Raw genomic sequence first — 72,089 nt, forward strand, 5'->3', positions numbered from 1 at the left:
ATCCGCGAAGTCGCAAAGACGGAGCCAGGCGTGACATCATAAGACTACCACTGCTTCGATGGCTCTAGCGGCAACCTCCAAAGCATGGGAGAGGAGCCGCATAGACGTATTAGAGATGGATTTCAGAGTGGCCATTTGTGTCGTAAACACATTCTTGTCTCCGACCGACATGGACTCCGGGGGGGCTGCAGCGTATTCCTTGATCAAGTCTCGCTGTAGCCTGATGGTATGTGCCATATAGTTCAGCGCCCTTATGGAAAAGGTCGCTGAAGCAAACATCTGCTTCCCAATCCGGTCCAACACTCGAGATTCTTTATCTGGCGGGTGGACCAAAGAACTCTCCTGAGCGAGTTCTTTCTTGGTGGCCGCCGCCATCAACATGGCATCAACAGGGGTTCCTTTGGCCCATGACTGTCTATCTGTGGGGGGACTTAGGACTTTATCGGGACGCCTAGGGATTGGCTCCACGGTGTCGGGCTCCTTCCATGCCCTGGTGGTAATTAAGTCCACCAGGGGGTCGGCTGGAGGGGACACCCAGGAGGTAGATGGGCCTGCCTCAAATGCCTCCAGGAACACGGATTCATCAAGGGAAGGTTTTTGGGCAGACCACTCCCCTCTAATATGCAACATTTCCATGATGTCTCCAAAGGAGACATCTTCAGGGGGTGACCTTGGGGAACCCTCCCTATCATCTAAGTCCGTGTCGGTGGTAACAGACTCAAGGGAGTCCAGGTGCCTCCTTTTACTCCGACGTTTCCGAGGAACCTCCTCGGTGGGGCTATCTGAAGAGGGCTCGTCCACGGGTTGTTGTTCCTCCACGGGAACTAGCTGGAGGGCTTGTGCAGGCTGTCCCGATGGTCGGATGATGGAAGACAGACCCTCATACAGTGGGGGTACGGGTGGATCTGAAGCCCGAACCGGGGACCTGGAGGACCTCGACAGTACCCTCTCCACTACCTCAAAAGCCAAAGGAGAATCACCCTCGCCAGCCTCTGAGAGCAATCTCCTTGGCTCCGAGGAAGGGATCGGGGTCGGAGCCGATGCAGTCGGCTCCAAGAGAGAGGTGCACTCCGAAGCCAACAGCTCCGAAGACACAACAACTCCCTCGGATCCGACGCTCAGCCCTCGGCCCCGAGAGCTCGGATCCGACAAGCTCGAGGGCATATTCGGTATCGAAGAGACCAGCGCTATCGGTGCCGACAAATCCCTGGATCCGAAGGGGCCCAGATCCGATGACTCCGAGATCCGAAAACGAGTCGGAGAAGGAATGATCGGGGCAAACATGGGGGCTGCACTCCCCCCCCCAGAGGGGGGGGGAGGCAAGAGCACCCCCATCTGCATTTGGGTCCGCAAGAACCGACACATCATCCGATCCATATCCGCTTTGGAGATGCTTCTGGTTGACCTGGAAGAGATAGGTGAGGCGGGCCGGGAGGGCCGCCTCGATGACCTCGAGGGAGACCGATCCTCCTCCTCCGGCTCCAGCGAGAAGCTAGGCGAATGGAGCAGAGAGGAGGAGGATCCGGAGACCCCCGAAGGAGACTTAGCTGCTTTGGCTGGTGGAGCTGAGGGGTGAGATTCAGCCCGCCTTTTATGGGATCTATGTCCCTCCTTATCCTTGTGCCTCTTCTCCCTGGCAGAAGAGGCACTAGTTTCCTCAGAGCTCAAACCCGAAGAGGGAGGTTGAGTCCCGGGTTGAGCTAAGGGAACAGAGGGCGCCGGGGCCGCCGAGGCAGCCGGAGCCCGAACGGGAGAGGAAGAAGAAGCTGACTCCTGGGGGAGCTTTCCCACCAGGATCAGCTTGTTTTTCCTATCTCGAAGTGCCCGGGGGTTAAAGGCCGCACAGATCTGGCAGGCCTCTGATAGATGTGCTGCCCCCAGGCATAAAACGCACTGAGTGTGGCCATCAGCTGGGGAAAGCTTGTGGCCACACTCAGTACATATTTAGAAAAAAATGGCCTTAGGCCCTTCCGACATCTTAGCACTCACACACACACCCAAACGCTAAGGGGGGAGGGGGAGTGACTAAAGAAAAAGCTAATTAACTGCACTAAAAAAAATTAAACTAGCACAAAAAGGGATAGAAAAAGGGGCTAATACCACACACCAGATTTTAAATTCTAGAGAGTTTATAAATCACGAACGATCTCACCCAGCCAGGAGCTCTTCAAAAAGGAAAGCTTCTTCAGCCGCGGCAAAAAACGATCTGAGGTAATATGGTTGGTAGCAGGGGATTATGGTAGGGGGGAGGAACTAGGAGCTCGGATCTTGGAGCTTGGAAAGCTGCCGGCTCAGATCCGAGGTCGGATCCGATACCCCACAGGTTGCAGAACAAATTAAGTAACTACTTCAGATAATTAGATATAGCTGCAAGTTGTACCCTTATCGTGGAAGTCGATGCTCCTTCATGAAAAAGTGTTGAAAGAAATTCTAATATCTTGTGTACTGGAGCCCCTGATGGATCTATACCCTACTGCGAGGCCCAGTACGCAAAACGTTTCCATTTGCTGTTGTATAGCTTCCTCGTGGATGGCTTGTGGGAAGATACAATTATGTGTTGTACTGCAGGGGACAGCAAATCTGACCTGGCTAAGATGGGAAGTGGAGCAGCCAAGCTGTCAGTTTGAGGGACTTGAGAGATGTGTGAGGAACTCCCGACGAGTGCGTCAACAGGTCTGGCACTGGGTCCAGAATCCACGGTTCCTCCATCTGATGAGTTTGAAGAAAGGGGAACCAGATTTGTCGAGGCCAGAATGGGACTATCAGAATTATGGTCCTTTCCAGATGTTTGGCTTTCTGCAGGAATTTGGGAATTACTGGGACAGGGTAAAAGCATAAAGGAGACCCGGGGGCCAATCGTGTACCAGTGCATCCCTGGGGGCACCCCCCGGAGGGGGTAGTAGGGCAAAGTAGCTTCTGCATTTGGCATTCAATGGGGATGCAAATAGGTCGCAGCAAGACTGGCCCCATCTGCGGAAAATCTTTTCCGCTACTTGAGATTTGAGAGACCACTTGTGGGGCAACAGGATGGCTCTGCTCAACCTGTCCGCAATGACGTTGGATGTCCCTGGGATGTGCATTGCTATCAGAAAGCGTCTGGTAGACACAGCCCATTGCCAAATCCTGAGGGCCTCTCTGCACAATGGATAAGACCTGGTTCCTCCCTGTTTGTTTATGTACCAGACTACTGACATGTTGTCTGTCTGAACTGTCACTCAGCTCTAGAACATTGATGTGCAAGTTGTACTCCAAGTTGGACCATTGACCTTGGACTGTTCTTCCCTGAAAAAGTCCCCCCCACCCTATCAGGGAAGCGTCCGTGGTTAAAGTAGCTATAGGACTGGGCAACACAACCGGTCTGCCTGCTGTTAGGTCCTGACTGTGCATCCACCACAGGAGATCCCGTTTGCAGGAGTTTGTGATTAAGATCTCGTGAGAGAGTGGAAGCTGTCGGTAAGACCACTGAGCGAATAGCATCCATTGAAGAATCCTCATATGTATCCTGCCTAGGGGGACTACGATAAGAGCAGCTGCCATCATTCCTAGCACTCTCAAGATTTGCTGTGCAGGGACTCTCCTGCTCTGAAGAAGGATAGAATTTTGATTTCTGAGGGCTGATACTCTTAGTGGGCGAGATTGATTCGAGCCAGGGAAGTGTCTAACTCTGCCCCTATAAATGAGATACGCTGTGAGGGCGATAAGACAGATTTTACAAAATTGACTGTTATGCCCAGAGAGGAGCAAAGGTTGATGGTGTAATCCCTGGCTTGCACAAGACGATACTCGGTGGTGGCGGACAGGAGCCAGTCGTCTAGGTAAGGAAACACTCGGAATCCCATTTGTCTCAAGTGAGACGCTACTACTGCCATGCATTTGGTGAACACCCTGGGGGCTGAGGTGAGGTCAAAGGGCAGAGCACGAAACTGGAAGTGACTGGCTCCCAGCCGGAAGCACAGGTGATCTCTGGATGCTCTGGCCATCTTGATATGGTAGTACGCATCTTTGAGATCTATAGAGCACATCCAGTCGCCCTCCTGTAGGAAAGGAAGGGTCGACTGTAGCGTGACCATCCGGAACATTTCCTTTTTCACGAAAGTGTTGAGTCTGCTGAGGTCCAAAATTGGCCTCCAGTCCCCTGTTTTCTTTGGAACTAAAAAGAACCTTCAGTAAGTTCCGGATCCTATCTGGTCTGCTGGGACTGGTTGGATGACTCTGTTTTCGAGCAGCCTTTTTATTTCTACTGCTGCCTGGTCTCGCAGACTGGGTGGAACATCTGGGAGCATTTTGGGGGCAGGTGGAATTTTTATAAATTGAATATTGTAGCCTCTGGTAACTATGCTTTTTACCCAGGAATCCGATGTAAGATTTAGTCAGGCCACTGGGTATAAAGCCAAGCGACCCCCAACTGCCTCCAGAGTAGGACAGCCAGGCATGCACTCAGGAGTGCTGGAAGGGCTTCCCAGAGAACGTATCTCTGTCGCCCTGATACTGCGGACCCCCTCTGCCGCCTGGGCGGCGTCTTCCATTTCTTCCCCCTCCTCTGCCTCTGGAGGGGGCATCACTCTGTGTGGGCTGAAAGGATCCCTGAGTTTTTCGGAACCACATTTTCCCGCCTCTTTGCCCTTTGGGGTATGGTCTAGATGGGGTGGAAAAATGGACCCCTACGGCAGACAGGGTCTTCCCTTCTTGCTCGCACCTAGTGAAAGTCTCCTTTACTTTGGGACCAAACAGTGAGGCACCATCAAAAGGGGCATTAGCAAAGGAAGACTTGAAGGCTTCCGCAAAGGAGAATAGGTGCAGCCAGGATTGTCTCCTCAGAGCAATTGCTGAGGCTACCGCTCTACTCGAACCTTCGGCTGCATAAGAAATGAGCCTTATGGACGAGTTAACTATGGAATTGAGGGTGTTAAGGTGTGCTGTCACTTTCTTGGAGACAGCAGCATCTGTGTTGCCCTGGAGAGTATTTCCCAGTTCCTTGAGGAGATCTCTCTGTAGACGCGTGAAATGCGTAAGGTAGTTCAGCGATCACATGGAAAATGTCGCAGAACTAAACACGCGCTTCCCATACCTGTCCATTGTCCTAGAATCCTTATTAGGAGGATGAACAGAGGAAGATGATTCGGACATTTCCTTCTTAGTGGCTGCCGCCACCACCATAGTATCCACTGGCATTCCTTTGGTCAGAAAGCTTTTGTCTTGAGGGCTGTGATATATTTGTTGGGTGTGCAGGGGACCGGTTCCACTGTATCAGGTGTCTCCCACGCCCTTCGCGCTATCAGGTCCATGAGCTCGTCAAAGGGAGGGGTCACCCAGGAGGTAGAAGGTTGAGCCCCAAATGCCTTCAGCAACACTGATTCATCTACAGAAGGGGCAAGGGTCTGCCAGTCTCACCTCTATTTCAAGATTTCCAAAATGTCAGCAAAAGAGACATCTTCAGAGGGGGACCGTGGGGACCCTTCTGCTTCATCCAAATCGGTATCAGATGTCAGAGATTCCTGTGGGGAATCAATGTGCCTCCTCTTGCACAATCTTTTCCTCGGTACATCCTCAGAGGGGGCTTCTGGGGAGGCATCCGAGGAACCAGGGCCACCCTCTGGGGCTGGCTGAGGCACTGGGTCTCGACGCTTGGCAGGAACCGAAGGTACAGAAGCAGAATGTGGACCCCTTGGGGGAGGAGAAGAAGATGCCAATGACATATGTGTCTGTTCAGACAAGACCTTCCTCATGATGTCGAAGGCACCGGTGCCCCGGACCGAGGACCCCACCGGTTCCGAAGAAGCCGGTAGTTTCCCCGGAACCGGGACCACGGGCTCCAACCCTGAGGACGGATCCGAGCTGATCTGAGCCAAGGCCCCGAGGGGAAGAGTCGGAACCGAAAGTTCTGTTCGACTGTCCACCCCGGAACCTAGGAAAGATCGTCGGCTCCGAGACCCCCCCAGCTGGTTCCGAAGGTGTCGAGGTCAACGGTGCCGATAGCGCTACTGGAGGCTTCGTCAACGAGGGCTCTACAATCATCGGCTCTTCGATTCCTGGCTCCGACGACTCGACGGGTCTCGGAGGAGGATTTGTCTTGGGGGCGGGAAGAGCCTCGAGTTTCGAAAGCAATTGGGACGAAACCTCGATTCGTTTGGACAGAGCCGAGTTCTCCATTAGCTTCTGTACCACTCGGTCCACGTTGGAGTCGGAAAGCGGCCTCAAAGAACGGATCGAAGGGGCCAAAGCCGTCACCGAGCGAAGGATTGAAGGCGGTGGTACCTCTGACACCGGCTCCAATACCTGAGTCTCGATCAGAGGCAAACATTCAACGCCCGACCCCGAGGTCTTTGGAGCCAGCGTCCGAATCTGAAAAGAGGTGCTCGGAGCCGAGGACTTAGGCTCCGACACTCTTGAAGACTTGGACCCCTTCGAAGACTTGGACACTTGTTCAGTCTTGTCCAGGGCTTCCTGAAAATCGGGTTTTAATAACCCTCTGTCCACCAACTTCCTGCGTCTTTCTAGCATGACCCTCCCACTGAAGAAATGACAGATGGAACAGTTTTCTTGCAAGTGGAGAGGGCCAAGACAGTAGACTCAGGAAGAATGGTTCTCAGACATATTAGCACTATAAGATATCTAGTAAAAAACAATACTAACAACACACTATATATATATATATATATATATATATATATATATATATATATATATAAATATATATATATATATATATATATAATAACACACTCTAACACTCTAAATATAGGTGAAAGGATTAATACTTATCTCTATATATATAAAGAGAAGGATAAGTTAAGGCAGGAAATATAACAATTTAAATCCTGCTGTCAGTCCTGACAGAATAAAACAAGGCCTTAACTGAAGTAAAACACTAAACTATTTAAACTACTTTAGCTATATGAAAAAACACACTCTAATAAAAACTATCACACTCTACACTGCTACTTTTTAAACTACTTTTTAAACTACAAACTTCAATGAGGATAGAATAATACAATGAAAAAATACTGGCCCAAGCCTCTCACGATGCGATCTGCTGCTAGCGGCAAACTAGATCTGAGTGTTAGCACAGGAGGATCATGGGATAGAACTGTGCCTCGAGCTTTCTCGAAGATGCGGAGCTGGTGATGTGGCCGACTCGGAGCCGAGGATCGGCTCCGAACCCGTGTGTAAGAACAAATGGCGAGATCGAACAATTTCACATCCTCTTATTTGCAATTCATAATGGTCTGGGGAGATCTTTGTGTAAACCAGTGTAGGTTAGTCACAAAAATATTGGACAAGCCATATTTATGGAATTTTTAATTTCCCAAAATGTTTTTACATATGTTTTAGGATCAGATCTACTGCAAGAGCCCGTTGTGCTGTGCATGTTTCAAGATTGTCAATTGTTTCTCTTTACCCTGATGTTGTGCAACCATGGAATTAGTATATCTATATAAGTGAAGAGGTAGGGGAGTATGGGGGGTGAAGCCCCTACGTAAGGTGATTTTACCTGCACCTTTGGTGGGTACATTTTTATATGAGTTTGACTCAACCACTATCTTTGCGGATAGTCTGAATTCGACTTCTCATAGTAGATCTGTTGTCTGGTCACAAGGTTGCCCTGTCCAGAATGTTTAGGGTGCAAGAGAAATATCAAATGAATTACTGATGATATTAAAGTATAATAGGTCTTTCTAAGGCTAAATTTAGGGGTTAGTTAAAAGAACAGGATTTAAAATAGACTAGTTAACTATTATGCAAAGAGCTAAAAGGGGAAGAAAATACACCAACATGTCTTCAAGAAACATCTGGTTGAACTATCTTAAGCATAGATTAACTTCATTTTGGGAACAAGTACTGACATTGGCATCTAGAAATTCATATGAGGCAAGCCAGGTCCAGAAGTAGTTGAAGGATTGTGTCCAGCTGCCTTAGTTCAATGGGATAGTATCTGATCATTAAGGTCAGTTATTATGTGAGCACACTGTTAAGTTCAAGGATCAAACTGGAATGAGGGGATGGTTTGCAGGGTTGTCAGTGGCATTGCAAATCATCCCTCATCTTGGGAGATGGTAGGATGACTAGAAATGTTGAGATCCTCAAAGGGCACAGATCCTGCACATAGAAATGTTTAGTTAGCTGCAGTCAGGAGATGCTCTGGGGTTTGACACTCATAGGGATGTGCTGAGGAGGATGTTTACTTCAAGACTGTATTGTAGAGAAAGTACTATTTTCATGATTGCATAAGTGTGTAAAAGAATATGTGTGTGTGTGTGTGTGTGTGTGTGTGTGTGTGTGTGTGTGTGTGTGTGTGTGTGTGTGTGTGTGTGTGTGTGTGTGTGTGTGTGTGTTTTGGGGAGATCAGAAATTTGCCTGAGTATTTATTGGATGCCAGCATGTGTCGTTTCTGATCTGTTATTTCAATTTTTGTAGGGCTGCAATTATTATTATTTATTTATTGTATTATTTGTCATCATCCATTTGCTTTCACTGCATAGAACATTTATTTTTACTAACTTAGAAAGACTACTAGTATTGAAGTAATTTTCCCATCTCTCAGGACTGGTGAAATATCATAGTCTATGATTCTGAGTTCCTTATATTTTTTCTAGACCATTTTTCTGAGCATCTGTGTCTGCTGAGTATCAAGCCACTGCCACCACCCATTTATTTTCCTATCCCCTGGGTGAAACCAGTCTATGGCGCAGCCATCATATGGGAAAAAGAAGTTATGTACTCACCATAATTCCATCTGTATTCGCCTCACATATGGGTCCGGATCCAATCTTTCGGATCCAACTTGACTGTTAAGCTTGTGGCAACCAAAGTGCTCTTGGATACCTCCCCTTACCCACAATGCATCTCTCCCCATTACCTCAGATCTTGTTTGTTAGAATTATAACCATAAAAGAATGAATTTTAGTTTTTAATGCCCAAAACGATTTTAAAGAAGTCAATTTCTAGAGTATAGGGAAAAACAACCTAATACTTGAAAATCTCTTACCGTTCAACCAGGAACCCCAAGGATGGGGGTTGGAGGGAGGGGATGTGAGGACAGATGAAAAATCAACAATACAGATGGAAAGTTATGGTGAGTACATAACTTCTTTATCTGATATTGTCAATTTTTTCATCTCATCCTCAGATATGGGACTGAGTCCCCAGCTACCTTTAACCCAGGTGGACTCACGGGAGAATGTTCCTCAGAACCATTGAACCAAAGGAGGCTCTTCCCCTGGAGACCAAATCTGACTTGTAATGAGTGATAAAGGTATGATGGTTCGCCCATGCGGCTGCTGCACAAACATCATCCATGGAAGCATTTGTCTGGAAGACTGCAGATGTATCCATTGCCCTAGTAGAGTGAGCTCAAATGGGTTTGAAAGGTTTTATGGATTTTGAAGTGTAAATGAAGGAAATGCAACTAGAAAGCCATTTTGACAAGGTATCTTTGGAAACTGGACGGCCTTTTTTAGGGCCTGCCACAGCAATAAACAATTGGTTTGCTTTCCGAAACTCTTTAATTCTATGTAAATAGAAACATAACTGTCTATGAACATCTAACAAGTGCAGTACATATTCACCCTTACTACTGAAATTAGGGAAGAAAACAGGCAAATGTATGGTCTGATTAATATTTGATTGTGAAATAACTTTGGGGAGAAAAGAGGGGTTGGTACACAAAGAGACTGTCTTTATGAAAAAAAAAAACAAATACAGAGGCTGGGAAGGTAGTACCTGAATTTCTGATATCCTTCTCACAGATGTGATAGCCACTAAAAAGATTTTTCAAGACAGGAAACATAATATCATAAGTGGCTGCAGGTTCGAAGGCCACTTGAACAATCAGACTTAGTACCAAATTAAAGTCCCAAGGGGGAGAAGGATCCCTGTGGGGAGGCTTTAACAATGTTGTCCCTCTTAAGAAGGCTTTGCAAAGTTTGTGGGAAATGAGAGATAAGTTGACAATCCTGAAACGAAAATTTGAAATGGCTGCTAACTGTACCTTAATAGCAGAAGCAGCAGCTCCACTATTGAAAAGACGGGATAAAAATTATAGAATAGAGTGAATAGAGATGCGAAGTATATTGGGAAAAAGATGCTAAGGATGAAGCTACCAGGTAACAGGAAAAGAGGAAGGCCTAAGATAAGGTTTATGGATGTGGTGAGAGAGGACATGCAGGTAGGTGGTGTGACAGAGCAAGATGCAGTGGACAGGAAGAAATGGAAACAGGTGATCCACTGTGGCGAACCCTAATGGGAACAGCTGAAAGAAGATGATGATGAGTGAATAGGGGCCATGAGAGAATCCACTGTGTTGTTTACAAATTACAAACCTCTTACATTTACTCCTATAGAGTTTTGGAGTGGATGACTTATGGGAGGACATCAAAATACGACAGACCGGGGAGGAGAGCAAAGATTGCCTGACAATCATCAGAATTTGGGGAACCAAGCTGTCAGCTTGAGGTTGAGCAGGAATGTCAGGTAAGACAGTATTTCTGGAAAAAGTTCCAGAATCCAGGACTCCTTCTCTAGATAACGCCAGAGGAAATAAAACCAGATTTGTCGAGGCCAATGCGGGGTAATGAGGATTACCTGTTAGCTCTCTGAAGGAATTTGAAAATCAAGGGAATGGGGGAAAGGCATACAATAGACCAGGAGGCTAACTGTGTATTAGAGCATCCCTTGGGGACTGCCCTGGTGGAGGAATTAGGGCGAAGTAGCTGCTGCATTTGCTGTTTAGGGGGAAACCAAAGAGAGTGCAGGAAGGCTGGGCCCATGTGCAGAAAATGTTCTCTGCTACGTTCTGGTTGAAGGACCACTCGTGAGGCATAAGAATGGCTCTGCTCAACTTGTCCGCTTTGAGGTTGCACCTTCCCGGAATATGCATTGCTATAAGAAAGAAGTTGGATGAGATCGCCCATTGCCACACCCTGAGGGCTTCTCAACACAGAGGGTATGATCTGGTTCCTCCTTGCTTGTTTATGTACCATACCACCAACATGTTTTCTGACTGAATCACTACCATCCCCACAATAAGAGCAGTCTGAAATGCCTGCAACACTAGAAGCAGCACTGTTCTCATCTCCAGGATGTTTATGTGCAGCTTGGCCTCGTCCATGGACTGGGTTCCTTGGACTGTCTTCCCCAGATAATGCACCCCAACCCTATCTGGGAAGCAACTGTGGTCACTGTAGCCTGTGGTTAAGGGGACAAATGGTTGACCTTGTGTCATCTGTTCTGAATGAATCAACAATGAAAGGTTCTTTTGCATATGTCTGTTAGAAGAATTTGGTGAGACATCGGTTGGTGGACGATTGATCATTGAGCAGCCAGAAGGCACTGCAGGATTCGCATGTGAAACCTGGCTAATCAAACCAACACAATTGACACAGACATAGATCCTAACACCTATATAACATGGCGGGAAGCTAGTTTCTTGTTCCAGATTAATCTTAAAGTTTGCCATCTGATTGTTAGAACTCTGGAAGGAGGAAGTTTTGCAATCATTTGAGTGGTATCCAGCAGTTCTCCTATGAACTCTAGTGTTTGAGTAGGTTCCAGATGAGATTTTTTGGAAATTTATGGTTATGCTTAGGTTGGAACAAACTTGAATAACAGAATCTCTTGCACGGATAAGTAGATGACTGGTTGGGGTGGATATGAGCCAGTCATCTAAATAAGAAAACACCGGAATCCTTGTTGTCTCAGGTGAGCCACAACCACTGCTATGCATTTGGTGAACACTCTGGGGATGGTAGTGAGACCAAATGGCAGCACTCTGAAATGGTAATGACTGGCTCCTAACTGGAAGCGCAAATATCTTCTGGAGTGTCTGTCCATTTTAATATGGTAGCATGTGTCCTAAAGATCTATAGAGCACACCCAGTTGTCCTGTTCCAGAAAAGGAAGTATGGACTGAACTGTGACCATTCGGAATTTGCAACGTCAGACCTGATTTGTTTAGTCTGCTGAGATCCAAGATTGGTCTCCAGTCTCCAGTTTTCTTTGAAACCAAAAAGAACCTTGAATAAGTTCCAAATCCTCTTTGATCTCAGGGGACCTCTTGGATGACTCTTTTTTTAGCAGTGTCTGGATTTGAATGAGTGTTTGATCCCTTTGACTTGGTGGAATGTCTGGGATCCTCTTGTTGGGAGGGTTTTTTTTGAGAAAAGGGATTTTGGTAACCCCTGGATATTATCCTCTGCACCCATATATTGGAAGTTATGTTTTGCCAGGCTCTACAGTGCAAGAATATCCAACCCCCCCATTGCCTCAAGAGGAGATCAATTGGGCCTCCTTTCAAGAGCACTGAAAGGGCTTCCCGCAGAAAGTCTCCCGGGACCCTTGGTTCTGTGGACCATCTCTGCCACGAGGGTGGCGTCTTCCATTACTGTTCCCCCCTCTGCCTCTGGGGAAAACTGTCCATGTGTGTCTTGGAAGGATCCTTGAGACTTCTTGAACCACATTTTTCCACTACCTCTCTGACCATTAGGATAACGTCTCTGAGGAGCCAATAAACGTATGCCCATGGCAGAAACAGTCTTACCTTACCTTCCTTCTCACACCTGGATAGTGTATCTTTAAGTTTGGAATCAAAAAGAGACGTGCCGTCAAATGGAGTGTTGACAAATGAAGACTTAAAGGGTTCCACAAAATCGCAAAGGGCATCCAGGCATGCCTCCTCATAGAGATGCCAGAACCTGCCACTCTGCTCGTTCCTTCGGCTGCATGCGCAATGAGCCTTATGGAAGACTTAGTTACAGAATGTAGGGTAGCTAACTGGGAAGCTACTTTCTTCTTAGCTTGCTCAGCTACTGCTCCTGCAAGGGTATCTGAAAGGTCCTTGATCAGATCCCTTTGTAACCTGATAAAATGCAAAAGATAATTCAGCAACTGCAAGGCAAAGGTCGCTGAATAGAACACTCGCTTCCCACATCTATCTATCATCCTAGAATCCTTAATAGGAGGATGGATAGTTGAACTCTCTTCAGAAAGTTCCTTCTTGGTCGCTGTCACCACAACCATGGCATCTACTGCAACCCCTTTCATCCAGAAGGCCTTGTCAGACGAAGTGGTTATAACTTTATTTGCTCTCCAGGGAACAGGCTCAATGGAATCTCGGGTCTCCTATGCCCACCGAAAGATCAAACCTCTGAGCTCATCAGTGGGTGGAGTCACCCAGGAGGAAGATGGGTGGGAACCAAAGTCTGCCAGGTACACCGACTCCTCAGGTGAAGGATTACTGGACTGCCAGCCACCCATCTGTTTCAGCATATCCAGAATCTCCCCAAAGGAAACATATTTAAGGTGACAATGGGGATCCTTCTCCCTCATCGAGGTCAGTGTCTTCTATAGGTAACTCCTCCGTGGAGTCCAAATGCTTCTTCTTACAAAGCCTCTTCCTAGGGTCCTCCTCGGTGGGGTAGTCTGGGGAGGTATCAGAAGAGTAAGGGGTACCTGGATGGGTATCCTGGCACCTGAGGTCCCACTGTCCCTATGGAACATTGTGGTTAAAGAAGAGGAATGCAGGGTATCATGATGGGGTTGCAGATGTGAGGGTCAGGTGACCTTTTAGAAGCAGTGGCAACTATAACCCTCTCCAAAGCCCCAAAGGCTCTTGTATGGATGAGGACTCTGACTCCGACATGCCATGCTTTCAGAATGGGGTACCCTACATTCAAGAAGACAGTTCGCCAGGGTTTGAAGTTGGAGCTGAGCTCACCTTTGTTGAAGTCCCGAGGCGTATTAACTGGTCTGAATACTTGGGAGTTGAGCACACTCAAGGTTTGCTGGCTCACTATGGCTCCGGGAACTCTCCGGCTCTGACACAAAGTAAAGAGCTCCGAGCAAAGGTCTGATCTGAGGAAGAGGATATCTTCGGATCAGAGCTGAAATCCATCTGGTGTATCGGATCTAATGACTCCGAAGCTTGCCCTGAAGTTGGGGGAGTGGACAGTTTAGACAAACCTGGCACCATAAGGGTTGAGGGGGGACATAGTGATGCCCTGCATCCACAAAATCTTCTGCACCATGCATTCTACATCTTCTTCAGTAAGGCTCCTGGTCAAGTGGGAAGAAGAATTAGCAGATGGGGACCTTACTCTGGATAAGAAAGGAGACGGTACCCTTGACAGAACTGATTCAAAGGTCGAGGAGTACCACCTCCTTGGTAGTGTGAAAATAGGCTTGAAGGGACTAGTTGTTGGATCAGACATCAGTGGAACCAATCTATCCTTACCATAGAGAATTGGAACCAAAGAAGCCAGATCCAACACAATAGAGATCAGTGCCGAAGGCTCCGATTGGGTCATAGACCACAGGCTTGGGAGATTTTGACATTTTCCCTCTCGGCTTTGAAGAATCCGTCGGTGCCAAAAATGGTCTCTTCTTTCCTGTATCAGAGGATTTTGAGGAAAATGATGAAGCAGGGCTCGAATGAGCTGATTTAGTTTTTGTGGTTGAGCCAGATTTTATTTTACTGCCAGAAATAGCCTCCCCAAAGGTCAAAGACAACATGCCCCTCAAGATGAACTTATTTTTTTTTTCAAGCAAAGCTTGATGGATGAAAGAGTGGCAAATCGCACAATCCTCTTGCAAGTGAAGGGGCCCAAGACAAGAGACACACAGGGAGTGCAAGTCACTAAAAGGGAACTTGTGCCTGCACTTTGTCCATTTTTGAAAACCAGCAGGTTTTTCTTGTTTCGCCACCGTAATGGTAGAAAAAAAAAACAGGCAGAGAACCCACTCACACATACACATTTACAGAAAAAACTGCGAAAGAGAGGAAAATTTTTTTTTTTTTTTTAGATGGAAGTAAAAACGAGGAGAACTACTAACAATAGTAGTTAAAGAAATACCTTTAAAGGTAAAGGGGGAGGGAAGTAACCTATAAAAAGATGGTTATTGGTGGAAAAGTGAAAAAGAAAGAGATAGAGAAAAGGAAAGTAACCTAATTAAAACCGATTACTGTAAAGGATGGATTATTGATGATAAGGGAGTGATAGGAAAGACTAACTACACTAATAATATAGAAGAAAAAATCTTAATAGCATGACCTGATGAACAAGAGCTAGTTGATCTGACCATGTCTTCGGATAGTGGCAAAGGAGATTGGAAGTAATAGGGGGAAATGCTTTGTGGGTAAGGGGAGGTATCCGAGAGCTTTTTGGTTGCCACAAGCTTAGTAATGGCTAAGACAGATCGAATGGATCAAATCCAGACCCATATGTGAGGATGAGATGAAACATTGACAATATCAGATGCCATATTTCTGTTATGGCTCTGAAACAACCTCTGGTGGCTGACACAGGCATCTGCATAACTACTGAAGTGTTCTATGCCCTTCTCTTGGTGTGTGTGTGTGTGTGTGTGTGTGTGTGTGTGTGTGTGTGTGTGTGTGTGTGTGTGTGTGTGTGTGTGTGTGTGTGTGTGTGTATCTATGCATTCATGCACGCGCACACACACTACAACACATATGCCCTATATGGCCTAATTTCACCAGCTTAAAACTCCCAAGCCCACATATCCAAGTCCCATTATCGCTGGTGTTGCTCAGACCACCATCTGCATGGGAGCAAACTGGCTGACCAGGAACACAAAATCCCCCCTCCTCCATGATGGATGACACAGATTAAGATGTTCACTCCCACTGTTTCCTGCCTAGCTCATCCCTCTAATCCACAGACCTGGGCCACCCAAGCTTCATATTTAGCCAGCAAAGTATTAATAAATGTCTGTCTTATGCCTGTTCTGCACAGCTTGCACTGGGTCCCAGTGTGTTTTTGTATTATCATTAAAATCTTGGCACTGGTAAAGTTATCAATATACAATCTGGGTCCCACTTACCTGAGGGAGCTCAATGTTCCATATTAGCCTCCTCAGGCATTGTGCTCAGCCTCCTAGGAGATGGTTCTTCCACTGGCTGGAAATTATTAGTTTTGTACTTACCATAACTTGGTATTAAGTGTTATCCTTCTCTCATTCTGCTTCACTGATGGATCACAGATCCAGTCCTCGGAACCAGCTTGGCTGCCTTCAACAGACTTTAGCCGCCATGCTCAAGCTCCTCCCTTATCCACAATCCTCTGCCTCTAGCTCTACCTCCTCAGATCAAGTTTGCTGCCTCTAACAAAACTGGACAGAAAAAGGAACCAGGAGCTCAAACTGGAAAGTAGGTTCCAATAAAGATTTCTTCAGATCCTGTAAGAACCATACTTGTTTAGGAAGGGGGATGGCTGGGTGGGAAGGTGAAGCAGAATGAGAAAAGGACAACACAGATACCAAGTTATGGTAAGTACGTAGCTAATAAATCTGATGTTGCCCTTCTCATTCTACTTCACTGATGGGTCAGAGTCCCCAGCTACATGATTTCTTGGGTGGCCTCAAGGAAGGATATGCCAGAGCACCGAGGAGCCAAAAGATGTCCTGCTCCTGGAGATCATGTCCAACTTATAATGGCCACAAAGTATGAGACTTAGACCAAGTTGCTGCAGCACAAATATCATCAATTGGAACTCTAGATGAAAAAGCTGCAGAGGCAGCTACAGATCTTGTTGAATGGGCTTTTGGAGTGCTAGGTAATTTCACACCATTTTTGTCATAAATGAAAGTTATGCAACTGGTTATCCATCTAGCTATTGTCACTTTAGAAACTGCTCGACCCTTATGGTTAGAGGAAAAGGACACAAATAGCTGCTCAGATTTTCTGAATTGTCTTGTCCTATGTAGATAGAAATGTAACTGTCTGTGAACATCCAAGGAGTGTAACATGTATTTGCCTTTGTTAGAATAATTTGGAAATAACACTGGTAACTAACTGAATGCTTTGATTTATGTTAGACTCTGTGACAACATTTGGCAAAGAAGATGGGTTAGCATGTAGGGAAACTCTATCCTTGTGAAGGATTATGTATGGAGGTTTAGATGATAGTGCCTGCAACTCAGAAACTCTTTTTGCTGACGTAATAGCTACAAGAACGGCAGCCTTCCAAGACAAGAATTTCAAGATTTCAAGTCACAATCATTAGCCAGTTCAAAGGGCTTTTGGGTCAGTGCTTGCAAGATTATAGTTAGATCCCACAGGGGAGTGGGGTCTTTGATCAGAGGCCTAAGAAGAAAGACACCTTTGAGAAAAGCTTTACATATTTTACCTGAAGCTAAAGAACCCGAAGGTAATCCCAAACGAAAATTGGAAATGGCTGCTAATTGGAGCTTCATAGTTGCAAAACTGGAGCCCTCTTTAAATAAGATCTCAAGGAAAGAAACAACTGAAGCAAAAGGCACTAAAAAAGGGTCAATGTGATGATTAGCAGCCCAAATGGAAAATCTTTTCTACTTGCTTTTGTATACCTTTTTGTTTGAAGTCTTCTGAGAAGCTACAATGGTAGCTTTGTCAGAGGAGGAAAACCTGGACCCTCTGGCAATCAAGAGAACTGGAGAAACCAAGTGGTTAACTTGAGGGTGGGGAGATCTGGGTGGAGTCTTAGTGTAGGGTGATACAGGAGGCCCGGTTTGGGTTTTGGTATCCATGGAGGATACTTCAGGTGAGACCAAAAGAAGGGGAACCAGATCTGATGAGACCAAAAGGGGGCAATGAGGATCACGGTACTCTTCAAACATTTGGCTTTCTGAAGAAATTTTGGAATCAGAGGAAGAGGAGGATAAAGAAGACCGGGGGACCAATCGTGCACTAGAGTGTCTCTCAGGGAACACCCTGAAGGAGCAATCAGAGTGAAATAATTGCTGCACTTGTTGTTGTGTGGGGATGCAAAGAGATTGCAGCAAGGAAGACCCCAACAGTCGAATATCTTGCTCACTACTGACTGACTGAGGGACCACTCATATGGCATCAGAATGGACCTGCTGAGCCTGTCTGCCAACACGCTGGATTTCCCCGGTACATGTGTTGCAAGTAGAAAGTGGTGTGAAGAAATCACCCACTCCCAAACTCACATAGCCTCTCTGTAAAGTGGGTATGAATGGGTTCCTCCTTGCTTGTTGATAAACCAAACAACTGACATGCTGTCGGTGTGAAATGCAATAGTTCCCAGAGGTAAACTGTCCTGAAAGGCTTGCAACAAAAGGAGGCCAGCCATCATCTCCAGTACATATATATGCAATCTGATCTCTAGGAGAGTCTACGTGCCTTGGACCATCTTCCCCTTGAAATGCCCCCCCCCCACCCTATGTGGGAAGCATTCATGGTCACTGTAGCTATTGGATGGGGAAGAATGAAAGGCCTGCCTACCCAAAGATCACAACAAATCCACCACTCTAAATGGCTTCTACAAATATTGATTTGTCTTACAGGAACAGATGGAAGCTGATGCAGAACTGACCACTGAACAGCCAGTGTCCATTGTAGAATGTGCATATAGTACCTGGCTAGAGATACTAGAGCTATGTCAGCTGCCTTAAATCCCAAGACCCATAGAATCAATGCGGCAGGAGAAGATGGTTGAGATAATACAGCTTGTACCTGGAGAGTCAAAGTGTTGATGTGATGTTGGAGCAAGGAAGCTACTTGCGTAACTGTGTTCAATCTCTGGCCTGAAAAAGTTGACGCTTGGTGGGAGCAGTTAGGAGTCAGTCATCCAGATATGAGAATATCTGAAATCCTTGCAGCTGGAGATGAGCTGTGATGACTGCCATGCATTTTGTAAACACACGGGGGACTATGGTGATTCCAAAGGGTAGGGCTCTGAACTGGAAGTGACTGACTCCCATGCAGAAGCACAAGTGACTTCTGGAATGTCTGTCTATTTTTGTGTGATAGTACACTTCCTTTAAATCCACAGAGCATATCCAATTATCTTTCCTTAGTAATGGAAGGATGGACTGAACTGTAACCATCTGGAATTTCTCCTTCTTTATGTACAAACTGAGCTTGCTTAGGTCTAGGATAAGCCTTAGGTCCCCTGTTTTCTTTGGCACCAAAAAGTAACGGGAGTAAGTTCCGGATCCTCTCTGTTCAGCTGGGAACTCTTGGATGACTCTCTGATCTCTGGTACTGCCAACTCCCTCTGGCTGGCTGGAATGTCGGGGAGCTTCTTTTGAACCTTTGGTGTGGGAAGAAAAAAGGGAATGTAGCAGCCTCTGGATATTATGCTTTGCAACCAAGCATTTGAAGTTATTTCAGCCCAGATGCCTGGGTGCAGGGAAAAACAGCCCGCGACTGCCACCACAGACGGACAGTCAGGCAGCGCTTCAGGAGCGCTGAAAGGGTTTGTCGGAAAAAGGTTCTTTAAAGCCCTGGTATTGCAGGCCCCCTCTGCCCCTAGAGCGGCATCTCCCATTAAAGCTTCCTCCTCTTCCTCTGGAAGAGTACTTTCTGCTTTGATCAGGAAAGGAAAAGTACAGTTGTGTACACTTGCCATAAATGTAGATGTTCAAGTGTATTCAATGTTGCAGTCCTAACAAATAGGGTTATCCGGCTCCTGGTAGCCCTCAGTCGGCCAGAATACCAAAGGTAAATAAAAATGACGTAGGTTGTAAAGGACATCAGGGCGTCCAATACAAAAGGAGGCAGCCAACGTCACTTCCTCAGTCTTCCTTGCCGCGGAGCCCGAAGCAGAAGCTTTGCATGCACGAGTGCCGGTCGGCAGTTTACATTTGTTGGTTTCCAACTACAAGAGTTGAAGTCTACTACAGCTAAGTACTCCATTGGGGATCCTCTTTTCTTGCCTTAACGAATGTCAGAAAAAGTTAATAATTGCCTTACCTGTGGAAAGCAGATTCCCCATAAAGATTTTCATTCTTATTGCATTATTTGTTTAGGCGTTGACTACGATGTTCCCAAGTGTGATCTCTGTGTCTCCTTTAATCTGCGTACTATCTATCGTCAGGCTAAGATTTTGGCTAGGCATTTTGGAGTTTGGCCTAAGTTCGTTGGTATGGCGTCCATCGGTCTTCAGACTTCGGATGTTCTGAAGAAATGTAATGATAAGGACCGCGACAGGCCACAGAAAGCTAAGTCCTCGGATGAAGTTAAGTTGATCGTCAGTCAGGCGGAAGCCATTGAGACGCCTTTTTGGATAACCCCATTTGTTATGACTGCAACACTGAAACACAATGAACATCTTGTGATTTTCAGAACCAAGTTTTCTTAGCCCCTCTTTGATTTCTACAATAGGTTCATTGAAGGGTGGAAAACTTGATCCCCATGGTAGACAAGGTCTTACTCTCTTGCTTGCTGTGGATCAGGGTGTCTTTCACTGATGGACCAAATAAGGAGGACCCAAAAAAAAGGGGTGTTGACAAAAGATGCCTTAAAGAGCTCCGTGAAATCACAAAGCCTCATCCATGCATGTCAGCATATCACAATGCCAGTCCTGGCTGCCCTTGAGGATCCCCCCGCTGAATGAGAAAAGAGCTTCATAGAAGAGTTTGCAAGGGAAGTGAGAGTGGTCAGCTTTGGGGAAACTTTATCCAGCTCCTCCTTAGGCAAGCACTCCACCACGGACTCAGAGGGTTCCTTTACTAGGTCTCTCTGAAGGCGCTCTAAGCGAAAAGGTCACAGAGGTGAATATGCACTTCCTGAATCTGTTCAGCAGTCTGGTGACTCCCTGTTCAGCCGGTGGACAGTCGAGCTCTGCTGTGTGAGGTCTTTCTTAGTAGCAGCTGCCACCACCATAGCGTCAACAGGAATGCCCTTGCTCCAAAAGGATCTGTCTTCTGGGGGGATAAAGAATGTTATCTGGATGTTTTTGCACAGGCTGTATGGTGTTTGGCTCCTTCCAGGCCCGAAGGGTGATAAGATCTATAACAGCGTTCACAGGGAGGACTACCCAAGATGTAGATGGGACCACTCCAAAGGCCTCCAAAAATGCCAACTCCTCCAAAGAAGGATTTTTGCACAACTAGCCACTTCTTTGCTTTTGGATTTCTAACATGTTCACAAAGGAGACATCATCCAGTGGTGATTTGGGAGATCCCTCTCGCTCATCACAACCCATATCCTCAGTGAGGGACTTCAGAGGGGTGTCCAAGTGACTTCTCTTGCACATCCTCTTCTGTGGAATCTCCTCCATGGGATATTCAGGCGAGGAGTTGGAAGAGGAAGGGGCCACCTCTGGTGGAAGTGTTTGGAGGTCTTTAGAGGTGGGCTGAACCTAGGCAGAAATGGAAAATGGAAGGCCCAGATCCAATGCAGGGACACAGGGAAGAGCAGAAGTCAAAGAGTCCGGAGCTCTGTCTGCAGAGAAAGCCTTTTCTAAAACTTGGAAAGCCGAAGGCCCCAGAGACACCCTCCCCCACTCCCTCGGAGCTAAAGCCACCAAGGAAGAAGAAAGGAGAACCCCAGAGCCCAAGCTCTCTGATAGAACCAGACCCACACTGTAGAGGGCTGAAGCTCCAAGGAGGAAGGAGAGATCCGACAAAACTGGAGTTGAATCCTGCCCTTCAGATCCGGCAACATCAGGGGCCCAGTACTCACTCTGATCTGAGGATCTCAGAGTAGAGGTAGTCAAGGTCGCTGTCAGCGTCGAGGAAGCAAAGGTCCTCTGATCCGACCCCGAATCCCTCAGTAGACTGCTGTCCTGGGGCTCTAAAACTGCTACTCGGATCGGAGAATGAAAAAAAGAAGAAGTGGTAGGGGCTCTCTTGGATTCATGAGGGAAAGGAGCTGGAAGTACCACCATCTCGATCTTAGCCTTAATAATGGACCTAACCATTTTGTCAACACCATTGTATAGGCTCGTAGAGGATCTGGAAGAAGCCACAGAAGAAGATGTAGAATGTCTGGGTGTCTGTAAAATCTTGGTCAGCGCCATAGCAGAAACCGATCTTATGGCTCTCCTAGGTGAATGAATGGTAGATCCCTGATCTGGGGACTTATGGATCTGAGAGAGAGGTTGAAAAATTGGATTCGAATTAGTAGGATCCAATGAGGTAGTCGGAGCAGAAGCAGGCTCACTCGGAGCCATCAAGTCTATTGGATCCAAGGCAGCCAACATAGATCTAGGCGCCTACATCCTCGGATCTGACTCTTTAGAGATCTTAGAAGGAGGCTCAGAGGAAACCCTGGACTCTTTGTGTTGGCACTTTTTCACCTCGGAGCCATGTAAGTCCCTAGAGGAGGGTTGAGCACCTGGAGAAGAAAGTTGAGCAGGCTGAAGCCCTTTTAAAATTAGTTTATTCCTACGTTCCTGGACTGCATGAGAATTAAAATCCTCACAGATATTGCAAGGGGAAATCCAAGTGAGCAGCCCCGAAACAATAAGCACATTTCTCATGTGTGTCTGAGTGCAGGGATTTTCCTAGTGCACTGCACACATCTCTTGAGTACAGTTGAGTTATCCATAACCACTATGTAAGCTAGAAAAATTCCCTAAGGCAACCAATACTAAAAGGAAAAAAGCTACAAGATATATAAAAATACCAATACAGTAAGTTTTTTTTTTGAAAGAAAGGGCCAAGGTCCAAAGGGATAGGAAAGAAAGGAAGACAAGTAGCCCTAATTCCCACATACACTACATAGGAAAGGGAGGGGTTTAATATATAGAAAGAAGATTTTAAACTACAATAAAAGGTAGAAAAAGTAAGAATAGCAAAACTTCACTTAACTGAGAACTCTTGAGCACTGAAGAATGCGTCTGTATGCACTGGAGTAAATGAGATCTGAGGAGGTAGAGCTAGGGGCAGAAGACTGTGGGTAAGGGAGGAGCTCGAGCCTGGAAGCTAAAGTCTGTTAAAGGTGACCGAGTCGGATCTGAGGATCGGATCCATAACTCATCAGTGAAGCAGAATGAGAGGACAACATCAGATCATCTGGATACTTATCGTTTGCAGAGCAGGCCCCACTATTTGAAACCTACTTCCACAGTGGATTAATATGTGCATGCATTTGTAATTATTATGTGAATCTGCATTAGTACAAATTATATGTGGTCATATTTGTTTTTTTCCAAATTATTCTGGTTTGGGCTAAAAGGGATCATCTGGCCAGTCCACCTACTCAGTTAAATGAAAGTTATGTACTTACCATAAAGCTAGATTTGTGTTGTCTTCTTTCATGTGGCTCAATGTATGGGACATATAGGTTATCGGATCTGATTGGATCTGCCCTTTGCACCTTTTTTCAACCTCTTTGATCCAGGGCTCAGCCTCCTCCAATACCCATAATTCCCTCTTGTCCCTACAATACCTCAGATCGAGTTTGCCCAGTTGTATCTAATATTTCTAAAAGGCACAAAAAATGTTAATATCATATGTATAATGAGAAGGAAGAAAAGTCATCTCAATGAATATATGACAAGGACCTGGTCAGGTCCAATCCATCAGTCGAGAACAAATAAGTGACAATTTAGTTAAGGTAGATGGAGCGAGGGAAGCTGAGCTAGATGGAAGAAGGCAACCCAGATCTAGTGTTATAGTAAATTTATAACTTTTGTATCCAATGTTGTCTTTTCCATCCAGCTCAACATATGGAACAGATTCCCCAGCTACTAGAACTCTGGAGTGGTTTCATGGAAGGATATTCATAGGTTCATAGATTAGTACTAGGCTAACTACCTTTATGAACCATTTTAAGCCCAGCCATTTACCCCATGTGAGAATCAACCCTTGAATCTTGTGTTTGTAAGGTAAACACTTTAACCATTAGGCCAACCCCCCACAATTCCATTCCAAAGAATGGTGGAGCTGAAGGATGCACAAGACCTAGAATGCATCTCCATCTTATAGTAAAGGTATAAACAGCAGACTCAGCAGCTGCAGCACAAATCTCATTTATGGGAACTCTAAAATAAACAGTGGAGGCTGCCACTGCTCTAGTTGAATGAACCTCAGATTTATGTGGAAGAGCTAATCCCTTTTCCTTATAGACAAAGGTAATGCAATCTGAGAGCCACATGGACACTGTGACTTTAAATATGCCTTGCCACAACTTAGCCTTCAAGAAGGAAATAAAAAATGGATCTGTTTTCCTGATTCCTTTGGTACAATGTTGGTAAAATCTCAATTGATGGAGAACATACATCAGATATAAGAGATATTCACTTTTTTAGAAAGGTTTGGAAAGAAAACTGGTAGGTTAGCTGCTGTACTTGGTGTTTAGATGAGAAGTGAAAAGTACAGCTGATCCAAGTGAATGAAGATCATACATAATCACCACTGAACAAATGAGGGACCGCTCATGAGGCAGAATAATAGACCTGCTCCATTTGTCCATCAAGACACTGGAACTCCCTGGGATGTGCATTGGCCACTGCCACAGTCTCATGGCTTCTCAGCATAACAGGTATGAATAGATTTCCCCCTTGTTTGCTGATGTATGAGCCATGTTCTTTGTCTGGATGGAAATCACACCCTTGGGGAGACAGCCCTGAAAGACCTGCAGTGCTAGGAAGATCACTGTCATATCAAAAACATTCTGGTGAGCAAAACACAAAATCCAACTAAAATAACCAAAAATGAAACAAAACTAAGCCACCATATACTGAATGGACAAACTTCCATGATGCACCGAACATCCACTTTATTGAAGAAAAAAAACACAATCCTCTGTGAGCGCTTTCGTTTAGCCAATGCTAAAACTTCATCAGACAATTAAACAGTTGTTACATCACATCCTTTATACAAATCCTAATAAATTATTTGAACCAATTTACTAATTAACTGCTGCACTAATACTACCTCATATCCTGCTCACTACTCACATTACAAATAGTACTAAAGAAACACTGTTAACTTAAACACATATATTTCCTAAACAAAACCTTATGATTCAAAGCTACATGAAATCTTAAGAAACAAATTATACTCATGAACAAGCTATTCTCATGACTAAAATTTCAGATGCATATATATATATATATATATATATATATATATATATATATATATATATATATATATATATATATATATACACACACACACACACACACACACATATATATATATATATATATATATATATATATATATATATATATACATACATATATATATATATAAAATATATGAGTAAAGATGAGAGAAAACTGTTTCTGTAAATATGAATTAATAAAGGGAGATCTTCACTGGTCTGGTGGGTCCTCCTGTATAATTCACTTTTCTAACAGCTTTTACACTTCTGCTGTTGCTAATTTCCTCTGACTGGGTGAAACATCAGGAATTTTCTTTTTGTTTGTTGGAAGGAAAGCAAAGGGAATAGCATAGCCTCTGGTGATTTTCTTCTGCACCCAAGAATCTTGACTGATAGCTAACTAGATGCTATGGAGCAAAGACAAGCACTCTCCAACTGCCTCCATAGTGTAGCAGTCAAGCAACCATTCAGGAGTACTGGAAAGGCTTCTCAGTGAAAGGAACTTGAAACCCTTGATTTTGCAGTTCGTCCCTGCTCCAAGGGTGATGTCTATTAAAGTTATTCCCCCATCTGCCTTGGGGGCTCTGTAACTAGAAGTGTCCTGGGCAAAACTCTAGGGCTTATAAAACTAAAGTCTCTTTCAACCCTTCTGGTAACAGGAAAAAGTCCTTTGGGGAATGGAAAAATGTATACCTTCCTGCTCACTACAGGTGCATCTCTCTTTTACCTTAGGTCCAAAAAACACTCACCCATCAAAGGTTGCACTGATAAAAGACATCTTAAAGCGCTCCACAAAATGCAGAGATGCATACAGGCATGTGGATGAATAGCAATCCCAGTGCCTGCTACTCTTATAGTTTCCGCATTGGAAAGTAGGTGTATGTTAACAGTGGACATGAATTGAAGGATAGATAGCCGAGATTCTGCAGTTTTCTGAATATCCACAGCCAAATTATCTGAGAGGAATTTAGAAAGTTCCCTAATCAAATCCCTCTAAAAACGAGTCATGTGGGTCAAGTAGTTCAGCACATGAAGAGCAAACATCAGTGATGCATATGTCCAGTTTCCAAATCACAATGCCCTGGACTTCCTGTTAGGAGGACAAACAGAGAATTACTCCTTAGAAAGCTCTTTCTTAGTGGCTGCTCCTACCACCATAGTATCTACTAGGGGACCCTTGCTCCAATGTGATCTGTTTCTAAGGGATACAATAATTTTATCAGGTTTCCCTGGGATCAGTTCCGCTATGTCAGGCTGCTTCCAAATCCACTGCAAGACCAAATCAATGAGTTCTTCAGTGGGAAGGACCAGCCAGGCATTAGATGATCTAGCCGCAACAACCTCAAAGAATACTGACTCCTCTTAGGAGGGGGCAACCTCCCATCTCTGCGTTATTAAATAAAGGATCTCTCCAAAGGAGATGTGTTCTGGGGGAGGGGGCTTGGGGACCACTTCCCTTGCTTGAAGCTGGTATCTTCAGTGAGTGACTCATGAAAGGAGTCTACATGTTTCCTTTTGCAAGACTGATTTCTGTGACATTCCTTAGCAGAGTGCACTGGATAAGGCTCAGAATCAAAATGGGACCCCTTCAAGTGAGTACCTTCGAGGCTAACTGACACTGGCTGCCCTGATGAATAGGATGCCTGCAAGGCATCAGAGGCTCCAGAGGGAGTCAGGATGGTGCCAAGTGCATGCAAGGAACCTTTTTTTCTAGATTTGAAGAGGACCCTTTCAAAGGGTTCAAATGTTGAATCAAAGATCCGTACTGAAGACAACTTCCCACGATTGTAAGACCTTAAGTAAAGAACATCCCCAGCCCTGACCTGACATAGCTCAGCATCATGGTATCAGAGCTGAGCTGTCTAAAGCCAATGTACTCAGAAGTATAGACAGCTCTCTTAACTTGAGAGTCAAACTCAACGCTTATACACTGGTCTTGACCCCTTGGCCCTGAGACTCTTCACAATCCGACAGTGCAGGAGTTGAAAGGGTAAAGGGAAACTGTTAGAGTGAAAGTGGAAGCTGCTCTTGGCTCTGCCAAAGTTCTCCCATGGGTATCACTTGGAGCCACAGACACCATATCCAAAGGTCTGACTGGAGAAGAGGTAACCAAGAAGGGAGATGACTGGACACCTCTGTGGGGGAGGTGTAGGGTGGATCCCCATCTGAATCTGCATCTGAAGAAATTTCCTCATCGTACGATCAATGTCAGCTTTGGACAGGCTTTTTAACAAAATGAAGGACCTGTAAGATGGACTAAAGGGAATGATGTTTTTCCTGGAGTATAAGTGAATGTAGGACTGGCCAGCTTCAGAGAGAAGTGGCACACCAGAGAAGGTGCTTGGCCCTGACCTTTTTTCTGTCCTGATATTGGATCCATCATTCTACGATTCCTCAGGGCTAGGTCCAACTAGGGCAGTCAGATCCAGAGACTTCTTTCTCAATCATTCTTTTTGTCTCACTTTTTCCTGCTCCTTTTCATTCTCTTTACTCCTCTCTTTCTCTCTCTTTCTCTGTCTTTTTCCTTGACATGCTTAGAATTAACTGTTTTTTTGGAGGAAGAAGAAGCTGAAGTGGATGTCAAAGGAGTTTATTCTCCCACTTGGACACGGAGAAGGCCCTTTAGGACAAGCTTATTTCTTTGGTCCACAACGGCTCTTTCACCAAAGAAAATACAAGACTCACATTCAACATTTAAATGGTCTGCCCCTAAACAGTAAATGCACACATCATGTGGATCTTGGAAGGGAGTGGACCTTGAGCCCAAAAGCACTACACTTTTAAAGCCAGAGGCCTTGTCAGACATCTTGGAAAAAAAAGAGCAGAAGGAAAATGCACACAATCACAAAATCCTAGTAACAATGCTATCCTGTCAAAAGCTAAAGTAGTAAACACGCGTGACACTAATCTAGCAGAAAGTGACTACAGAAGGTACAAAAATACAGCTAAGATAATATGAAAGTTGTTTTTTAAATAAGAACAAGAGAAAGGTAGGAAGGAACAACTTCCACAAGAAAATTATTAGATGAAAAATGATAGAAAGATATTTAGAAAGGATAAACAGTTGCTAGTTACAGAATCCAGAAATGATATCTGAGAAAAACACTTAAGACCTGGAAAAATTAACACTTATCTTAAAAATGAGAGCTGAGCCCTCACAGATATTTTTTTGACCATACAGATGGCAAATGAGATCTGGGTATTGCAGGGACTAGAGGAAATTATTTGTGGGATGGAGTCTGAGCCCTGAAAAAAAGTGACAAGGTCGGATTGAATCCCATAACCCATACATCCCATACACTGAGTTACATGGAAAAGACAACACTGGATCATATGTTAAATAAATCAATTAATAAATAAATAAAATAGTTTAGCTTCAATCATTTATTTCTGACAAATGAAAAGGGCTTTGCTTCTTCAAATACAAGAAACCTTTCTTGAGTACTTATTTGTATTTTTTACCTAGGTAGTAAACAAATCAAAACTGACCAACACAGGCGTAGCTAGCTCAACTAGCACCTTATGCTGGTCCCACAAATATGGCTTCCTACAGTAAAGCCAACCAATCATGCACCACCAAATGTAGGCCCCCAGATCTCATCAGAAAAGCAAAAAAAAAAGTCTTCTGATTATTGTAGAAAGCCGATTGGCTTCCTACAGTAAAGCAATCAGTCATGCATGACCAAATCCTTGATCTCCCCAACTCTTACCAGAAGAGCAACAAAAAACATCCTCATCTTACTGTGGGATTGGCTACCCACAATACGGCATCAAATCCACAGCCCAGCTCTTCAAGTGAAGAGAAAAACAAAAAAAAAAAAACGTTAAGCTGAAATGACATTCTGTACTGGCATGTTGGTACAGAAAAGAGCTCTGGATGATCACACCCTTAACATTTTGCACCTGAGGCAAGTTCCCCCTTTCCTCTACCCTTGCCACATTACTGCTCACCAACTGCAGGCACAGCCTGGGTCTCAAAATTTGTATTGCTAAATGACATAACACAGTTAATTGATCTACTTAATACATTCCATAATTGCCAATAATTTTATATCCATACTACTGAAAGTATTAGCTTCTGTGACAGTTCCCTAGAAACTGATATAATTAGAAGTTATGTACCTACCATAACGTTCCATGTTAGTTGTCTTCTCTCGCTTTCTTTCTTGCTGGATGGGTTCGGAGCCGATCCTCAGCTCCGACTCGGCACTTGCTAAGCTCGAGAGCTAATTTTACCAGCTCGAGGCAACCCTATATCCCATGATGCAAGGCGTGACTACTCCAGATCTCGTTTGGTAGCTATGAAAAAACCCTGCCAGTAACCTTCTTCCCAGAAAGGAAGAAGAGGAACTAAATGTGGAAAGAAAACAAAGCAAATAACCACTAGAGAGTAGTGACACTTCCTACTGGGAGCCCATAGAAAGAATGAACCATACCCAGAGAAGAGTACAACTTCAAGGTCTGTCCAGGCTAGGGGGAAGGAGGGAGGGACGCAAGAAAGAAGGCGAGAGAAGACAACTAACATGGAACATTATGGTAGGTACATAACTTCTAAATGTTAAGTTGTCAAACTCGCCTTCATTCTTGCTGGATGGGACCGTGTCCCTAGCACCTCTATCCTGGGTGGCTCAATGGAACAGACTCTTGAGAACTGTGGAACCAAACCTAGCCCTGTCCCTGGAGGCCAAGTCCAATTTGTAATGAGAGACAAAGGTGTGAGGAGTGGCCCAAGTGGCTGCCGCACAAATGGTGGCAATAGGTAGCCTATCCTGAAATGCTGTGGAAGTGGCTAGGCGCCTGGTAGAATGTGCGTTTGGTTTTGAGGGCAGTTGCTTGCCCCTAAGGAGATAAACATGAGAAATGATAGAAGACAGCCATCTGGATAATGTCACCTTGGAGACCGGAAGACCCTTCCTGTTTTCTGCATAAGAAAGAAACAGTTGATCAGATTTTCTGAATTGTTTAGTTCTGTCCAAATAAAATCTGAGTTGGCGATGGACATCCAAACAATTAAGTTTCTGTTCCGCTCTGTCAGAATAATTAGGGAAAAAAACTGGCAACTCAATAGATTGGTTAATATTCGTCTGGGAAGCAACCTTGGGCAAAAAAGATGGATTAGTTCTTAAAGACACTCTATCTTTGTGGAAAACCAAGTATGGGGGACGGACACAGAGAGCGTGAAGTTCAGACACCCTCCTGGCTGAAGTAACAGCAACCAGAAAAATTGTCTTCCAGGAAAGGAATTTTAATGAGCATGTAGCAGCCGGTTCAAAGGGGGGCAGAATCAAGGATGCCAGCATTAAATTCAGGTCCCATTGCGGAGGGGGATCTTTGACTGGGGGTTTCAGCAGAAAAATCTCTCTAAGAAAGGCTTTGCAAAGCTTGTGAGACATTATGTTTTGATCCGCTAAGCCAACATGAAAATTTGAGATCGCTGCCAGCTGAACCTTAACTGTCGAGGAAGAAGAACCCGACTGAAAAATCTCAGCTAGGAAGTCCAAGAGTGACTGCACTGGAGCAGTAAAGGGATCTATGTCCCTAGACTTTGCCCAGAAGGAAAAACGCTGCCATTTACTAGCATAAATCCTTCTGGTAGAGGACTTTAGAGAAGCTACTATGATATCTCGCACGGGATTAGAAATCATAGGAAGCCTGGCTAAGGAAGGAAGTGGAGCAACCAAGCAGTGAGGTTGAGAGAATGAATGGCCTGGTGCAGATGACCCAAATGGTGGGTCAGAAGATCTGGAATTGGATCCAGATGCCAAGGCTGAACCAAGAGATGACGATGTAGGGACAGAAACCAAATTTGTCGAGGCCAGTAAGGGGCAATGAGAATCAACTTGGCTCTCAAGACGGTAGCTTTCTGAATCACTTGAGGTATCAGCGGGAATGGAGGAAAGGCATAAAGAAGTCTCCGGGGCCAATCCTGGGTTAGAGTGTCTCTGGGGGGATGGCCTGGTAGTGGAAAGAGGGAGAAGAAGTCTGGGCATTTGCTGTTTTAGGGTGTAGCAAAAAGGTCGCAGCAAGGGACGCCCCACTTCTGAAAAATCTCGTCCACTACTGATTGTTTGAGAGACCACTCGTGTGGCATTAGAATAGCTCTACTCAGTCTGTCCGCTAAGAGGTTGGATTTCCCGGGGATATGCGTTGCTATCAGAAACCGATGAGAAGAGATTGCCCATTGCCAAAGTTTGAGAGCTTCTCGACACAGTGGATAGGACCTGGTCCCGCCCTGTTTGTTGATATACCAGACTACGGACATGTTGTCCGTCTGAACTGCAATAGTCCCTAAAGGAAGAAAGTTGCTGAGGGCTTGCAACGTTAAAAGCACTGCTCTCATCTCTAGGACATTTATGTGCAGATGGTATTCTATGGGTTGCCAAGTCCCATGGACCATCCTGCCCTGATAATGCCCCCCCCACCCGATCAGAGAGGCATCCGAAGTGACTGTGGCAACCGGGAATGGGGGAACAAACAGTCGGCCCTGATAGAGTTGCGGAGAAGACATCCACCAGGTTAAGTGACTCTTGCAAGATTGCGTCACGAAGATCTCGTGGCGCATGGGAAGCTGCTGGAATGACCACTGGGTGAACAACATCCACTGCAGGAGACGCATGTGGAAGCGAGCTAAAGGAAGCAATACGATGGCCGCAGCCATAAGACCTAGCACCTTCAGGACAAATCTGGCCCTGATCTTTCTGCTGAGTAGTATGATCCGAACATACTTTTGGATGTCCAGAATTCTTTCTTTGGTTTGTGAGTCTTGCTGACATCCCGACAGTGTCTAATTCTGCACCTATAAAGGTAATAGACTGGCAAGGAGACAATGAAGATTTTTCGAAGTTTATAGAGATCCCTATCTGGTTGCAGATGTGAAGAGTGTAGTCCCTGGCCTTGAGAAGTTGATGCCTGGTGGTGGCAGAGAGGAGCCAGTCATCTAGATACGGAAACACCTGGAATCCTTGATGTCTCAGGTGAGCCGTGACCACTGCCATGCATTTGGTAAACACTCTGGGGGCTGTAGTGAGACCAAAGGGCAGGGCTCTGAATTGAAAATGACTGGTCCCCAGCCGAAAGTGGAGAAACCTTCTGGAGCGCCTGTGAATTTTTATGTGATAGTACGCATCCTGAAGGTCTATTGAGCACATCCAGTTGTCCTTGCCCAAAAAGGGTAGAATGGACTGAAGCGTGACCATCTGGAACCTTGCCTTCTTGACAAACTTGTTTAGTTTGCTGAGGTCTAAAATTGGTCTCCAATCTCCAGTCTTTTTGGGAACCAAAAAGAATCTTGAGTAGATTCCGGATCCTACCTGGTCTGCTGGTACTAGTTGGATGGCTCTTTTTGCTAGGAGCTTTGATACCTCCAGCTTTGCGAACTCCCTTAGACCGGGTGAAACGTCCGGGAGGGATTGATGAGGAGCAGGATATCTCACGAAAGGGATATTGTAACCCTCGGATATGATTGACTGTACCCATTTGTCTTGAGAAAGGGAACGCCAGGCTGTTGGGTACAGCGACAATCTTCCCCCAACTGCCTCCAAGGGTGGACAGTCAGGCAACACCTCAGGGATGCTGGAAGGGTTTATCAGAGAGAGGCTCTCTGCTACCCTGATTCTGCGGACCCCCTCTGCCCCTAGGGCAGCATCTATTGTTATTACCCCCTCTGCCTCTGGGGGTAAACTGACCACATGTGTCCGGCGTGACTCCCTGAGATTTACGTAACCACATTTTCCCTCCCTTCTGACCTTTAGGATAGGGTCTTGAAGGGGTGAAGAAATGGACTCCTACGGCAGAAAGAGTCTTGCCGTCTTGCTCACACCTGGTCAATGTGTCCTTCACCTGAGGTCCGAACAAAGCCAAACCATCGAAGGGAGTATTAGTGAAGGGCGCCTTAACGGGGTCTGCGAAATTACAAAGCCGCATCCAGGACTGACGCCTAAGTGCTACTCCTGTGCCTGCGGCTCTACTCGCTCCATCGACTGCATAAGAAATGAGCTGCATGGAGGAGTCAGTTATAGAATTTAGGATTCCGAGCTGTGAGGCAATCTTCTCTTGAGCCCCAGCAGCTGATGGATCCTGAACTACCTTACCTAGTTCCTTGAGAATATTTCTCTGAAGCCGGGTAAAGTGACAGAGACAGTTCAGCGAGCGCATGGAGAAGGTTGCTGAAGAAAATACCCGCTTACCGTACCTATCCATGGTCCTAGAGTCCTTGTTAGGAGGATGGACAGGTACAGAAGGATCGGCAAGTTCCTTCTTGGTGGCAGCTGCCACCACCATGGCATCAACAAGGACACCTTTGGTGAGAAACTGTTTGTCTGCGGGGGCCGTGATGAATTTAGAAGGCCTCCTGGGGACTGTTTCCACAGAATCCGGGGCCGCCCATGCCTTTCAAGCCACCACTTCCATGAGCGGGTCGAAAGGCGGAGACACCCAGGAGGTGGAGGGTCGAGATCCAAAAGCCTCCAGGTATACCGACTCATCCTCGGAGGGGTTAATGGAAGGCCAGTTCCCCCACTGCTTAAGGAGTTCCAGGATGTCTGAAAAGGAGACATCCTCAGAGGGGGACCATGGGGAACCCTCCGACTCATCTAAGTTGGTATCTGATGTCGTAGACTCGGGGGAGTCTGTGTGCTTCCTCTTGCACGTCCTCTTGCGCGGGGGTTCTCCGGAAGGATCAGGAGAAACCTCGGAAGAGGAAGTTCTTCCCAATGGGGAAACCTGGGGTGATGGATCTCTGGGTCTGGGAGCAAGAGAGTGGGAAGAGACATCAACAGGCACCGAAGAGGGGGGGAGCTAATGGAATTGACCGTTGACTCAGCTCCGGGGCTAGAGCACTCCTCATCACCTCAAAAGCTCCCCTTCCAGGGAGGCCAGAAGACTCCCGCTCCGAAGAGACAGGAATCCCCGGTCCCACCGAAAGAGAAGGCTCCGAGGCCGATGTCGGTGCCGAGCTCACCAATGCCGAAGCTCGAAGAGGGAGAGCGGGGTCGGACAAGGGTCCGATGCCACTCGCCCCCTCGGAGCCGACAAGGGAGACCCGACAACCGGATCCCTCCAAGGAAGGTCTCATGGAGGAAATCGGAGTTGAAGACAACGGAGCCGACAGGGGGAGTATCGGCTCCGGCGCACCCACGGTCAACGTTCCGAGAAGCTCCGGCTCCGAACTCTGAAGGAGAGTCGGAGGTGGAATTTCAGGGGGATTTGGGATAGCGGTCGTCTGCTGAGACAGGCTATGGAGCATCTGGGCCAGTGCCTGTGACTTCAGCAGTCTACTTACCACCCTCTCCAAGTCATGGTCTGACAGCCTGGAAGACCTTGAAGATCAGCTCCGATGGCTCCGCTCCGAAAGTAGAGGAGATCCCAGAGCTGAGCGAATCGACTCCAGGGAAGGGGACCAAGATCTCTTCTTGGAAGGAGCCATCGGAGCCGAAGACCCCTCGGTTCCAGATGGAGCCGACAGTTTATCGGCACCAGTCCTGGTCAAGGATATGTCGGCTCCGGCCGGAGCTGACATCAACATAGGTGCAAGTGTATCGGAGCCAGCCGGCACCGATACCACCACCTCAGAGATAGAGAGATCGGCTCCAGTTGGAGCCGATCTCGACTCCGAAGGAGTCGGAGCCACCGCCGAAGGCTTAGGAGCCAAAGCCTGGGCTTTAGGTGGCTTAGAGGGCTTTGCCGACCCAGTCTTGGTCGGGGAACCCTCTGGCTTCAACAAGCCACGTAGAATTAATTTATTTCTACATTCCTGCAGGACTCTCTGGCTGAAGGAGTGACAAATAGCACAGAAGTCCTGCAGGTGTAAAGGCCCCAGGCAGTACACACAAGAAGTGTGACCGTCTGTCAGAGACATTTTCTGACAGCACGAGTCACACTTCTTGAAGCCTGAGACCTTTACTTCTTTTGACATAGTATGCAACACACACACACACCAGTCAAACAGTTAACTAATAAAAAGGAGGAAAAACTGACTAAGACACACAGACTTCCTGACAGAAAAATAATGGAAGGGAGGCTTACGGCCTGAAGGGAGGAAAAAGTATCCCTAATGCAAATTAGAAAGGTAATATAGGGCAAGATAGATAGATACTAGTTTACACTAACTGTTAAGAAAAGGAAATAAGGAAAATGGAAATTTTCCTGACTGACTTTTAGTACAAAATACTAAATTTTTACCTGAGCTGGTAAAAGGAGACCTCTTCACGAACCGGCAAACGAGATCTTGGGTAGTCACGCCTTGCATCATGGGATATAGGGTTGCCTTGAGCTGGTAAAATTAGCTATCGAGCTTAGCAAGTGCCGAGTCAGAGCCGAGGACTGGCTCCGAACCCATCCAGCAAGAATGAAGGCGAGTTTGACAACTTAACATCAAACATTTGCTGCTGAATGTTACTTGCTCTAACAATGAACTGCTGTAATACAATAGCAAAGGGTCAATGAGAGAAAGAGCGAGTGAGAGAGAAAGGGAGAGAACTGGGAAATAGGATATACAAAGTATGCCTTTAACCTGACCAAAATGGAGCGTATTTTATTGTAACCATTTAAAATGCCCTGAAATATGGAAAATGAATGGCCAGAAAAATGGACTTGTATATTACAAGTCCAATATGGCCGTTTCTCAAAATATTCCCTTTTCCCCTGAGGTTGTGTGATCTTAGAATTGGTATATAGTTCAGGAAGTACAGGGGGGCTTGCTCCCCTGCAAAAAACAAGTTGAAAGAAGAATGATTTTAGATATTTGCTCTTCTCCTGCATTTTTATTCTTTTTCTTTTTTTGGGGTGACATTTCAATAGGGAACTGTATTTTATAGCCTAAAGTCCCAAAATAGTAATCCAGTAGTGCAGACATGCAAGTAGCAATGTCTGGTTTAGTGTTTTCCATGCATGGTTTTCAGTCACACAAGTCTCGTGTGTATTCACTTAGTTAAACAAAGATACTGCCAACTAATGCCAAGCAGTAGTTAGCAATAGCTAACTACTACTGCCAAGAAGACGTGGTGCCAACTGTGCCATTTAAGGGTCTATTGCAAGTGCACATGTGCCAGTAGTTTTCAACACACTTGCTTGCTGTCACTGATCTAAACAGCAAGTGGCCTTACTTCCACTAGACTGATCATATATAATTACCTAGACCCTTCAGAACTAGATTGCCTTACTAGAGCCTTAACTCTTACTCTAAAACTCTCACCAGGTCCATAACCTTAACCTAAATCCTCTCTCCCTATTCCTAACCAACACACTCTCCTCCCACTCCCTAACCCTAAAATCCTTGTTTACTCCAAAAGCCTAAAATTCCACTCCTCTAAACCTGAAGTCCCCAGTCATTCCCTAAATCTAAAACTCTACTGCCCTATTCCTAATCCTAAAGTCTCCATTTGCTCCCTAAATGTAAAAATTCTACTCCTCTCTAACAATAAACTCCTCTCCTGCTCTCTAAACCTAAAACTCCCTCTCTGTTCCCTTTTCTAAAGTCTTCAACTGCTCCATAACCCTAAACTCCCCTCCTTCTCCATAACCCTAAAACACCTGCCTCCACTCCATACACTTAAATCCCCCTTCATATTGCTGCCTAAAATGCCAAGCCACACTCATAGCCATTCTCACTCCCTCCCTGTGGCTGCCACACTTTCCTCACTAGAACTCGGCTATGAGTTTGGTAAGTTGCAGCAGCTCCACTCTCTCCACTTTGCTTCCACACCTCAAATGAACATGTACCCAAGCATGAGCATTGCATGACTGGCAGGCTGTGTGAGCTACAAAATGCCTGAGTCCCTGGCTGTGAGACAGTGATATTCAAAAACTTGGAACGTGGGCACTCACAGTAGACATATTACTGAATCTATAGAAAAAACTGCCTCATAAGTGGTGTCCCTACCACAACTCACAAACCTTTGATGAAAATAAAAAGAGAAAATACTTCTGCAATGTATAATAAGAAGTTATGTACCTACCATAACGTTCCATGTTAGTTGTCTTCTCTCGCCTTCTTTCTTGCTTGATGGGTTCGGAGCCGATCCCTCGGCTCCGACTCGGCACTTGCTAAGCTCGAGAGTCACTTTTACCAGCTCGAGGCAGCCCCATATCCCATGATGCAAGGCGGTAAGTACCCAGATCTCGTTTGCTGACAAAGGGCAATAGCACCAAGCATAAAATACTTCCCAAAGGAAGAAAGAAAACTTACAGATGGAAAAAGGACCAGGTCTGAATGGTCTTTAGCATAACAGTTTCTTATACAAGCTCTGACCAAGCCAGGAGGAAGGAGGGAGGGTCGCAAGAAAGAAGGCTAGAGAAGACAACTAACAGGGAACGTTATGGTAGGTACATAACTTCTTAATGTTAAGTTGTCAATCTCGCCTTCATTCTTGCTTGATGGGACCGTCCCTAGCACCTCTATCCTGGGTGGCTCAATGGAACAAACTCTTGAGGACTGTAGAGCCAAAACTGGCTCTGTCCCTGGAGGCCAAGTCCAATTTGTAATGGGAAACAAAAGTGTGAGGAGTGGCCCAAGTGGCGCTGCACAAATAGTGTCCAAAGGAAGTCTAGCTTGAAAAGCTGTAGAAGTAGCTAAGCTCCTAGTTGAATGTGCTTTAGGTTTTGAGCACAGCTGTTTTCCCCTGAGCGATAAATTTCAGAGATGACCGAAGAAAGCCATCTGGACAAGGTCACTTTAGAAACAGGAAGGCCTTTTTATTATCCGCATAGGAAACAAAAAGTTGATCAGATTTTCTAAATTTTTTGTTCTGTCCAAATAATATCTAAGTTGACGGTGGACATCAAGATAATGTAGCTTTTGTTCAGCTCTATCTGAATAGTTGGGAAAAATACAGGAGATCAATGGATTGATTCAGATTGTTCTTTGAAGCGACCTTAGGTAAAAAGGTTGGATTAGTTCTCAAAGATACTCTGTCTTTGTGAAAACCAAATAGGGGGTCGAACCGAAGAGCATGAAGTTCAGACACCCTCCTGGCAGATGTAATAGCCACTAGGAATAAAGTTTTCCAAGAAAGATATTTCAGGGAACAAGAAACAGCTGGCTCGAAGGGGAAGAATCAAGGATGTCAGCACTAAATTTAGATCCCACTGAGGAGGAGGATTCCTGATTGGAGGTTTTAGTAGGAAAATTCCTTTCAAGAAGGCCCTGCAGAGCCTATGGGACATAATATTATGATCTGCTATCCCGACATGAAAATTGGAAATAGCAGCCAATTGAACTCTGACTGTGGAAGAAGAGGAGCCTGCATGAAAAATCTCTGCTAAGAAGTCCAGGACTGCCTGAACAGGGGCAGTAAAGGATCATTATTCTTGGCCTTAGCCCAATAAGAGAAACGCTTCCATTTGCTTGTGTAAATCCTCCTGGTAGAGGATTTTAGCGAAGCTACTATGATGTCTCTAACTGGGTTAGAGATCAAAGGAAGCCTGGCTAAGGAAGGAAGTGGAGCAACCATGCTGTGAGGTTGAGAGAAGGGATTGACCGGTGCAGCTGACCCGATTGGTGAATCAGAAGATCTGGCACTGGGTCCAGATGCCACGGCTGCACCAAAAGGTGATGATGGAGGAACGGGAACCAAACTTGTCGAGGCCAGTAAGGGGCAATGAGAATCAATTTGGCTCTCAAACGGTAGCTTTCTGGATCACGTGCGGGGTCAGAGGAAATGGAGGGAAGGCATAAAGAAGTCCCTGGAGCCAATCCTGGGGCAGAGCGTCTCTGGGGATGGCCTGATAGAGGAAGAGGCTGAAGAAGTCTGGACATTTGCTGTTTTGGGGAGTAGCAAAAAGATCGCAACATGGACGACCCCATTCCAGAAAAATCTCTTCCGCTATAGATTGCTTGAGAGACCACTCATGAGGCATGAGGATAGCTCTGCTCAATCTGTCCGCTATAATGTTGGTTTTCCCAGGGATATGCATTGCTACCAGAAACCGATGAGAGGAGATCGCCCATTGCCATAGTCTGAGCGCTTCTCGACACAAGGGGTAGGACTTGGTTCCGCCCTGTTTGTTGATATACCAAACTACAGACATGTTGTCTGTGTGGACTGCAATTGTCCCTACGGGAAGAAAGTCGTTGAGGGCCTGCAACGTTAAAAGCACTGCTCTCATCTCCAGGACATTTATGTGCAGATGGTACTCGAACGGCTGCCACGTCCCATGAACCATCCTGCCCTGATAATGACCCCCCCACCCGATCAGGGAGGCATCCGTGGTGACAGTGGCTATCGGGGATGGGGGTACAAAGTACCTGCCTTGGTGAACCTGAGACGATGTGATCCACCAAGCAAGATGCTCTTTGCATGTCTGTGTCACCAGAATCTGGTGACGCATTGGAAGTTGCTGGTATGACCACTGTGTGAACAGCATCCACTGAAGAAGGCGCATGTAGAATCGGGCCAGGGGAAGAAGAGTAATGGCCGCAGCCATGAGACCTAATACCTTTAGAACCATTCTGGCCTGTATTTTCTTGCTGGCCAGAATGATCCTGACATGAGTCTGAATGTCTGAAACTCTTTGTTCTGTAAGGGTAGCTGACATCCGAACAGTGTTTAAGTTTGCCTATGAAGGTAATAGACTGGCAGGGCGATAAGGATGACTTTTCGAAGTTGATTGAGATGCCCAAATGAGAACAAAGGTCTATTGTGTAATCCCTGGCTTGTATAAGCTGATGCCTGGTGGTGGCTGACAGGAGCCAGTCGTCGAGATACGGAAACACCTGGAATCCTTGACGTCTCAGGTGAGCCGTGACCACTGCCATGCATTTGGTGAACACTCTGGGGCTGTAGTGAGACCAAAGGGCAGGGCTCTGAACTGGAAATGACTGGACCCCAGCCGAAGCGGAGAAATCTCCTGGAGCGTCTGTGAATTTTATGTGATAGTACGCATCCTGAAGATCTATTGAGCACATCCAGTTGTCCTTCTGTAAGAAGGGCAGAATTGACTGAAGAGTGACCATTCGAATCTTGTCTTCCTGACAGACTTGTTGAGTCTGCTGAGATCCAATATTGGTCTCCAGTCTCCCGTCTTTTGGGGACCAAAAGAACCTTGAGTAGATTCCGGCTCTGAATGGTCTATTGTAACTGGCTGAATGGCTCTTTTGCAGTAGTTTTGAGATTTCTGACTCTGCAATCTCCCTTAGACCGGGTGGTACATCTGGAAGGGAACTTGAGGGAAGGGACTTTCCTCGAAAGGAATTATGTAACCCTTGGATATGATCGACTGTACCCATCTGTCTTGAGTGAGGGAATGCCAGGCTTCTGGGTACAGTGATAATCTTCCCGACTGCCTCCAAGGAGGGACAGCCGGGCAACACCTCAGGGATGCTGAAAAGGCTTGTCAGAGAGAGGCTCCCTGTTTCCCTGGTTCTTCGACCCCTCTGCCTCTAGAGCGGCGTCTGTTGTTGTTACCCCCTCTGCCTCTAGGGGTAAACTGACCACGTGAATCCGGCATGACTCCTTGGGATTTACGGAACCACATCTTCCTGCCCTTCTGTCCTTTGGGATAAGGTCTAGAAGGGGTGGAAAAACGGACTCCAACAGCAGAAAGAGTCTTGCCGTCCTGCTCGCACCTGGTCAAGGTTTCCTTCACCTGAGGGCCAAACAAAGCTGACCCATCAAAGGGAGAATTTGTGAAGGACGCCTTAAAGGGATCCGCAAAATCACATAGCCGCATCCAGGCTTGGCGTCTAAGAGCCACACCTGTACCTGCGGCTCTACTGCTCCATCCGCAGCATAAGATATTAGCCGCATGGAGGAGTTTGCAATGGAATTGAGGGTTCCTAGCTGCGAAGCAATTTTTTCTTGAGCCCCTGCAGCTGTAGGATCCTGAACTACTTCTCCCAGCTCCTTCAGGATATCCCTCTGGAGTCTGGTGAAGTGACATAGGTAATTCAGCGAACGCATAGCAAAGGTCGCTGAGGAAAACATCCGCTTACCGTACCTATCCATGGTCCTAGAGTCCTTATTAGGAGGATGGACGGGCATGGAAGGATCTGCAAGTTCCTTTTTGGTGGCCGCAGCCACCACCATGGCATCAGCGGGGACACCCTTAGTAAGGAATTGTTTGTCACACGGGGCAGTGATAAATTTTGAAGGCCTCCTAGGGACTGGCTCTACAGAGTCAGGAGCTGCCCACGCCTTCGTGCAATAACCTGCATAAGGGGGTCGAAGGCGGAGACACCCAGGAGGTGGAGGGCCGAGATCCAAACGCCTCTAGGTATACTGACTCATCCTCAGAGGGATTGTTGGTGGGCCAGTTTCCCCTCTGTTTCAGAAGTTCTAGGATGTCTGAGAAGGAGACATCCTCAGAGGGGATCTAGGGGATCCCTCTGACTCATCAAAGTCAGTATCCGGGTGACAGACTCGGGGAGTCTACATGCTTCCTCTTACAAGTCCTCTTCCTAGGAGGATCTCCCAAACATCAGGAGAATCCTCGGAAGAGGGGAAATTCCCAATGGGGAAACCTGAGGCGGAGGATCTCTGGGTCCTGTAGCAAGAGAAGTGGCAGAGATGTCAACAGGTACTATAGAGGGAGGAGCTACGGGAACAGACTGCTGACTGATACCAGTGGCCAGTACACTCTTCATCACCTCGAATGCTCCCTCCCAGGCAGGTCCGAGAGAACCCGCCCAAGAGCTAGGAACTCCAGGGACCACCGAAGGGAAGTCTCCGAGGCAGATGTCGGAGCCGAGCTCACCAAGGCCGAGGCTCCAAGGGAAGAGCGGGTTCGACAAGGGTCCGATGCCACTCACCCCTCGGAGGAGACCATGGAAGCCCGACCACCGAATCCCTCTAAGGAAGGTCTCAAGAGGAGATAAGAGTAGAGGCTGAAGGAACAGAAGGGGTATCCGTCCTCCAGCCGTAGCAGTAACCATTCCGAAGACTCCAACTCCAAGCTCTGGGGTAGAGTTGAAGGAGGAACTGTAACGGGGTGTGGACCAACAGTCGTCTGTTGAGACGGACTGTGTAACATTTGGGCCAGTACCTGTGACTTAAGTAATCTACTGACCACTCTCTCTAGGTCATGATCTGATAACCTGGATGACCTTGAAGATCGGCTCCGATGGCTCCGTTCGATAGAAGAGGTGAAGCCGAGCCGAAAGTATCGGCTCCAAGGAAGGAGACCTCGACCTCTTCCTGGAATGAGCCATCGGAGCCGATACTGTAGATCCTGTCGGAGCCGACCTCTCGGAGCCGACAGGAAGCCTCGATGTATCGGCTCCAGCCGGAGCCGATACAGCCACCAAAGTAACGGTGTCGGAGCCGATCGGAGCCGACACCGATGCCTGTGCCACATGGGTGTCGGAACCGATCGGAGCCGACATCGAAGTGGTCGATACAGATTCGGCACCGATAGCCATCGGTGCCGAAGGCTTTGTTAAGCCTGAATCGGCTCCAGCCGGAGCCGATCTCGACTCAGTACGAGTCGGAGCCGAGGCCGCAGGCTTAGGAACAGAAGCCTGGGCCTTGGAAGGTTTAACTGATTTGGATGGAGCCGACTTAGCCGGAGAGCCGTCCGGCTTAAGAAGGCCCCTAAGGATCAGTTTATTACGTCTTTCCTGCAGGACTCTCTGGCTGAAGGAATGACAAATAGCACAGGAGTCCTGCAGGTGAAGAGGGCCCAAGCAATAAAGGCAAGAAGTGTGACCGTCTGTCAGAGACATCTTCTGACAGCACGAGTCACACTTCTTAAAACCTGAGACCCTCTCCTTTGACATGGTGCTTTACACAAACACACACACACACCAGTCAAAATTAACTTAAATAAAATACCCAAAAGGTATTTCTATAAACAACACACACACCCTAACAGGGAGGGGATGGGATGGGTAAATTTGACTAAAAATAATTAGAAAAGACAGGGATTTTCTGTCACAAAAGGTAAGAAATTAACTAATAACTAACAATTAAGGGTTTTTTAAGAAAAAGGGGCTTAAATATCCAAAAAGAGAATCACTTACCAGGAGCTGGTAAAAGGAGGACCTCATAAGCGAAGCGGCAAACGAGATCTGGGTACTTACCGCCTTGCATCATGGGATATGGGGCTGCCTCGAGCTGGTAAAAGTGACTCTCGAGCTTAGCAAGTGCCGAGTCAGAGCCGAGGGATCGGCTCCGAACCCATCAAGCAAGAATGAAGGCGAGATTGACAACTTAACATTGCTCATTTAAGTCAATTTAATTATTTTTAAAGTCAGTAATACACACGGACCCCAGGCCTGCAGAAAAATAAACTATGAATTTCATTTCTGCTTCTTATTTCTTCATATATATTCTGCTTGTTGCTTTATACAGCATTATCCTTTCTCCCTCCCTGTACTTGACATTGTAATCTGTATCCTACAAGACTAATTTGTGCATTGTTTATGCAAAATGCCAAAATAAATCATACATTCTGATCCTGTAATATTCCTTGCTATTTCTATATTTGTATATTTGCTTTCATGTGTATCTTTTGTCAAATCTTGTTTTTGTTTTGTTTTTTGTTTTAACTGCAAGTATGCACCCTGAAAGAGAGAAAGAAATTAGCTAGAAATCATTCATTGTACAACTTACTTTAAGGCATATCAGGCTTCATTTCTGTTCATCTGTTTTTCATACCTGAAGACTATTTTGTGTTTGACTATTCTAACTTAACAGTGGAGTTCATTAGATCTGGCAACTGAACAGCACTGTTTTTAAGTTTCAATTTTCTTCACTAAAGTAATAGTCAAAAACTGACTGGCTGAATGGCTGACTGGAGGAAAAAAAATGCCTTTTTATTTCCACCTGCTAACTTTTTGGAAATAAAAGGAAAATTGTGCTGTAAACCAACATTTTAAAAATGAAAAATATGTGTTAGACATATGGCATCCTTTTTAAGATAAGAATAAAATCAAATTTAGTCGTAAATGTATATCCTTACTAGACTTTATCAATATAAGCTATTATGCAGCACATAATATAGTTATGAAAACAGACTTGGATGCTATTAACCTTAATCACCCAGATTAAGTTAGTTTAAGATATTAAAGTTCTACAATATTATCCACTTCTACATTCAGGAACGCTTGAAAATAAGACACAAATGTACAGGTACATTTAGAAAAAAACTTTGGTGAAATCACAAAATTAGTAATACCTACCAAAAAAGAGCATCCATCCTTCTATCCATCCATTCATCCATCCATCCATCCATCCATCCATCCATCCATCCATCCATCCATCCATCCATCCGTCCATCCATTCATCCAGTGTTGCTGAGTCACCTCCAACTCCTATAGTGACAGCGATAATAAAACAAGCAAATAAAATATACTTTAATTACATCAGAAAACTGAAAGGGAAAATGTGAGTATAATCTGTTATCGATAAGCAATAAAGTAATCACCCAGCATTATGACACAGTGAATGCAAGTGCTGAAAAATTTTATGCAAACTTCACATTATGCAATGTCATATTTCAGGAAGTAATGGGTAGGTAAGGTGTTAAGCAAAGGAAGGCAGAAGGTCAGATGGTAGTGGATTTTATGAAAAGGATGGACATGGCTGTGGTGAATACATATTTTAACAAGAGGGAGGAGCATAGGGTGACATACAAGAGTGGAGTAAGATGCACACAGGTGGATTATATCTTATGTAGAAGGGCCAGTCTGAAGGAGATTGGAGACTGTAAAGAGGTGGCAGGGGAAAGTGTAGTTAGGCAGTATAGGATGGTGGTTTGTAGGGTGACATTGGTGATCAAGAAGAGGAGGAGTGTGAGGGCAGCATCAAGGATAAAATGGTGGAAATTGAAAAAGGTTGATTGTGAGGTGGAGTTCAGGGAAGAGTTAAGACAGGCACTGGGTGGCAGTGAAGAGTTACCGAATAGCTGGATAACTACAGCAGAGCTAGTAAGGGAGATGGCTAGAAAGGTGCTTGGTGTGACATCTGGAAAGAGGAAGGAGGACAAGGAGACCTGGTGGTGAAATGACTAAGTACAGGAGAGTATACAGAGAAAGAGGTTGGGGAAGAAGAAGTGGGATTGTCAGAGAGATGAAGAAAGTAGACACGAGTATAAGGAGATGAGGTGCATGGTAAAGAGAGAGGTGGCGAAAGCTAAGGACAAGGTGTATGAAGAACTGTATGAAAGGTTGGACACTAAGGAGGGAGAAAAGGACCTGTACCGATAGGCTAGACAGAGGGACCGAGCTAGTAAAGATGTGCAGCAGGTAAGGGTGATAAAGGATAATGAGGGAAACGTACTCACAAGTGAGGATAGTGTGTTGAGCAGATGGAAAGAGTACTTTGAGGGGCTGATGAATGAAGAGAATGAGAGGGAGAGAAGGTTGGATGATGTGCGGATAGTGACTCAAGAAGTGCAGTGGATTAGCAAGGAGGAAGTAAGGATAGCTATGAAGAGGATGAAGAATGGAAAGGCTGTTGGTCCAGATGACATACCTGTGGAAGCTTGGAGGTGTTTAGGTGAAATGGCAATGGAGTTTTTAACTAGATTGTTTAATAAAATCTTGGAAAGTGAGAGGATGCCTGAGGAAGGAGAAAAAGTGTTTTGGTACCGATTTTTAAGAATAAGGGTGATGTGCAGAGCTGTAGTAACTACAGAGGGATTAAATTGATCAGTCACAGCATGAAGTTGTGGGAAAGAGTAGTTGAAGCTAGGTTAAGAAGGGAGATGATGATTAGTGATCAGCAGCATGGTTTCATGCCAGGAAAGAGCACTACAGATGCGATGTTTGCTCTGAGAATGTTGAAGGAGAAGTACAGAGAAAGTCAGAAGGAGTTGCATTGCTTCTTTGTGGACTTAGAGAAAGCATATGACAAGGTGCCTAGAGAGGAGTTGTGGTATTGTATGAGGAAGCCGGGAGTGTCAGAGAAGTATGTAAGAGTGGTACAGGATATGTACGAGGGTAGTGTGACAGCGGTAAGGTCTGCGGTGGGAGTGACGGATGCATTTAAGGTGGAGGTGGGATTATATCAAGGATCAGCTCTGAGCCCTTTCTTATTTGCAATGGTGATGGACAGGTTGACAGACGAGATCAGACAGGAGTCCCCGTGGACTATGATGTTTGCAGATGACATTGTGATCTTTAGTGAGAGTAGGGAACAGGTGGAGGAGACCCTGGAGAGGTGGAGATATGCTCTAGAGAGAAGAGGAATAAAGGTCAGCAGGACTAAGATAGAATATATGTGTGTGAATGAGAGGGAGGATAGAGGAATGGTGAGGATGCAGGGAGTAGAGGTGGCTAAGGTGGATGAGTTTAAATACTTGTGATCAACAGTTCCGAGTAATGGTGAGTGTGGAAGAGAGTTGAAGAAGAGAGTACAGGCAGGGTGGAGTGGGCGGAGAAGAGTGTCAGGAGTGATTTGTGACAGACGAGTACCAGTAAGAGTGAAAGGGAAGGTCTACACGAGGGTAGTGAAACCAGCTATGTTATATGGGTTGGAGACAGTGGCATTGACAAAAAGGCAGGAGTCAGAGCTGGACGTGGCAGAGGTAAAGATGCTAAGATTTGCAATGGATGTGGCAAGGGTGGACAGGATTAGGAATAAGTATATTAGAGGGTAAGTCCAGGTTGGAATGTTTGGAGACAAAGCCAGAGAGGCAAGATTATGTTGGTTTGGACATGTGCTGAGGAGGGATGCAGACTATATTGGGAAAAAGATGCTAAGGATGGAGCTGTCAGGTAACAGGAAAAGTGGAAGGCCTAAGATAAGGTTTATGGATGTGGTGAGAGAGGACATGCAGGTGGTTGGTGTGACAGAGCAAGATGCAGAGTACAGGAAGAAATGGAAACAGATGATCTGCTATGGTGACCTCTAATGGGAGCAGCCAAAAGAAGAAGATAGATACAGAGGAAGACATTGCTTATATAACTACAGACAAGACAACAGCTAAAAGTAAAATTAAAAAACAAATTCTCCCAATGCCATGGCAAAGAGAGATAAAGTTCTGGCTATGGCCCAGATGAAAAGGGTTTGATTAGTGGCCTGGTATCTGAGGCACTGGCAGGAAGGATGAGTCTGCCCAGTCTTAGAGGTCTGCAGATGTCTGGGTATCTCCCGTGACAATCCCTGGGGAAGACTGGGGATGTAGCTGTGAGTAGGCTTCGTCCAAAGAGGGGAAGGGTGGTAGACTTGACTGAGCTGATGCAGCGGATATGCTTCAATGTCCCTGTTGCGTAGCAGCCTTCAGACATAGCTATACAACCATGGAATGGAGGGGGGAGTAATTGGGCAAGTCATTCAAGAAGAAACACCTCCAGCTGAAGGAGATGATAAGATCCCCCAGAACGTCCTTAGATTTTGCACTGGGACCAGCTTAATCATAGAAAGTCCAGGGTGGAAAAGAAGGAGCTGGCAGAACCAGTAACAGGTATGGGGCACTGGGGTAGACAGTGTAGAGTGAAAAAGAAGGGCAAAAAGTGCTCAACAAAATCTCAAATTCCAAGGTACGAGAAAGAAAACTGCTGAATTTCTAAACAGAATCAAGGAAAGCCTTTCTAACCCCCTATCATTTGTCATAAACAAACTGTTAGCATGTGGATATATACCTGACCTACAGTGAAAGGCTGTAGTAAGCCTACCTAACCTCTTATCATTTGTTATAAGCAAAGTGTTAGCATGTGGATTATTTATTTATTTATTTAACATTTGTTGACCGGGAAAGTCCAACTAGGTTCCACAGGGCCTGTTTTCAGCGGAGGCCTGGGGAGAAATGCTCCAGATGCATGTCTTTGGAATGTGGGAGGAAACCGGAGTACCCGAAGGAAACCCACACGAACACAGGGAGAACATGCAAACTCCACACAGAAAGCGCCTCAGCCGAAAATCGAACCGGAGAACCTCTTGCTGTGAGGCGACAACGTTAACCGCTGCACCTCTGCGCCGCCCAAAAACAGTTGCCCTCATATATATCTTATCTATGGTGATAGGCTGTAGTGTTACCAATTCACATAGGGGAAGGGGCGGTCACATCTGACCTAAACAGTTTTAGACCTATCAGCCACAATTTTAGTTCTCTCAGCCTGACCAGTGCTCTGTGTTAAAATCATAGAGAGGGTCATAACTGAGCTCATCCAAAATGAATCCAGGACCTACTTCTGATAGATAGGGAACAGTATGGTTTTAAGTGCACACTGTGTTTTTTTAACCTTGTGGCATTCAAGTAGCACTTGAATAAAGGCTGATACTCCAGCTGCTTAGCTTGATTTTGCTAAGGCGTATTCAAATTAAGAGAAAAATTGACAAGCAAAAAGCATTTAATGTCAATCCATATGTAATTTGGTGGGTAAAACACTGGTTAAGCAATAGGATGCAACAAGTCAAGGTTGATGGGAGTTACCTATATATCCTACCTCAGAGTTGCCAGTGATATCCACAGGACTCTGCATTGGTACAACTTTTTGGGGGGACTTCCACTGGACTGTTTTTCTCAGATATAAAATTAGGAAATGGGCTATGAATGACCAAACATGCTGATGATGATTGCAATCTGGACAATATAATTACTTTAATAAAACATGTCAGAGTTCTTCAAGATGGCCTGTTACATGGCATAGAGGGATAAAGCCCTGACTAATGTGCATATGGCCTGAGTTTGACTCATGTCTGTGATACCTTTAAGAAGCTAGCAGGGGAGAATGAAAATGAGCAGCTGCTTTTGGCTTGCCTCTCTTGAGGGAGGTAGGAGGCCCTGGCTCACCACTTGTGTGACACTTAATGGGAACATGAGATGATTCTGCCATGGGCATGAGCTCATGAGCATACATTGCCTCTCTGCTTGCACATAAGTCCTGAGAATATGTAGAAACACACTCCCTGTGGACTGCAGCATAAAAGAGCTCGGGGGGGAGGGCATGTTACAACAGGGCAGGGCTAGGCCACCCCACTGAACTGACAAGCCGATCCATTCACTATAACCCAGCTCTCACCATGAGGGAATGAATGGGCTAAAAAGGCACCCTAGGTAGGGACAAATGGGTTACAGGGAACTCACCTAGCCCAGGAATATATGGCTCTTGCCCACCCCACCCCCCGATGGAACGAATAGGCCAGTTGGTTAAAGGCAGTGGAGCCATCGAACAGGTCATGTGAGGAAGAGAAAAAAAGTTCTTCAAACTGGGCTACAAAAAAGCATCAATTATGTTTACAAAATAAATAGCAAATCATCATAAAAATGACACTGTTGTTCATGATCTGGGGGCAATGGTAGAAAACAATTTAAATGTTGACGAGTGTCTATGTAAATCAAAGTCAGAAAAGGATATTATATAGTCCATCTAATAATAAAGGGCATGTCACTCCAGGAACATCACTGGACCACTTTATATCTCGCTGATCTGACACATATTTGTTTTCCTCCTTTGTGTTGAACATCAAGCCTCCACCTAGTGGACTGAAGCCCATTTGTTACCTGGAGGTGGAGAATCCTAAAATCCACTAGAATTACAGCCATCCAATTAAGCCATCAATCAGGAAGACATTAGGAAGTTTGTGGTCTTGACAGCATCTCAGTAATGAAAGCATGTTTTTATGCAAGTCTCTAATGTCACTCCCTCAGTGAGGGCAGACAACTTGCAATGCTCTCCCTTTTTCAGTGCATTCCCCCACACATTCAGTAATGAGGGCTGCCACCAAGCAGTGTCTTGGTGAGAAATAACCCCCCCCCCCCAGCATGTCCAGTATGATGCTGCCACTCCTCCAAGAATTGTGGCTTTGTGCATCCAATTCCACCTCTCCCTCCTAACATGGGCTCACCCCTCCTTCCCTGTTGTCAAGTTCCCAAGCCACTAAATGAACTTGGGTTATCTGGGCCATAGTCAGGGATTCATCCCACTACACCACCAGCACTAGCACTGATATATCCCATTATTGAATAGTGAAGCATTTTGCATCCTTTGATCAAGCCACCCGAAACAACTTGAAAAGGTATAGATCCTGTACTAGAAAAACAATACGGATGGACATCATGAACTGTTCAGAAATGTTTCAGGAATTATCATCACATTTTGTTTCTCATATGTTGCTTAGATGTACCTGTATTTCAAGGTGTATGCCTGAAACATATATCTGGGGAGCAAACAGACATTCTGGGATAAGTAATACTAAAAATAAATATCAGCTAGAGAAAAATACAAGAGGGATACATTACACAAAACCTTCCAAGAGTTTTAGTTTTCCTTCTTTAAATTCTTTCAGGTTCAAAATTATTTTTTTCTAAACACAAATGAATGGCAACATTTGCACAGAACTACTTTCTTGAGAGCACACAACTAAACTCATGTACTCAGACATAAAATAGTTTGGTGCAAATGCAAACCCCATGCAAACTTAAGTGCTCCTTTCAGGATGGCAAGACCACCTATATCCCTACACCACCTTACTTTATTATTCTCACTCTAAGATCAAACTAACTTGAAACAGCAGTCACTAAATATGCAGAAAATAATGTACTGCTGTTTCTCTGAGATCCCCCCAATCTCAAAGAATACCATAAAACCACAAGTCTCAAGCTCTTTCCAATCTTCCTTTACATCACATCCACAACAGGCCCTAATTGGACCTTCCAGTTCCAAGAACCATGAAATTGCTTTACCTCATGATAAGCATCCCAAATCAGGAACCAACATCTTGATTTCCCTATTTCAGGCTATAGCCCTATACACATAATGAATTAGCAATCAATTCACTGATTTTCTGTCCACTCTATAATATACCAATTGCCCTTATATATTTCAGACAAAAGTCATACTTCCCATACATTTCAAGGCATATTCTTAATTTTTCACAAATAAAGATCTCACATTAAATATTGTGACGTCTTAATTATGAAAAATAGCATATGCCCATAAATGTGTCTTGTGTTTTTAAGTTCATGCACAAATTAGCCAGGTAGTTAATTGTAATACAATAATGAGAAAATAATTACCTATTTAGTGGTGTGTACAAGGCTGTAGCCTGGAAGGACAAAATTAAAGGATCGTTGTAGGATAGAGCGAGGGTTTTATGTGAGGATTTGTAGTTCCTACAGTTGAATGACCAATTCAGGGGCAATTGTGGATATGACCTCAGGGATATTCAGGTGAAGGGGGTTATTACAGAGCTGAAACGAAGGGCTAGTCAAGGCCTGCAGCCATGATCTTTAATTCACAGAGTGTTGTTGGAGGGACTGTGTAGAACTGAGCCTGCAAAGTAGAGTTATCTCTATGGACTGCAATCCTTACATATAAGAAACTGCAAATAGAAGTAATATTGTGTGAAATTGATTGAGAAAAGCCAGGTGGGCTATCTTTTCATTTGAGTCTTCAAATAAACACGTGTTTTACATACATACATATATATGTGTGTGTGTGTGTGTGTGTGTATATATATATATATATATATATATATATATATATATATATATGTATATATATATATATATATATATATATATATATATATGTGTGTGTGTGTGTGTATATATATATATATATATATATATACACACACACACACACACACACACACACACACACACACACACACACACACACATATATATATATATATATATCCCTATCAGATGATTGAGTTTTCAGAAACTCAAAATTCATATGGTTGAGACCATATGGTCAAGTTTCCGAAAAATCTAAAGTTTTGAATGGAGATTGTGGTGCAGTGCAGAATGGGAAATATACCCTTTTCCTCACTGTAGTGCAATCTCAGAGTTGGTATATTTAATTTGCAGGTGGTGTGGGGAGTGCAGGGGGGGGGTTTGCCACCCTGCAAAAAACATAAAAGATTAGATTTTTGTGGGGGGTTTTTTTGGATGTTCGAGTTTTCGGAAACTTGATCAAATGGTCTGGACCATATGAATTTTGAGTTTCTGAAAACTCGATCATCTGATAGGGATCTATATATATATATATATATATATATATATATATATATATATATATATATATATATATATATATATATATATATATATATATATATATATATATATATATATATATAAAATTTATTTATTGACATTTGTTGGTGGGGAAAGTCCACTGGGCCCAACGACCCATTTTCAGTGGAGGCCCGGGGAGGAAAGCTCCATACAATCACAGAAATTTTTACCTAACAACAGCTTAGCTTTGAATGTCAAGAAAGTTTTACATAATACAAACTGAAGTAGCTATACAAGACAAATACATATTATAGAGGTATACAATAAAATAAACCCAGTGTTACATTTTTAGTAATTCTGTTTGTATATTCTCATAAGTAAGAATACTGTTTAATCAATTCTGTTTTTTCAACCACATAAAGAAAGAAAGCAAGAGAGACTGGATACGAAGACAGATAGTGTAAATTGCAACTATATTAAGTTAGTAAAAGTATTTGTAGTGTAAAGTGGCCAAAACATTTAAGGTGGTTTAATCATATGACTACATGAACAGACAACGTTATTGAGATAGTGTTCTTTTACTGCAAATTTAAATGTTTTTAAAGAGTCTTGTTGAGTAATAGAGAGAGAGAGAGAGAGAGAGAGCGCATTCCAAAGTTTGGCAATGGCATAGGAATAGAGACATAGTCCAGCTCTTTTGTTGAGTTTAGTTATGGTTAAACGTTGTTTGTTAGAGGACCTAAGATGATGAGTAGGAGTGTGTGTTTGTATTATAGTTTGCAGGGATGGGCAATAGTTTAGATTATTTAATAGTATGTGGGAGAGAGTAAGTTGGGAGTGATGTAGGTAATTATATATATATGCGCAGATGTATGACTTAAACACATTACAAATATATGCTTTTACTGATAATGATGTAAAATGAAAATATTAGAAATTCTAGTACTGTACACATTTAAAACTGCATTACCTAGCAGTATCAGAAAGTGGGTGTTGCAGTGATCCCAAGAACTTGAAGAAACTAGTAATCCTAGGAGAATCTTTATTAGTTAATGACTCGTTATTTAAAACTGAATTGTTTGCTTCTAAATCTAAACTTTTGGCCAACATGTGTCTATTGTTGCAAGAAAGCTCTAATATATTGCACAGCTTACAAACAAACAGATTGTGTCTACATCTAGGGATGTCATTGCCCTCTTTACTCAGCCTTCATTAGGCTAATCAATTAATATAATGCAGTCCCTGCTTTACCTCATGATAAGCCTCTGAAATCAGGAACCAACATCCTGATTTCCCTGTTTCAGGCTACAGCCTATATATATAATGAATTAAAAATTCGTTTTCTTTTCACTGTCTGATACAACAGATGCCAGTTTTGACAATGACCATCACAGCTGGCTATCCTGTCTAGGCCAGTTTGGAAAGATAAATGAAAACAGACACCGTCTCCTTGAATTTTGTTCCCAATATGACCGCTGCATAACTAACACCATTATCAATGTCAAGCCCCAGCACAAAGTTTCATAGTGATACCCAAAATCCAAACATTGGCACCAACCTGACCTTGGCTTCTCCAAATTCAGCAGTTTAGGTAGTATCAGGGTAACACACAGTTACTACAGTGCAGACTGTGATACCATCCCCTTACTCGTGTGTAGTAAGGTGAGCATTCAGATGTGAATGTTCTTTCACTCTAAAAGGGAAGGGAAGCCATGCATTGAAATGCATGGCAAGACTCGTGACCCTTCAAAAATATGCATGTTTGTTCAAGCACTTGAAGAGGCTTTGCCCTGCCTGCATGAAAGTGACACCAGCAAGAGATGGGAAAATCTACAGGATGCTATCTATAACAATACAATATTCATTGAGAAGAAGACAGTCAAGTGTGCTGATTGGTTTGAAGCCCACACTGAAGTGCTGGTACCCCCAATTAAGAAGAAGAGACAGGCACTGACTGAGAACTTGCAGGCACTGTGGTGTGCTCAGAGTCAAGTGCAGCAGGTAGCTTGGCGGTATGCAAATGATTATATGCTCCAACTTTGCTTCAAGATTCAGCAGGCCACAGACATTGGTAAGATGCAAGGAATGTACAATGGGATCAAGCAAGCCATCAGTCCATCCCAGAGGAAGATTGCCCCACTTATATCGGCCACAGGCGAGGTCTTGAAAGACAGAACCAAGCAGACAAAATGCTGGGAGGAACACTAATCAAAGCTGTATGTCAGACAGACATATTTACAGACGGAACCCTGAATGTCATAGAGCTTCTGCCAGCTATAACTGAACTCAATGCTGAGCCCACCTTGGAGGAACTCATTGATGCACTACACCACTCTCTCCAGGAACGATGGTATTCCCTCGGAAATCGTTAAATGTGCCAACAGTACCCTAATCTCAGAGTCCCATGCAATAGTTTGCCAATGCTGGACAGAAGGTAGTGTACTGCAAGATATGAGGGATGCTAACATAGTTACTATCTATAAGAATAAGGGTGACAAAAGTAATTTTAACAACTATCATGGTATTTCCCTTCTCTGTACCATAGGGAAGCTGTTTGCTCCTGTTGTCCTGAACAGGCTCCACATTCTTGCAGAGAAAGAGAGAGTTTACCCCAAGTCTTAGTGTTGCTTCGGAGCTGGATGGTCTTCAATAGACATAGTTTTCTCTGTTGGGCAACTACAAAAAAAGTGCAGGGAGCAGAAAAAAAACACTGTATATTTCCTTTATTGATATTACCAAAGCATTAAACTTCATCAGTAGGAGAGGTATGTTTGTGATTCTGGGAAACATCAAATGTCTGCTAATACTGCTTAGCATTATCAGGGCTTTTGGTGAAGACACGAAGGGGACAATCATGTATGATGGAGCCACATCTGAACATTTTCAGATTCTCAGTGGAGTAAAGCAGGTGTATGTACTGGCTCCAACATTGTTTGGTATCTTCTTTTCAATTCTGTTGAAATTTGTTTTCAGAACTGCCACAGAGGGCATCTTTCTCTAAACCAGAATAGGTGGCAACCTCTTCAAACTGCTGAGTCTTAGACCAAAGACCAGAGAGGTTAGGAAGTGTCTAAGGGAGCTCTTGTTCACTGATGATGCAGCTATTGTAGCTCACACTCACCAAGAAGTTCAGTCACTCATAACTCACTTTGCAGATGCATGTATGGAATTTGGCTTCACAATCAGTTTAAGGAAGACTCAGGTGATGGGCCAAAATATGGGCAATAAGCCATCAATCAGGAGGAGTGACTATGACCTGGAGGTTGTCCATGAGTTTGTGTACCTAGGCTCTACAATCTCTGGCAACTTGTCTCTTGATAGCAAGATCAACAAGCACATTGGAAAAACTGACACAACGTTTTCCAGGCTGACAAAGAGAGTATGAGCTAGTAATAAGCTCACTGTGCACACCAAGCTGCAGGTTTACACAGCCTGTGTTTTGAGCATATTACTGTACGCCAGTAAAACATGGACTCTGCGCTCAAAACAGGAGTGGTCGCTCAATGTATTCCATATGCGGTGTTTTGGGTGCATACTTGGTATCTCATGGCAGGACAAGATCCCCAACAGCACAATGCTTGAGAGGATGGACACCACTTCCATGTTCACCCTCCTGAAACACAGATGTATGTGATGGTTGGGTCATGTCTTATGCATGATGGATGGCTGACTACCGAAAGACCTTCTTTTTGGATAGCTGGAGTCTAGAAAGAGGCCAAAAGGGAAACCCAAATTGTGTTACAAGGACATATGCAAGCGAGACCTCAAAGCTCTCCATCAACATGAATACCTGCTATTTTCCAACCTCAGACAAGATTGCCTGGAAATGAGAAGTGAAAGAAGCTCTAATTATGTATGAAACCACCTTGACAAGGAGAGGAGAGGATAAGAGAGCCCTCAGGGAGATCCACACCCATGACAGGAGACAGACATCTGCCTGCTACTGCTCAGAATGTGGAAAGGACTGCCACTCCTGGATTGGATTGATAAGCCGCAGAAGATGCTGCTTAAATCAACCAATAGTGGTGCAAACCCATGATCCTTTGGGATCAAAAGTTGCCTACCACATATCTGATACAGCGATTGCCCTCTAAATTACTGAGATATATTGCAGACAAAAGTCATACTTACCCTACATTTCAAGGCACATTCTCCATTTTTCACAAATAAAGCTCTCACAATATAAATTGTGACATCTTATTTATGGAAATTAGGCATATGCCCATAAATGTGTCTTGTGTTTTTAAGTTCATGCACAAACTGGTAGTCTGGCTGTAGTTCCAGACACATGCAACAACTGGAACACCCACAGACATACCTAACTAAAAGGATACAAGGCCTAAACAACATGTTTACTCAGTATCCTACAGAATGCTAACAGCTGATCTGTGTCTTGCAAACAAGACATCCCCCAACTCATTACTGATGGATTTACTGCACATCAGCAAGTAAAATGGCATCAGAAATACTTAGTCTAGGGATCTAAACCTCTTCTGCAACATCAGCAGAATGGATTGGAGGGACTGGTATATTTTGCAGAGAATACCACTGCTGTGGAACAGACTCCCCGTCCACATAAAAAAAAGTTACTCACCATAACATTCCATGTGAGTTGTCCATCTCGCCTTCATTCATTACTTATGGATTCGGAACCGATCCTTGGTTCTGACTTGGCCGTTTACTAAAGCTCGAGGTCCCCAACCAGCTTGTGGCTCGCTCCCTATCCCATGATGCTCTACGGTATTCCCCAGATCTTGTTTGCTGGTAAAACAATATACACACACACACACACACACACACACACATATATATATATATATATATATATATATATATATATATATAAATATATACATACAGGAATCTTTTATTACTTCATAATCTAAGGAGAGAGTCAGAGACAACCATATACCAATTAGAACACCTCACGATCCACCAGGAGTTAAAAAGGACGGGGGCAGGAGGGTGGGATGTACGAATAAAGGCAAGATGGACAACTCATATGGAACGTTATGGTGACTACATAACCTCTTTATGTGCAGTTATCCTATCTCGCCTTCATTCATTACTTATGGGACAGTGTCCCTAGCACCATCTTCCTTGGGTGGCTCACAGGAGAATATTCTCCAGAACAGTGGACCCAAAGGAGGCCCTGTCCCTGGAGGCCAAATCCACTTTGTAATGAGTAATAAAGGCATGAGACCTTGCCCATGTTGCTGCCATACAATTGGTATCAATTGGTACTCTTTCACTGAAGGCAGAAGAGGTAAAGAGCTCTCGTAGAATGAGCTCTTATTTTGTCTGGAGGTTGTTTATTCAGTGAGTGATAGGTATATGCGATGCAATCTGACAACTACCTGGATAGAGTGGGTTTTGCTACTGAAGCTCCTTTCTTGGAGTCTGAAAAGGACACAAACAATTGATCAGTTTTTCTAAAATCCTTTGTTCTGTGTAAATAGAAACATAACTGTCTATGTACATCAAGTTGGTGTAAAAAGAAGTTATGTACCTACCATAACGTTCCATGTTAGTTGTCCTTAATCTCGCCTTCCTTCTTGCTGTTTGGGTTCGGAGCCGATCCTCGGCTCCGACTCAGCCTACTTCTATAGCTCGTGAGCTATTTACTGTCTTGAGGCTAACCCTTATCCCAGAATGCCCAGCGTCAGCTACCCAGATCTCGTTTGAGATAGAGCACACCAGCCATATAAAGTAACCAGTAACCTAAAAAACTGATTTACCAAAATAAAAGATCAGAGTAAACTGTTATAAAATTACCTGGCATGTGAACCAAGAAAGAAGGAAATCAGCTAGTGAAACCATAGTGAACTCCTCTCAATCCTCCAGGAAGGGGGAAGGATGGGAGAGATGCAAGAAGGAAGGCAAGATGAAGGACAACTAACATGGAACGTTATGGTAGGTACGTAACTTCTTTATGTTAAGTTGTCCCATCTCGCCTTCATTCTTACTGTTTCAGACAGCGTCCCTAGCACCTAAAGACCCTGAGTGTCTCATTGGAACAGACTCTTCAGAACAGTGGAACCAAAGGAAGCCCTGCTCCGGGAGACCACATCCACTTTGTAATGAGAGATAAAGGTATGAGGATTTTCCCAAGTGGCAGCTGCACAAATTGAGTCTATGGGCGATTTAGACTGAAAGGCTACAGAAGTGGCTAATGCTCTAGTAGAATGACCTTTCGGTTTTGCTGGTAGATGTTTATGTCTTAGCTGATAAATAAAGGCAATGGTGTCAGATAACCATTTGGATAAGGTCACCTTAGAAACTGGAAGGCCTTGCTTATTGTGAGCATAGGAGAGAAATAATTGGTCTCACTTTCTTAGCTCTTTGGTCCTATGGAGGTAAAAATATAATTGTCTGTGCACATCCAGTTGGTGAAGACTTTATTCTGCCTTGTTGCTATGATTGGGAAAGAAGACAGGGAGATCAATGGACTGATTTAAATTGTTTTTTGAACAGTCTTTTGGTATAAAGGATGGGTTGGTTCTCAGAGAAACTCTATCTTTGTGAAACACCATATATGGGGGATGAACACAGAGTGCCTGGAGTTCTGAAACATGTCTAGCTGAGGTAATAGCAACCAGAAAAAGTTTTTTTCCAAGAACGAAATTTTAAGGGACATGAAGCTGCTGGTTCAAAGGCAGGCAAAATCAAAGAAGTCAAAACAAAATTGAGATCCCAAGGAGGAGGTGAATCCCTCGCCTGAGGTCTAAGAAGAGATGTTCCTCTCATGAAGGCTTTGCAAAGCTTATGAGACATTATGCTAGAATTAAGATTTCCAATATGAAAATTAAATATGGCAGCCAGTTGTACCCTTATGGTAGCAGCAGCTGCACCCGACTGAAAAAGCTCTGCTAGAAATTCTAGAATTTGATGGACTGGGGCTGAAAAGGGGTCTAAGTTTCTAGATTCTTCCCAGTAAGAAAATCTTTTCCATTTGCTAGCATAAGTCTTTCTCGTAGTTGACTTATGGGAGGAACCAATAATATCACGAACTGCTGGGGAGATACTTGGAAGGCTGGCTAAGGTAGGAAGTGGAGAAACCAAGCTGTGAGCTTGAGAGTCTGAAGGGATTGGTGTAACCCGCCTGACTGATGAATCAACAGATCTGGCACTGGGTCCAGAACCCAAGGCTGGTCTAGAAGGTGGAGGTGCAGGAACAGAAACGATATCTGTCGAGGCCAATAGGGGGCAATGAGGATCATTTTGCAATTCAACGATTTTGCTTTCTGTATGAGTCTTGGAATTAGGGGAATAGGGGGAAATGCATAAAGGAGTACCTGAGGCCAATCGTGGACTAGAGCGTCCCTTGGAGTTTGACCTGGAGGAGGAAGCAGGGAGAAGTAGCTGCTGCATTTGTTGTTGAGGGGGGTGGCAAATAGATTGCAGCAAGGCTGGCCCCATTTGCAGAAGATAAGGTCTGCAACTTCCTGATTCAGAGACCACTCGTGAGGTATGAGGATAGCCCTGCTGAGCCTGTCTGCTATTACGTTGGATTTTCCAGGGATGTGCATTGCTGTCAGAAAACGTTGGGAGGAAATCGCCCATTGCCATAGCCTGAGGGCTTCTCGACACAAGGGGTAGGACCTGGTCCCTCCCTGCTTGTTTATGTACCACACAACTGACATGTTGTCTGTTTGGATCTCAATAGTCCCAGAAGGAAGAGAGTCTTGAAGAGCTTGCAATGCTAGGAGCACCGCTCTCATCTCTAGAACATTGATATGCAGATGGTACTCATGAGGCTGTCACATGCCTTGGACTGTCCTGCCTAGATAATGCCCCCCCACCCTATCAGGGAGGCGTCCGTGGTCACTGTGGCTACCAGAGGGGGTTGAATGAAAGGTCTGCCCTGAGTCACCAGTGGGGAGACCATCCACCAAGAGAGGTGTCTTTTGCATGTTTCTGTAATCAGGATCATGTGAGACATGGGTAGTTCCTGGAAGGACCACTGCATGAAGAGAAACCACTGAAGGACTCTCATGTGCTAACACACTAATGGTACAAGAAGAATGGCAGCTGCCATGGAGCCTAGAACTTGCAGGACATGTCTGACTTGGATCTTTCTGCTCTGCATTAGAAATGACACTTGTTGGCGAATAAAAAAAACTCTTTCCTGAGGTAACCTTGCAAACATCTGTTTTGTGTTGAATTCTCCTCCTATATATGTAACAGATTGACAGGGCAACAAGGCAGATTTTGTCAAAATTTACTGTAATGCCTAGTTGGGTGCAGGTTGATATTGTATAATCCCGTTCCTCTAAGAGTTGATGCCTGGTGGTAGCAGTTAGGAGCCAGTCGTCTAGATAGGGAAACACCTGGAAGCCTTGATGTCTCAGGTGAGCCGTGACTACTGCCACACATTTGGTGAACACCCTGGGGGTTGTGGTGAGACCAAAGGGCAGAGCTCTGAACTGGTAATGACTGGCCCCTACCTGGAAGAGAAGAAATCTCCTGGAGTGTCTGTCCATTTTGATATGGTAGTACGCATCCTGAAGATGTATGGAGCACATCCAGTTGTCCTGACCCAGAAAGGGGAGAATGGACTGTAGTGTTACCATCTGGAACTTTTCTTTTTGTACAGATTTGTTCAATCTGCTGAGATCCAGTATTTGTCTCCAGTCTCCTGTCTTTTTTGGTATTAAAAAGAATCTTGAGTAAGTTCCGGATCCTAGTTGGTCTGCGGGGACTTCCTGAATGGCTCTTTTTTCTAGCAGTTTTGAAACTTGAATAACTGCTTGATCCCTTAGATTGGGTGGGACATCTGGGATGGACTTTTTTGACTTTAGAGGGGGTTGATGGAAGGGGATTTTGTAACCTCCAGTTATGATAGATAGTACCCATTTGTCTCTTGTTATATTTTGCCAAGCTTTTGGGTACAGGGAAAGTCTTCCCCTGACTGCCTCCAGAGGTGAGCAGTCAGGCAATCCGTCAGGGATGCTGAAAGGGTTTGGCAGAGAAAGTTTCTCTGTCACTCTGATTTTGCGGTCCCCTCTGCCATAAGGGCAGCATCTGCCATTGTTGTTGTTTCCCCCTCTGCCCCTGGGGGAAGAATCACCATGTGTGTCAGGCAAGGGTCCCTGGGACTTTCGAAACCACATCTTTCCACCCCTCTGACCTTTGGGATAAGGTCTGTTAGGAGTGGAAAAACAGACTCCCGTGGCAGAGAGAGTCTTGCCTTCCTGCTCACACCTGGTACGCGTGTCTTTCATCTGAGGCCCAAAAAGCGAGGAGCCATCAAAGGGAGTATTTGTGAAGGACACTCAAAAGGGTTCTGCAGATTGATACAGCTGCAGCCAAGCATGTCTCCTGAGAGTCACTCCTGTACCTGTGGCTCTGCTCGCTCCATCGGCTGCATAGGAAATCAGCCTCATGGAGGAGTTGACTATTGAATTAAGAGTCGCAAGCTGGGAAGCTATTTTGGCTGATGCTTCCTCAGCTGTAGGATCTTGTAGGGGATCTCCAAGCTCTTTTAAGAGATCCCTTTGAAGTCGTGTAAAATGAGAGAGATAATTCAGAGACCTCATGGAGAAGATCGCTGAGGAAAACATTCACTTCCTATATCTGTCCATCGTCCTAGACTCTTTGTTTGGTGGATGGACAGACAAATAAGTTTCTGCTAACTCTTACTTGGTGGCTGCTGCTACCACCATGGCATCAACTGGCACACCTTTAGTGAGAAATTGTTTGTCCTGGGGAGCTGTTATGCATTTATTTGTTCTCCTTGAAGTAGGTTCCACAGAATCTGGAGCTGACCAAGCCTTTCGAGCCACTACAGACATGAGTGGATCGAAAGGTGGAGACACCCAGAAGGTGGAGGGCTAGGAACCGAATGCCTCCAGGTATACAGACTTGTCCTCGGTAGGGGCTAGGGAAGACCAGCCACCCCTCTGCCTAAGCATTTCAAGGATGTCCAAAAAGGAAACATCTTCTGAGGGGGACCTGGGGGACCCTTCCGATTCATCCAGGTCTGTATCTGAGGTGACAGACTCAGGGGAGTCTAGGTACATCCTCTTGCACTTCTTCTTCCGTGGAGGTTCCTCTGAGTGATCAGGGGAGGCCTCGGAAGAAGAGGGGTCACCAAATGGGGTATCCTGGGGCATAGGTTTCCTACACTTCTGGGCCGGAGGAGGAGCAGAGGTTGGCACAGGCACCACAAGAGAAGGAGTCGATGGGGCTGATAGTAGGGCTGTTTCAGGGGACAGCACACTCCGCACGACTTCGAAGGCGTCCCAATCCCGAGGTAAAAAAGCTCCGGCTCCGAAGAGATGGGAGTCCTTCTCCACGTTGAGGGCAACAGCTCCGAGGCCGATGTGGGAGCCGAGCTCACCTATGCCGAAGCTCTGAGAGGGAGAGCGGGGTCAGACAAGGGTCCAATGCCACTCACCCCCTCGGAGCCAATGAGAGAGCTTCGGCACCCAGATCCCTCCATGGTTGGAACAATCGAGGTGATTGTAGCCGACATCGGAACCGAAGAGGAGGTGACCGGTGCTGTCGGTTCTACTATCAGTGTGTCCATGGTCTCTGGCTCCGAACTAAGTGTACTTCAACACAAAGAAACAAAAACAGTTTAAAACGAAAACCGGCAAGAAATAAACTGGAATAAATCCAAGCAGGATGAGTTAAAATTCAGGTTTATTTAGCGCTTTCGGGGAAGTCAATGCCTCCCCTTCTTCAGGTCTGAAGAAGGGGAGGCATTGACTTCCTGCTCAGATTTATTCCAGTTTATTTCTTGCCGGTTTTTGTTCCGAACTAAGTGTAGTCTGAGGAGGAATGGAGATGGAGGTGGATGGAGTCGCAACCTGCTGAGGTGGGCTGGAAAGTAATTTCACAAGGTCCTGTGATTTAAGCAACCTGCTGACTACTCTCTCCATGTCCTGATCCGATAACCTAGAGGATCAAGAGGAGTGGGATGAAGAGCAATGACTGCATTCACTTCCAAATAAGGCACCGAGCGGATCAGCTCCAATGAAGGAGACCTTGCTCAATTGTGGCGCCGAGGTAGCAGTTGGAGCTGAGGGAGGAGTTGACTTGTCGATGCTAGTCGGCACAGACAAACTTGGTTTTTCAAGCCCAGGAGTCAGTTCCGAGGATGGAGCCGATGGCTTGACAGACTTAGAGGATTTCACTGACTGAGAACCTTTAGCCGGGGAATCCTGTGGTTTCAATAATCCTCGAATGATTCATTTGTTTTTGCGCTTCTGCAGGACCCTTGGATTAAATGCATGACAGACAGAGCAGGAGTCCTACAGGTGCACAGCCCCTAAACAATAAGCACAGCTAGTGTTCCCATCTGTGTGCCATCTGTCAGAGACATTTTCTGACAGCATGCGTCACACTTTTTGAAAGCAGAAAATTTGGCCTCTTTAGACATCTTACACTAGTAAATTAAGAAACAGTCTTTTTTTTTTTACAGTTAAGGAAAAGAAAGGAGAGCTTCTAATTTAAACGGCTGTCCTAAGGGGGGGGACTCTCTAATTTAAATGAGTTCAGGGGAAACAGAAAGGCCTGTGAATATGGAGCGACGGCCATCAAAGCTACAACACACAAGTAAGGCGATAAGGGATAAAGTACTATATCTAGACAAAAACTTGATAAATTTTGAAGAATAAACAGTTATAATAATAGAAAAAAACTATACTAAGCCTGAGCCAGTAACGAAGCAACCTCGCAGCTGAAGTGGCAAATGAGATCTGGGTAGCTGACGCAGGGCATTCTGGGATAAGGGTTAACCTCAAGCCAGTAAATAGCTCTCGAGCTATAGAAGTAGGCCAAGTCGGAGTCAAGGATTGGCTTTGAACCCAAACAGCAAGAACGAAGGTGAGATGGGACAACTTCATAGGTTCATAGGTAGGTACTAGGCTATCGGCCCTTGGGCCTATACAAGCCTAGCCAAAAAATGTACCCTGGCTTTCGCCACCCAAGAAAATTATTTTCCTGTGCCCCTGTCGAGCAGAGCCACAGAAGTGATCCCCGGGGTGAATTTCCCATTTCCCATCCAGTCATCAAGATTTTTCTTGAAGAGTGCTAATGAGGAGCTCTGTTTGGCATAGATAGGTAGTCTGTTCCAGAGTATGGGAAGTCTCTGGGACAGGAATCTATCCCTCCAGCATGTTCTGTTTATTGTGGTGACAAGGTTTAGGTCCCTAGAGCGTGTAGCTCAGAGGGATTGGGATTTCTTTAAGTGGAGCATGTCCAACAGCTCTGGGTTTGACATAGCTTTGTATGTTAGGCAGACATCACCCCTGAGTAGGCGATATGCAATGGAGTAAAGCTGTAGTTTTCTGAGACGGTCTACATAGGTCATCTGTTCATAGGTTCATACTAGGCTATCTGCCCTAGGGCATTTATAAGCCTAGCCAGAGTGTGTTTGGCTTTCGCCACCCATTTTAAATTAATTTTGCTATGCCCTTTTTCGAGGTTAGTATACTGTGCCTCTGTCTAACAGTGACACAGAAGTGATAACCGGGGTAAACCTACGATCTCCCATCCACTCATCAAGATTCCTCTTGAAGAGAGTCAATGAGGGACTCTGCCTAACCTGGACTGGGATTTTATTCCAGAGTGAAGGGAGCCTCTGGGTTATGAATCTGTCCCTCCAGCATGTCCTATTTATTTCAGTGCTGAGATTCAAGTCTCTCGAGTGCATAGCTCAATGGGATTTGGATTTTCTGAGGTGCAGCATGTCCATTAATTCCGGGTTGGACATGGCTTTATACGTCAGGCACAGAACGCCTCTGAGCAGGCGGTATGCCACTGAGTAGAGCTGGAGTTTCTTTAACCGGGCAGCATATGGCATCTGTTTGAGCCCTTTGATCCTCTTGGTGAGGTACTTTTGGGGTCTTTCCAGTTGCTGCAGGTGTCTGGTAAGGTACATCCCAAAAGGGGCATTGTATTCAATTATGGGCCTGATGAGGGATGAGTAAAGAGGCACGATGACCTCCCCTGATCTAGATGTGAATCCCTTCATGATTAGGTGGGCTATATAAAATGTTTTTCTAACCACTTTGGCCACGTGGTTGTCAAATGAGAGATTGCTATCAACTTGGATCCCCAGGTCCCTAATTACTTCTTCTGTACTTAATGGATTACCACCTATGTGGTAATTTGTGGGCACTTTGTTTTTGCCAAAGGGGATGACTATACACTTTTTGGCGTTTAGCTTGAGGCCATGGCTCTAGCACCAGTTGTCTGTTTCTATGAGGCCCTTTTGGAGGATGATTGTGTCGGCTGGAGAGTCGATTATGGTGCCCAGTTTGCAGTCATCTGCGAACATGGTCAGCCACAGTCCTTCCGTGTTGGCCTGTACCTCCGGGAAATATATACCGAACAAGAGAGGTCCCAGGATTGAGCCTTGTGGGACTCCACTTGTAACTGGTTTGGAGTCTGACATGGCTCCAGCAATTCTAACCATGTGGGTTCTGTCCTTGAGCCAGTTTGCAACCCATCTAGTGACATAGGGGTTTATATTTAAGCTGGTGAGCTTATCTATAATACCCGAGTGGGGTATTGTATCGAAGGCTTTTGCGAGGTCCAGGTAGGCTGTGTGGACCACCTTACCCTTGTCAATGGCCTTGGTGACTGTTTCCAAGAAATCGACCAGGTTTAAGAGGCAAGACCTGCCCTTAACAAAGCCGAACTGGGTAGGATCCAGTGTCTGTAGGTCCCCAATATCTTTATTTATGAGGTCCATGATGATCCTTTCCATAGCTTTGCAGACCAAGCTAGTCAGGCTTATGGGGCGATAGTTTCCAGGATCCGTTGAGGCACCACCTTTGTGGAGGGGGACCACTGTTGCTGTACGCCACTCTTTGGGTACATATCCTGTAGTAAGGCTGAGAATGAACAGTAGTTTTATGTTTGGGTTTAGCTCTTCTTGGAGTTCATGTAGGACGCAGCCCGGGACACCGTCTGGTCCCATTGATGCTGTGTTTTTTGCTTTGGAGAGGGCGGCTCTTACCTGAGCATCTGAGATGTCAGGGGGGCAGCACTCTGCTGGGATAGACATTTGCCCTTTTGGTGGGGGGGGGGGTTTGCGCTGAACCTGTCAGCTAGGATGTTGGCAATGTCTGTGTGTTTGGTGTATTTTTTTGTCATTTTGGACTAATTCTGAGCATATCTGGGAATTCCCTCCCAGGTTCCTAACATAACTAAAGAAAGCCTTGTGATTATCCTTAGTGTCCTGTGCAATTTTTCTCTCGAAGCTGGCCTTAGACGATTTTATGAGTGCCCGTAGTTTTTTGCTAATACTGATCAGAGATGCCTTCCCTTTTTGGGATTTTTCTATATCATGTAGTAGCTTCCTCCTTTTATTGTATAGTTTGTTTATGGCTGGGGTCCACCAGACAAGACGTCTGCCTTTGGAGGATTGGATCTTGGTTTTATTTGGGATTGCATGATCCATGCATTCCTGAAGGTGTTCATAGAATACATTTATAAAGGACTCTGCGGTCTGGGCCGTATTTTCCACAGGCCCGGGGGCTTTGAAGGATTCCACCTCGGTTTTGAGAAGTGTGAAATTTGCTTTAGAGAAGTTTTTCACTGTGGTTTTCTGGGCAGGGGGTGGGGTCGGGATGTGAATATCCAGTGAGATTAGTTTATGGTCCGATCTTACCAGTGAGGGATACACTTCTGGTCTGGAGCATAGAGTCCCCATGTTGGTGATGATCAGGTCCAGTATGTTTTCCCCTCTTGTGGGAGTGGTAACAAGTTGTTCCATAGCATTTGAGTTTATAAATTCTAGGAACCTTTGGGCTAGGGTGTTGGAGCTAGAGTAATGCTCCCAGTCTATGTTTGGGTAGTTGAAGTCGCCCAATATAATGGTGTTTGGAGAGACCTTCATATTTTCCAGTGTTCTCAGGAAGGCCGAGTGGGGTTCCTGAGTTTGGGAGGGTGGTCTGTAGCAGGCTATAAACTGGAAGGCAGTTTTACCCACTGTTAGTTGCACATGGATAGTCTCTGATGCTTCGTGCTGTGCCACCAACCTGGAGGTGTGGGTATCTTTGACGAATATTGATACTCCCCTCCTTTGTGGTTCGGTCCAAGTTTTGGGGCGAAAAGCATGGTATGAGGTATAACCTGGTAGTGCTGGGGTGCTCTCGGGAGCCTTGAACCAGGTTTCTGTTACTGCACAGATATCGATGTTCTCCATACTAAGGAGAGTTTTGAGTGCGTGCATCTTGAGGTTTAGACTTCTGGCATTGAGTAGCATTACTCTTAGTTTCTTATCCCTTGTGATACCTATGGAGGTGGGTTTGTCTTTTGAGCCTTGCCTAAAAAAGGCACTATGGGGGTAGCAAGAGCCTTTGCCAATATCCGAAAGCCCAGGGGTGACAGGTGCAAACCGTCCCTAGCGAAGCATTGTGGCTTGTCGAGCATGTCATCCCAGGCTGACAGGCATTGGATCCCCTTTGAATGACACCAATACTTAAGCCAATTGTTGAAATTGATCATCTTGTCTTCATATTGTGGCATCATTCTTGGTGAGGGTAAGATGCTACTCAAGGTCAGGGTCATACCGGCCTGGGCTACATGCTCAGAGAGCTCTTCTATGTCTCTTTTCTTGTAGTCTAGGGAGGTACGTCTCAGGTCATTCACACCAGCATGGACAATGACTGAGTCATATTTGTACTTGCCTTGGAGTGACCTGAGTGCTTGTATTATGTGGTGGATCCTAGCGCCCGACAGGCAGCTCACCGTGACCTTTTCCTTGTTCAGCCTGGTGAGCGGGACGTCAATGTGCCTAACGATAGAGTCACCTATTACAAGTGTATCAGGTGTGTTATTTAGCCTTAAGGGCTGTGACTGTTCGGCACACTGGCTTTGTGAGCTATGTGTTGCATGTGTTTTGATTTGGGGTAGCGGTTGCTTGGGTGTCTGCTTTGGAGGTCTCTGCTGCTTAGGCAGATTTTTATTTTGAGCCTCCGAGTATGTTTTTGTGTGTTTATGTGTTTGGTTTGCTGTCGTGGTAGGTCTATGTGAGACTGGAATTGTAGTGAGTGTGGTTTCCTTCTCCTCCTGACTGGTTACGCCAGTACTGAGTTGGGAGAGCTTAGCCTCCAGTTTGGCTATATGGCTGCATCTCTCACATGTGTTGGAATTTGTTGGGAGGAGGAGAGGGTTGTCTGTGTACATGAGGCAGTTGTAACATTGCCTCAAGATTCCCAGATTCACCAGCTGGACCGGAGTGGAGATTGACAACTGACCTTTGGACATGCTAGAATAGTATTGGGAATTCCTTTATAATTGAAAAAAAGGGCCAATGGGGAACAAGGTACACAAGGGGAGTTTGTGAGGGTGTAGTGCTTTTAATTTTTTAGTGCTGACTTATATAATTGCTTTAGTGAGCAAGTGCCAGGTAACTTAAATGCAATGTGTTACAGGTAACTTAAATGCAAAAATGACAAACAGTAACTTTTGTTTGAGGCCAGTAATCCTCTTTGTGAGGTATTTCTGTGGTCTTTCCAGTTGTTGCAGATGTCTTGTGAGGTACATACCAAAAGGGGCGTTGTACTCTATAATGGGTCTAATGAGTGATGAGTAGAGGGGAACAATGACCTCTTTTTTTCTGGATGAGAATCCTTTTGTGATGAGATGAGTCACGTAGAAGGATTTCCTGACCACTGTGGCGATGTGATTATCAAAGGAGAGACTACTGTCCACCTGTGTCCCAAGGTCTCTTATCACATTTTCGGCATTAAGTAGACTACCAGCTATGTGGTAGTTCATGGGTACAGAGTTTTTACCAAAGGGGATGACAATACACTTTTTGGCATTGAGCTTCAGGCCACGGCTTTGACACCAGGTATCTGTCTCAGTGAGGCCCTTTTGTAGTTTGTTCACATCGTTAGGAGTTTTGATTATGGCTCCTAGTTTGCAGTCATCTGCAAACTTTGTTAGTCAAAGACCTTCTGTGCTGGCCTGCACTTCATAGAAGTAGATACCAAACAGGAGAGGACCCAGGACTGAACCCTGTGGTACTCCACTTGTCACTAGTCTGATGCCGGATTTGGAATCTGCTACTAGTGTGGGTTCTGTCCATGAGCCAGTTGGCAACCCATCTTGTGACATAGGGATTTACACCTAGTTTAGTGAGCTTATCTATAATTCCAGTGTGGGGGATGGTGTCGAAAGCCTTGGTGAGATCTAGATAAGCTGTGTGAACCATTTTACCCTCATCTATGGCTTTGTTGACTGTTTCAAAGAAGTCAATCAGGTTTAGGAGACATGATCTGCCTTTTACAAATCCAAACTGGGTAGGGTCCAGAGTTTGGAGATTACCAATGTCTTTGTTTATGAGTTCCACTATGATACGTTCCATGGCCTTGCAGACCAGGCTCGTCAGGCTAATGGGGCGGTAGTTCCTGGAGTCCGTAGTGGCTCCCCCTTTGTGCAGTGGGATAACCATTGCAGTGCGCCATTCAGTGGGTACAAAGCCTGAGGTGAGGCTATGATTTAACATGGTACTTAGATAGGGTGCCAGTTCATTCTGTAGTTCGTGTAGAATGCAGCCTGGGATATTGTCAAGTCCCATGGATGCTGTGTTCTTGGCTTTGGAGAGTGTGTTTTTTACCTGTGCAGCCGTGATTGTAGGAACTTTGCATTCTTCCGGTATAGAGATGGGCCCTCTAGGTGGTGAGAGGGGGGTAAAGTTAGCACTGAACTTATCTGCTAGGATGTTGGCAATATCAGTTGGTTCTGTATATTTAGTGCCATTGTGCTGTAACTCAGAGCAGATCTGAGTGTTCCAATTTAGATTCTTGACATAGCTATAGAAGGCTTTGTGGTTGTCTTTAGAGTCAGTGGCAATTTTGTTTTCGTAACTAGCTTTGGAGGATTTTATGAGGGATCTCAGCTTCTTACTGAGGTTGACCAGGGAGTTCCTCCAGTCATGCGATTTTACTCTTTTTTGCAACAGTTTCTTTCTTCTGTTGTAGAGTTTGTTTATGGCAGAGAACCACCAGATTGGCTTCCTTTTTTTGGAGGATAACATCTTGGTTCTATTAGGGATAGCATGATCCATGCACTCGTGTAAGTGCTTATAAAGTGCATTTGTGTAGGATTCGGCAGTCATACCTCTATTGTCCGTCTGCATGGGTGTCATGAAGTTTGCTACTTCTGTCTTAAGAAGTGTGAAGTTGGCTTTGGAGAAGTTTTTTATGATGGTTTCCCTAACTGGGGCTGGGGGAGGGATGTGGATGTCTAGGCTGATTAGCTTGTGGTCGGATCTGACCAACGAGGAATTGACCTCTGGTGTGGAACACCGGTTTCCCATGTTGGTAATGACCAGGTCTAGGATATTGCTGCCCCTGGTGGGGGTGTGAATAAGTTGATCCAAGGCATTGGAATTTATGAATTCTAGAAAACGTTGAGCAAAAGAGTTGGTACATGAGTAGTTTTCCCAGTTAATGGTGAGGTAGTTGAAATCGCCCATTATTAGGGTGTTGGGTTGTACCCTAATACTTTCCAGTGTATCAAGAAATGAGGAGTGTGAATCCTGGGGCATGGTGGGGGGTCTGTAGCAAGCTACAATTTGGATTGCGGTCTTGCCCAGAGTTAGTTGCACTTGGATAATCTTGGATGCATTATGCTGTGCAACTAGTCTGGAGGTGTGGATCGTGTATTCTGCCTTACTGCCATCGTTGGGGAAAAAACTGGTAAGTCTATAGATTAATTCAAGTTTGATTATGAGCACACTTTTGGTAGAAAGGATGGGTTTATGTGAAGTGAGACTGTCAGAATGAAACAGCATATATGGGGGCTTGACAGATAAAGCTTGTAATTCCAAAACCCTTCTAGCTGAAGTGATAGCAACTAAGAAGATCATCTTCCAGGTTAAGAATCTCAAGTCACAGGATGACTCTGGTTCAAAAGGGGGAGAATTATCCGGGATAATATGAAATTTAGGTCCCATGAAGGTAGAGGTGGTTTAATGGGTGATCTTAACAGGTTAATACCTCTCAGGAAAGCTTTACATAGCCTGTGTGACATAACGTTGGGTCCTCCTTCTCCAAAGTGAAAATTAGAGATTGCTGCTAGCAGTACTTGAATAGCAGCTGCAGTTGCACCCTCATCAAAAAGTTCAGATAAAAATTCCAGTATTGAAGATACGCAGAAAAAGGGTCAATATGATTTTTTTATGGCCCAGAAAGAAAATCTTTTCCATTTGCTGAGCTATAACCTTCTCGTAGAAGCTTTGTGAGAAGAAATCAAGATATGTTGTACTGAGGGAGAAAGGTTAGATAGCCTGGCTATGTTTGGAATTGGAGCAGCCAAGCTGTCAACTTGAGGGTTTGAAGAGATGGAGGGAGCATTCCCAACGGATGGGTCAGAAGATCTGGCACTGGGTCCAGAATCCATGGCTCCTCCTGTAGATGAAGCTGGAAGAATGGGAACCAAATTTGACAAAGCCAGTATTGGGCTATAAGTATTAAGGTCCTTCACAATGTGCTGGCTTTCTAAAGAACTTTGGGTATCAATGGAAGGGGAGGAAAGGCATAAAGGAAACCTGGGGGCCAATTGTGAACAAGTGCATCCCCTGGGGATTCTCCTGGAGGGGGGATTAGGGCAAGGTAGCTGCTGCATTTGGTGTTTATGGATGTAGCAAAAAGATTGCAGCAAGGCTGGCCCCATTTTTGGAAAATCATTTTTGCTATTTCTTGTTTCAGAGACCACTCGTGAAGCATCAGTATTGCTCTGCTGAGTTTGTCTGCTATGACACTGGATTTCCCGGGGATATGCATTGCTATCAGAAAACATTGGGAGGAGGTTGCCCACTGCCATATTCTCAGGGCCTCTCGACAAAGGGGCAAGGTTTGGTTCCTCCTTGTTTGTTTATGTACCATACTACTGATATATTGTCCATCTGGATCGTAATTGCTCCCAGAGGAAGAGAATCTTGGAATGCCTGCAACGCAAAAAGCACTGCTGTCATCTCTAAAACACTGATGTGCAAGTGGGCCTCGTGATCCTGTCGAGTGCCTTGGACTGTTCTTCCTTGATTATGCACCCCACCCCCTATCAGGGAAGCATCTGTGGTCACTGTGTTGAGTGGTTGTAGAAGAACAAAGGGTCATCCCAATGTTACCTCATCTGAGTGGAGACACCAACGAAGGTCTCTCCTGCAAGACTCTGTCAACATAATGAGATGTGACATTGGAAGCTCCTGCATGGACCATTGAGTGAACAGTACCCATTGTAAAATTCTCATGTGCAGTCTTGCTAGGAGGATGACACTTATTGTTGCTGCCATGGTACCCAATACGTTTAGAACCGTCCTTGCCTGAGTCTTTGTTTTGAATAGAAGGTCTACAACCTGTATCCATAAGGCTTGTACTCTGTCTGGCAGAAACTTTACCAACATTGTTGTTGTGTCTAAATCTGCGCCTATAAAAACAATATGTTGAGATGGCAATAAGGCAGAATTTTCGTAATT

This window comes from Protopterus annectens, chromosome 14.part0 (assembly GCF_019279795.1).
Source record: "Protopterus annectens isolate FY-2018-M chromosome 14.part0, PAN1.0, whole genome shotgun sequence".
Taxonomy (NCBI): domain Eukaryota; kingdom Metazoa; phylum Chordata; order Ceratodontiformes; family Protopteridae; genus Protopterus; species Protopterus annectens.